The sequence below is a fragment of the Metopolophium dirhodum genome, chromosome 1 (genome assembly GCF_019925205.1).
Source record: "Metopolophium dirhodum isolate CAU chromosome 1, ASM1992520v1, whole genome shotgun sequence".
Taxonomy (NCBI): Eukaryota; Metazoa; Arthropoda; class Insecta; order Hemiptera; family Aphididae; genus Metopolophium; species Metopolophium dirhodum.
Window position 1 is genome coordinate 137740191 of NC_083560.1, and position 60948 is coordinate 137801138.

General features: G+C 35.5%; 6 protein-coding genes and 1 pseudogene across 6 annotated transcripts; 3 read left to right on the forward strand and 4 right to left on the reverse strand.

Annotated features, from left to right (window-relative positions):
• Positions 1-1869: 1869 nt before the first annotated feature.
• On the forward strand, positions 1870-2856 carry LOC132932650 (uncharacterized). Its single transcript, XM_060999025.1, has one exon. The coding sequence runs from the start codon at positions 1870-1872 to the stop codon at positions 2854-2856; it is 987 nt and encodes a 328-aa protein (XP_060855008.1).
• Positions 2857-10494: 7638 nt separating this feature from the next.
• On the forward strand, positions 10495-28318 carry LOC132932651 (uncharacterized). Its single transcript, XM_060999026.1, has 9 exons — positions 10495-10537; positions 26916-26996; positions 27085-27129; positions 27202-27282; positions 27371-27415; positions 27488-27595; positions 27697-27735; positions 28140-28178; positions 28251-28318. Exons 1-9 carry the CDS (start codon positions 10495-10497, stop codon positions 28316-28318), a joined length of 549 nt encoding a protein of 182 aa, XP_060855009.1.
• A 2100-nt stretch (positions 28319-30418) lies between these two features.
• LOC132932652 (ATP-dependent DNA helicase PIF1-like) lies at positions 30419-31428 on the reverse strand (annotated as a pseudogene).
• A 3153-nt stretch (positions 31429-34581) lies between these two features.
• On the reverse strand, positions 34582-34935 carry LOC132934630 (uncharacterized). Its single transcript, XM_061000958.1, has one exon. The coding sequence runs from the start codon at positions 34933-34935 to the stop codon at positions 34582-34584; it is 354 nt and encodes a 117-aa protein (XP_060856941.1).
• Positions 34936-35029: 94 nt separating this feature from the next.
• On the reverse strand, positions 35030-39515 carry LOC132932653 (uncharacterized). The gene is made up of 4 exons (XM_060999027.1): positions 39114-39515; positions 38438-39051; positions 37558-37811; positions 35030-35748 (listed from the first exon to the last, which is right to left on the reverse strand). The coding sequence occupies exons 1-4, from the start codon at positions 39513-39515 to the stop codon at positions 35030-35032; spliced, it is 1989 nt and encodes a 662-aa protein (XP_060855010.1).
• A 621-nt stretch (positions 39516-40136) lies between these two features.
• On the forward strand, positions 40137-51742 carry LOC132932654 (uncharacterized). The gene is made up of 6 exons (XM_060999028.1): positions 40137-40140; positions 43085-43252; positions 43322-43415; positions 43593-43866; positions 48707-48890; positions 50562-51742. Exons 1-6 carry the CDS (start codon positions 40137-40139, stop codon positions 51740-51742), a joined length of 1905 nt encoding a protein of 634 aa, XP_060855011.1.
• Positions 51743-58691: 6949 nt separating this feature from the next.
• LOC132932655 (uncharacterized) lies at positions 58692-60314 on the reverse strand. Its single transcript, XM_060999029.1, has 2 exons — positions 59990-60314; positions 58692-59872 (listed from the first exon to the last, which is right to left on the reverse strand). Exons 1-2 carry the CDS (start codon positions 60312-60314, stop codon positions 58692-58694), a joined length of 1506 nt encoding a protein of 501 aa, XP_060855012.1.
• Positions 60315-60948: the final 634 nt, after the last annotated feature.

Here is a 60948-nt window from a genome sequence, read left to right on the forward strand (position 1 = left end):
AGATATTCAAAAGCAAATAATAAATATATGGGAGATAAATTTAAAAAAAAAGAGGAATCAATATTTTTAGAATACTTGGATGCAAATAATCTTTACGGTTGGGCAATGAGTAAATATTTACCTACTGGAGATTTCAAATGGGTTGATAATCTAAATGATTTTGATGTAATGAATATTTCTGACAAATCATCTAAAGGTTATATTTTAGAAGTCGATTTAACTTATCCTGAAGAACTTCATGATCTACATTCAGATTTCCCTTTAGCACCGGAAAGACATTTTGATGACAAACAACTCCCAAAATTATTAACAACTTTGTATGATAAGAAAAAATATATAATACATTATGAAACACTAAAATTATATATTAAATTAGGTTTAAAAATAGAGAAAATTCACAGAGTTTTAGAATTTAGTCAATCTCCTTGGTTAAAAGTTTATATTGATTTTAATACTAATCTTAGATCAGAAGCTAAGAATGATTTTGAAAAAGAATTTTTCAAATTAATGAATAATAGTGTTTATGGACGTACTATGATGAATGTTCGAAATCATGTTGATATAAGATTATGTTCTAATGCAGTCCAACTAGAAAAATTAATTTCAAAACCAAATTTTGATCGAAGAACAATTTTTACTGAAAATTTAGCTGCAGTACATATGAAAAAATGTGAAATAACTTTCAATCAACCAATATATGTAGGAATGTGTATTTTAGATTTATCTAAAATGTTAATGTATGATTTTTATTATAATATAATTAAACAAAAATATGGAAATAGAGTTAGATTGTTATATACAGATACAGATTCACTTATATTAGAAATAAAAACTAATGATTTTTATCAAGATATGAAAATTATGTTAGATCATTTTGACACTTCAGATTATCCAAAAGATAATATTTATGGTTTACCTTTAGTTAACAAAAAAGTCTTAGGCAAGTTTAAAGATGAATTAAATGGAAAAATTATGACTGAATTTATAGGTTTAAGATCCAAATTATATTCACATCGAATCTTAGATTCTGAAAAAGAAATTAAAAAAGCTAAAGGTGTTAAAAAAAATGTTGTGGAAAATAAAATATGTTTTAATGATTTTGAAAATTGTTTACTAACAAAAAAATCAAAATATGTTAAACAAAATTTATTTAGAACTAAGAAACATGATATTTTTACTGTAGAACAAAACAAAAAAGCTTTAAGTGTTTATGATGATAAAAGATTTATTTTAGAAAATGGTATTGATACATTAGCTTGGGGACATTATAAAACAAAAATAGACAGAAATGATTTTGTAGACCATCTCAATACATTAATTAGAAATCAAAATCAAAAAGATTAGAAAAAATATTTTAATTATTATTGCAATTGGATTTTTAGAAAAATATTTTAATTATTATTGCATTTCGATTTTGAAAAAAATATTTTGGGGTGATTTTGCAAAAAATATTTTAATTATTATTGCATTTAGATTTTCTTAAAAATATTTTGGGGGGATCATGGCATTTCAATTTTTAATTATTAATAACATAAGTTTTGCGAAAAATATTTTAATTATTATTGCATTTCATAAGTTATGCGAAAAATATTTTAATTATTATTGCATTTAGATTTTCTGATCTTTTTACACATTGTTTTCTTTGTGATCTTTTATTGATATAATATGGACTGCGCCAGGAATGGTATATATATACTACTCATGTCTTTATCGAATAACGATGAAATTAGGATAAGTGTTTTAAATATGGATGCATACACTCTACCATGCGAAAGCTATATTTATATAGAGGGGAGAGTAAATAAACCGTCCGATGCAGTGGGAGATGTACGTTTTTCAAATAATGGATTGGCATTTTTATTCTCCGAAATGCGCTATGAAATAAACGGAATAGAAATTCAAAAATTAAAAACACCTGGAGTTGCATCTTGCTTGAAAGCATATTGTTCGTATACTCCAACCGATTTGAATACGTTGGAGAACGCTGCTTGGGACTCGGCGATGGATGGTGAAGATAATAAAAACTTTATGAGCAACAATGTATTTACCGGGTGTATCCCTCTAAAACATTTATTCGGATTTTGTGAAGACTATAAAAAAATATTACTTAATTGTAATCAACAGCTGATTTTAAATCGCGCATCTACCGACCTGGATGCGATACACGTTGTTGGCGAGGGCGCAACCGAAGCAGTCTCAAAAAATAGAAAAATTACAATTGAACTTACTAGGGTGGTGTGGAAAATGCCTATTATCAGAGTTAGTGATAAAGAAAAATTAAGGTTGATAAAAGTGGTAGATTCGTGTAAAACACTATCATGTGCGTTCAGAACCTGGGATCTCTGCGAATATCCTATTCTCCCTAGAAATACCTCACATTCGTGGACGGTAAAGTCCAGCAACTTGTTAGAAAAACCGAGGTTTGTGTTATTCGGATTACAAACAGATCGAAAAAAAAATATTGAAATAGACGCTGGACGCTTTGATCACTGTCAACTAAAAAATCTTAAGGTTCACTTAAATTCTGAAGTGTATCCATATGAAGACTTTCGTGCTGATTTTAAAAATAATACAACTAGTATACTGTATAAGGCCTATGCAGACTTTCAAAAATCATATTATGAGAAAGAGTATAGTAAACCTTTATTGTCAAAACATATTTTTCAAAACTATTCACCAATCATCGTTGTTGATTTATCGTGTCAAAACGACAATGTGAAGTCGTCAACCGTAGAACTACGTATTGAATTTGAAACTGATACCGTTATTCCGGAAAAAACTACAGCGTATTGCTTAATATTACATGACCAGATTATAAATTATAGCCCGTTTAGTGGCGAAGTTAGAAAATTGTAAAAATGTATATAATTTTTTTTTTTTCCTCTTATGTAAAATATTGTAACCTTATGCTAAATATATATATATATATTGTAACCTTATCATTATTAATAAATAAAAAAACTTGTTTTTAAATATCACGCTTGTTTTTATTTTACACAATAAGAAAAATAATAATACAGAAAAATTAATTATATTGTGGTCCAAATGGCCCATCGTTTTCCGAACGTCCTTCCTGAATGTTTTCGAGGTGGCTCTCTTGTGCTGGATTTCCCTGTAAGTTTTTTTTTAAATTAAAATATGTTATGTCGGATTTAAAAAATGATTATTACCTGCGGATATGAACTGAAGTACGATTGTGGAGAAAAAGCTATGGAACACTCGTCATTGTATCCCTGTAAATAAAAAATATTTTATTAACATAACATAATATAAGCTAAAAGGAAAATTGCTAGTACCTCATATTTGTTTACTTTCTCCATCCATTTTTGAACGATCGAATCAGTTGCATATAATTTTAGTTGATTTGTGAAAATGTAGTCGTTCTCACCAATAACATGTATTGAAAGATAATTATTATCGATGTTCCTCACATGAGTTCTCATATCGGTCTTAGAATTTTCTAACGCTACGTTTGATTTTAAGAATGAAGCGATTAGATCAATTTGGTGTATTACAATCGGTTTAATTATAATAGATTTTCTATAGATAATCTCAAAAATGGTGTATTCTAAATCTTGTAAGGTCAAAAGATCCGTGCGATTTAACAGAACACGACATCCGTCTTAAATTTTTGATTCTAAAACAAGTGTGTTCTCCGAGTGATATGTCATACTAGACATTGAAATTACGTCGTTATCCAAAAATAAATTTCGTTTGTATTTTTCTGGACGATCGAGTATAAATGATAGAATGTTCCCCATAAGTCTGAATATACTTTGTAGAAAATCGATAGGAATATTTACATACCGTGAAGATGTTATAATATGAATCACGGTTTTGAATTCATCGGTAGGATCTATCCCAATGTTTAAAAATTTACGAGCTGTGAAGTCGATGGTTAGATTACTGCAATCGATGAGGTTGGGTGGTGGTGACGGTGGAGTATATTTAAAAGTTTTCTTGTAAATATCAGCCATATTTTCGATTGGACCAGCCATTTTAATTTTAAACACTCAAAAATAATTATGATTTAAACGTTGAATACGAGACGAGCACACGGGCGGAGTAGACACTCGGAGCGATGTAGACACTTGGAATGATGAAGAGCGACTGATTTTATGAAGTGTAACTGTGTTCTTAGACGATTATATTAAATATTAATTGGTGGGGGGACATCGAATAGTCCCTACAGAGTTATCGTGGTAATGCATGCAGCTACAAGTCTGTTAACGCTGATGATGTTTACAAAGGAATGTGGGTTTATGTGTGTGCGTATTATATTTCTGTATGCTATGCAGGAAGCTACATGTTCGTTAAAGTTGTTTACGTTTACAAACGGAAAACATTTTTGTAATAATTCTCGAATGCCATGCGTGCGAAAACATTTAAAGATTATGCTAACGTCAATATGATAACTGATAACATAGATATGATAACGCGGTGGCGGGCTCGCGCGCGTTCGCGGCGGGCCTTTGTAAGGTGTAGCGTTGGTGGTGTTGGTGGTGGTGGTGGTGGTGGGGGGAAATTATAGAATGTTTATTGTTAGAAATATCAGTGGAATATTATATGTAGACTATATTATAATATATGTATGTATGTGTGTTTGTACGTAAGTGCGTATGTAGGTATTTATAGATGTGATAACTGATAACATAGATATGATAACGCGGTGGCGGGCTCGCGCGCGTTCGCGGCGGCCCTTTGTAAGGTATAGTGGTTGTGGTGGTGGTGGTGGGGGAAATTATACATCTCGTACGTATGTGAACGATTGTCGTAAACACCAGTTAAATGAGATAGAATATACATTGTAATCACAAGCGAGTAAGTTGCGCAGTGGTGTGGTTGTCGTATGGGAAGCGACCTGTTCGAGTTCGAATCCCGGTTCGGCAAAAAAATTTTTAAATTATTTTCCGCGGCTTATTGATAGGGAAGAGTGGCGGGGGGAATATAGTACAAGTGCGTGATTGATGGTGGGGGGTATACGAAGAGCGGGGTAGCGGGGGGAATCTCGTGTACGTATGTGATATGGGTTGTGCAGAGGTGTATAGATGTATATGGGTTGTGCAGAGGTGTATAGATGTATATGGGTTGTGCAACGGGCTTCACGGGTTGTGCCATCAGGTATAGGGTTGTGCCAGCAGGTTGAGGTTCCAGAACTCTCTTTTTTATCCTACTAATATTTACTAAACGTACCTATACATAAGCAATATCAAACAGTATAGGCATATCATTATACAATTTAACTACCAGATTTTACTGAAATATATGAAGATCTATTTGTTTATTAATATTGTATTATATGGTATCTGCAGCATTATAATTTTTAATTTCCTCAACCAATCAAGTCACCTAAAAATTGTAATGAATTAAGTGGGTACTATACAGTTATATTGTACTATTGTCTATTCAAGTAAAGAACCATATAATGCAGCCCTTGTTAAATAATATAGGCGGGTCGCTCAATAAATGTGTAGCTAATAAAATAGTATTAATTAAATATTAATTATTAAATAGTTTAATAGTACAGTCATATCATAATACAATTTAACTGCCAGAATTTAATTAAATACATAATAAGTTATATTTTGTCTATTAATATACATAATTTGACTCACCTAAAAACTGAAATATTTTATTATATATTTAATATTTAACCACATAATCGTTTGACATGGGCTCAAAACCTACCCATATAGTATAGTCATATCATAATACATTACCTCAACCAATTAACTCACTTGAACTGTAATATATTAAGCACAACATACTATACGTTAGTTATGTTACTATTGTCTATTCAAGTAATTAATTTATTATGTATTAAATAGTTTATTTCATATAATACTCATAATTAAACCTACCTATATAGTTTATAGTCATATAATCATACAATTTAATTTCCAGACCTTAATTAAATACATACATTTTTACTATGTTTATTTATATTGTATTATTTAAAATCTGTAGCATCGTTAGTATTTTACACCAAATTTGACTCACCTATAAACTGTAGTACCCACTACATAGTATATTATATTTTTAATATTTAATATTCGAGCCCATGTCAAACGATATGGGAGTGTTGCTTTATAAACTTAGATAATAAAAGCAATAGCTGTGTATATTTGTTTTTTATTAATTTGATTTTATGCTAATGATTGAACCTATCAAACGATGCTTAATAAATGTAGCTAACTATTTATCAAATAGTTTAATTGATCACTTAATACTCATAACTAAACCTACCTACATAAGTAATATCGAATAGTATAGCCATATCATTATACAATTTAACTGCCAGAATTGAATTAAATACATGTAGATCTATTAGTTTATAATAATTATTATTGTATTATATAGTATCTGAAGCAGCTTTGTATCATACATAAAATTTATAATTATCAAATCATATTACCTCAAAGAATCAACTGCCCTAAAAACTGTAATATATTTAGTACTACCTTCATAGTATACATGTAGGTTAATTATATTACTATTGTCTAATTCTACGGGGTCGACGAGAGTCCACCTTGTCGTGGTGACCCCGCCCGACCGGACGCATGTCCGGCGCTAAGCGACTCTCAAACTGTCCGGAGTAGGCCGACTCCGGACTTCTAACCCTTGGCATGGACAAATGCAACCGCCGAACTTGCCCGCCGGCGGCCAGAGGGTGTAGGGCTACCTGGGGCAGCCCCCCAACCTTAACAAAAATGAAAAACACGTAAATACAAAAATGATGGTACTGATACAGTGGCCTTGGAAACCACAGATCCGGCAGGTGTGGGTAAGCTCGCCACACCGGTCGTTATCACTAGCTTGGATTATGCGCAAACGAACTTGGAAATGGAAAACTTGGAGTACTATGATACGAATAACGGACACTGCTACTCAATCTCTCTTAGATTGAAGGGAGGGTGCGACAATGACTCAGAAATGTCACAAGTTGCTGGCACAAGTGGTGACATGGGCATTAGCGGCCAAAAGCGCGGCCCACCCTCACCGGGCTCGCCAAGCGGGCAGACCGCCAAACAGCTTAAAACGGCCAATAAGTCTTCGGGCGAGCTCGATGATCTGATCGGCTGGCTCGAGCAGACCGTGGTCCAAGAGAAGGAGAAAAAGAAGTTGGCCATGACGGTCGCTGAAAAGATGCTCAGCAAGCTAAGCCGACTTAGGACATTAACAAGGTCTATAACACACGAGAATAGCAGACTCGCTGGTGAGATAAAGGGACAGGAGGACGCCCAGTCAGCAAGCCTAGCGGTCTTCATGAACAAGCTAGACACGAAAAATGCAGAGATAAGCAGCCTTGCGGCCGAGCTTGCAGTACTGGAGAAAGGTAGCGGCAGCTGCACCAACACCGGCAGTGGTCACAGTGAAACCAGCTCCGAAAAGGTCTAAAAAGACAGCGGTAAAGGATCAGATGAACAAAAGTAGACAGATAAAAGCCACCTCCCGCTTCATGGTGGAATTCCCCAAAGAAATGACGGTGGAAAACGCGAAGGCCGGCGTGTGGAAAACCGTCAAAACAAAGATAAGCAATCCCAAGGCGAAGACGCTAGTAAGCGGGAATACTTTAATAATTATACCTGACGATACCAATACGTTGGAGGTGATGCGGGGAATCAAAGAGGCGATTGAAATAGGCCCAAGAAAGCCAAGGGTCATCGTCTATGACGTTGATAAGGGTATGCCAAAAGAGGAGCTCATTGAGTGTCTCCTCACACAGAATCAAGAGCTCGGACTCCTTGACACAGACCGGGATAAAATGTCCCCGCTGCATAAGCTGGGACCAAGGAACGGCGATACTGTCCACTGGGTGGTAGAGGTTACCCCATGTGTCCTCAGCAAAGTAGAGAACAAAGCGCTATATATCGGTATGATGCGCTGCAGGTGCAAGGCGCACAGCTCGCTGCCGCAGTGCTTCAACTGCCAGCAATATGGGCACACGGCAGCGAGGTGCGAGCGGGAGACGCCTTCGTGTAGGAACTGCGCGGGCGCACACGACTCCCGAACCTGCAAAGAGGAGGGGGTCAGGTGCGTGAACTGCAAGGGACCTCACAAGGCGTCGAGCGCGACCTGTAAGGCCCGAAGTCAGGCAACAAAGAACTTGCTGAGGCGCACGGATTTCGGCTCCAATGTCTGAGTCATTTAAAGTCATACAGCACAATGTCAATAGACAAAGAATAGCGAGCTTGCAGCTAAAGGACTTCTGCATTGAGAGCTCAGCAGACGTTGTGCTGATACAAGAGCCAGCCACCTGCGGTGATAACATATATGGCTTCGAGAGCTTTAGACAGATCACGGGCGGCAATGAAGCCGGTGCGGCCATTGTAATACTAAACAGCAACATTCAAGTACTTGCACTTACCAATATGTCTAGCCAACATATAACAGTCGTTAAACTCAGCCGAGGCAAGGACTCTAAAGCAGTAGTAATGGTGTCGGCGTATTTTAAATACAATATGCCGACTACCTACTTCATTGAAAAGCTACACGTGGTCCTCGAACAGGAACCCCGCACGATTATCGGAGCTGACGTTAACGGCCATTCCTGCCTATGGAACTGCCCAAGTGCTAACAACAGAGGTCTATTGGTAGAAGAGCTCATAGAGGACTTCGACATCACAGTGGTGAACAAGCCGGGCCACATCCCCACATACAATAGGGAAGGCATGGGCTCGTCGAACATCGACATTACGTTAGTCATGCCCCAAATACGGAACCTAGTCACAGATTGGACAGTTTCTGACGTCACTGATAGTGACCATAACGTGGTGCATTATAATCTCTGTCTCCACGACGAGGCCGCACGCGGTTCGGTCATCAACCGCTTTGACACAAGGAAAGCAGACTGGGATGCTTTTGCACGTAGTCTATGGGTACTTAAACCGACAATAGATGGCACAACGATCGATACCTATGCTCTCACGATCATAAAGGCGATTCAGGAAGCTGCAAAGAAAGCTATCCCGCAACTCAGACGCCCTGGTCCTCGTACTAGTAAGCAGCCCTGGTGGACAAATGAGTTGAATGCCCAACGGAAAGACCTCGCCAGGAAAAGGCGCGCGGGACTACACCGTACAAACAGGGAGGAATATAATACAATCCGAAACAATTACCTGCATATGATTAGGGCTGCGAAGGCCGCAGCTTGGCGCGATTTTGCTGGCCAAATAAACTGCAACCCCTGGGGTAAGGCATTCAACTGGGCAAAAAGAGGCTCTAAACCTAGATCGGTACCCTCGTCAATGGTCCGCCAAGACGGAACCCGCACGAGCACGATAGGCGAAACGGCTGAACTTCTTCTGAGCACCTTTTTCCCCAACGAAACGGAGCCGGGGGACCCCCGATACGAAGGCACGTTAGAAGGCAATCCATGCGGAGTAGACCTGCACAGAGTTAAGGCGGCCATCTGGCGAATGAGCCCGTCGAAAGCGCCAGGTGCGGATGGTATAAGCGCAGCCATCTTGAGGAAGGCTTGGCCTATAATAGGAGAGGACATAACCAGAATGTTTGATAGATGTATTTCCGAGGCTGTATTCCCCAGCGCTTGGCGTAATGCTAAACTGGTGGTGATACCGAAGCCCGGAAAAAAGGACTTGTCTGATCCAAAGACGTATCGACCCATTAGCCTACTGCCCACCTTAGGCAAGGCGTTAGAAACGCTCATAATCCAAGATCTGGAAAGATAGACCGGCTTGAATGACTTCGAAAACCAACATGGCTTCGTGCCCGGAAAGTCCACGATAACGGCCATCAAGAAAGTTTACAACTGGGTAAACACCACCAGCTGCAGGTTTGCTTTTGGGGTGTTCTTAGATATCACAGGAGCGTTCGATAATGTTAGATGGGCTCCAATACTTAGCCGATTAGAGGAGATGGGCGCCTCCAACAGAACGTTAAGGCTAATTCAAAGCTACCTAAACAATAGAAAGGTAAATTATGACTTTGAAGGATTCAGCTTTCAAAGAACGCTGGAGCGTGGATGCCCACAAGGTTCGCAGCTTGGCCCCACCTTGTGGAAGGTGGCCATGACTAGCATAGGCAGCATTAGAATGGACCAGACAGCAGCTATCGTCATGTACGCTGACGACATTGCATTGTTAGTTGGACCTGCAAGACCGCCAACTGCTTTCAGGAGAGCTGAGGTTTATTTAGAAGAACTCAAGGCATGGGCTGCCAAATATGGACTAAAGTTCTCTCCTAGTAAAAGCCAACTAATGACAATGAAGGGTGGACTGAAACCCCTATACTCGGTCAAATTCGGTACTAACGCGAATGACCAAATGATAAGAGCTAGCGAAAACGTATGGCAATCTACAAAGCGGTATTTTTACCGAGAATAACGTATGCAGCCGAAATATGGGGAGACGCATGCCACATGAAGAAGGCGATAAAGGGCGTCGCGCCCTCACACGACGGCCAGTCCCGACTTCGGACGTGGCGTGGTCGGCGGCGGTTTGGTTTCGGAGTGGCGGCTAGCAGGAGCTAACAATGTGGTTAAAAGACCAAGCTTGGTCTAGGGGAAAGCTGCCGAGTGAGTATTCTCCTTAGCGCCCACCTAGCCTACCGGTGGGGCTATATGCACCGGAGGTTGCCCGTGACCAAACACAGGAAGTGAGGAGGATAGCCTCGCGATCCCACCTGGATGGCGAAGGGCACGTCAACGCCCCAGCCAACAGCACGGGCGCTATCTCTCCCGACTTCGGCGGGAACGGGTGTGCGCCCGGTGCTCGTGGTGCATTGACGACGCGCGGCCGGTGTACTGCGTGGGAAAAACCACCTTACGCCGTCCGTGAACCTCCGCGGCTCTCGACTAGCGCACAGCGCTAATGTGAGGTCCGCGGTTGTAGCCGCAAGGCACCAAACCCGGGAGTCTTCTTGTCTAATTCAAGTATAAAAGAACCGTCCCATATATTCCATAAGTTCTATTTTGTTATTGTATTATTTAGAATCTGTTGCAGTATATTTTGTATGCTACACTAAATTTATTTACATATTTAATATTTCACCACATAATCGAGCCCAATAAATATTGCTCAATAAAATATGTAGTCAATAAAAGCAATAGCTGTGTATATCAATTTGTTTTTTACCTTTAAATTAACTGTTTATTAATTTGATTTTATGCTCTTTACGGGGTAAATAAACTCACTTGAACTGGAATATATTTAGCACAACATAGTATACATGTACATTAGTTATGTTACTATTGTCTATTCGAGTAATTAATTTATTATGTATTAAATAGTTGATCTCATAAAATACTCATAATTAAACCTACCTATATAAGTTGTTTCAAATAGTATATAGTCATATAATCATACAATTTAATTTCCAGACTTTAATTAAATACATACATATTTATTTTCTTTATTAATATTGTATTATTTAAAATCTGTAACATCGTTTGTATGCTACAACAAATTTGACTCACCTAAAATCTGTAATGAATGAAGTGGGTACTACACAGTTTACATTTAGTTTAGTTATTATAAGATAATAAAAGCATTAGCTGTGTATATTTGTTATATTTTATTAATTTGATTTTATGCTAATGATTGAACCTATCAAACGATGCTTAATAAATGTAGCTAATTATTTATCAAATAGTTTAATTGATCACTTAATACTCATAACTAAACCTACCTACATAAGTAATATCAAATAGTATAGCCATATCTTTATACAATTTAACTGCCAGAATTTAATTAAATACATTTAGATCTATTAGTTCATAATAATTATTGTATTATATAGTATCTGCAGCAGCTTTGTATCATACATATAATTGTAATAAAAACTGTAATATATTTAGTACTACCTACATAGTATACAATGTAGGTAAATTGTATTACTATTGTCTAATTCAAGTATAAAAGAACCGTCCCATATATTCCATAAGTTCTATTTTGTTATTATATTAATATTATTTAGAATCTGTTGCAGTATATTACCAAATCTGACTCACCTAAAAACTGTAATATATTATGTACCCACTACATAGTATAGGTATTTCATATTTAATATTTAACCACATAATCGAGCCCAATTAATATTACTCAATAAATGTAGACAATAAAAGCAATAGCTGTGTATATCAATTTGTTATTTACCTTTAAATTAACTGTTTATTAATTTGATTTTATGCTCTTTACTATGTAGTAGGTACATAATATATTGCAGTTTTTAAGTGAGTCAGAACTGCTAATTATTAATTTAAAGTTATAGTCATATCGACCAACCGATCAATAATAATATATGTATTGTAATACACTCTGCGTTGAAGTATTCGAACGTTTCCGTCACATCCATCGTCGACTCGAGCTAGGATATTATTATATAATTCAACTAACCCAACCACCGTATCGCCTCTTAACATTTAGGCGTTTATTTATTAAGTATACATGTACCTACAGTACCTTCTGTGGCTATATTATCGTGTATCAAATATATCACGGCGTCACCGAGACCGAGTAGGCAAAAGTGTGTAAAATATAAAATCGAACGCTTCGACGCATATATATATATATGCCTGTATATAATAATAACGACGCCGTCCGATCTCGCCGTTCGCGAAAAAAGTACAGCCGCAGGCGGTCAATACATTTAGCGGAGAACGCGATTAAGTCATCAAGGGGGAGGTCCGACGTCTTCGAAACGGGGTAAAACTCGAATTTTGAAAAAAAAGGTAAAATTTTCGTTCAATACGAATAATATGATAAGGCGAAAGTGATAGCGAAAGGAAAATGACAAAAAAAAAATGTGAAAAAAAAACACGGCCCCAGCAAATTAATTTCAATCCCGGCGGCCGACATCGAATCCACGACTCCCGGGTCATCCGCACCGACGCCTTACCTACTTACCTACCTACTGAGTTGGTAACTGGCGTCGAATCTATGAATCTTAAGCCGTTTCGACGTCCCGGCGAATTACGAACGCGGATTCGACGTCCGCAGAGGGCTTTTGAGCCGGCGATCCCACGGCTTCGGGAAGCGGACGACCGGCTCCGCCACCCTCGGACGTCGAAAACGCGATATTCGCGAAAAAAAATATAACCATCCGACGAACGTATTTATACCTGTATATAGTAATACCTACTCGACGGCGGCGATATCGGCACTCGACTCTCGGCGCCATCCCGCGGCCCCGGGAATCGTACCGGTGAAAGTACGGCCGCACGCGGCCTATAGATTTAGCGGGGAACGCGAATAAGGGGCGAACGGGGAGGTCCGACGTCTTCGAAAGGGGTAAACTCGAATTTTGAAAAAAAAGGTAAAATTTTCGTTTAATACGAATAATATGATAAGGCGAAAATGATAGCGAAAGGAAAATGACAAAAAAAAAAACGCGAAAAAAAAAATCCCGAATATTATCACGGCCGCCGCAAATTAACTCCGATCCCGGTGGCCGGCATCGAAACCATGACCCCCGAGTCATCCGCAACAACGCCTTGCCTACCTACCTACCTACTGAGATGATAATTGGAGTCGAATCTATGACTCTTAAGCCGTATCGCCGTCCCGGCGAATTACGAACGCGGTTTCGACGTCCTTCAAAGGACGCCGTAAAGGGGGACGCGATCGCGTCGGGAAGCGGACGACGTGCTCCGCCGTCTTCGGACGTCGAAACGGCGAGATTCGAGAAAAAAATCGAACCTTCCGACGCACGTATTTATTCCTGTATATAGTAATACCCACTCGACGGCGGCGCTCTCCGCACTCGGCTCTCGGCGTCGTCCCGCGGCCTCGGGACTCGTCACGGAGGAAGTACGGCCGCAGGCGGCCTATAAATTTAGCGGGGAACGGGAATAAGTCTCCGATGGGGAGGTCCGACGTCCTCAAGAGGGGTGAAACTCGAATTAAAAAAAAAAAAAGTAAAATTTTCGTCAAATCCGTATATCCCGATAAGGCGAAAGTGATGGCGAAAGGAAAATGACGAAAAAAAAAATCCCGAATATTATCACGGCCGCCGCAATTTAACGACATTCCCGGCGGCCGGCATCGAAACCACGACCCCCGGGTCATCCGCACCGACGCCTTACCTACCTACCTATCTACCGAGTTTAAAACTGGTGTCGTCCCGGCGAATCGCGAACGCGGTCCCGGCGTCCGCGGAGGGCTTTTGAGCCGGCGATCCCACCGCTTCGGGCGGCGGACGACCGGCTCCGCCACCCCCGGACGTCGAAAACGCTATATTCGCGAAAAAAAATCGAACCCTCCGACGCACGTATTAATGCCAGTATATAGTAATACCTACTCGACGGCGGCGATATCGGCACTCTGCTCTCGGCGTCGTCCCGCGGCCCCGGGACTCGTCCCGGACGAAGTCTGCCCGCCCGCGGCCTAGAAATTTAGCGGGGAACGCGAATATCGCGTCAGCGGGGAGGTGAGACTTTCGAGAGAGCGGTGAGACGCGACTTTAGTCGAAAAAGTCGGAAAACTCGGTAAGACGGCGACGACGCCACGCTTTTCGCTATCGTTCTCTACGCCGCGGCGCTCTAAAATATTCAAGTACGGCCGCGCGCGGCCTATAAATTTAGCGGGGAACGCGAATAAGGGTCGAACGGGGAGGGCGGACGCCTCGAAGAGGGCTAAAACTCGACTTTTCGAAAAAATTATCGAAAAACGCGGGCGACGGCGGCACTCCTATCGCAAGTCGTCTCGGCCGCGGCGGGACAGGACGGGACGAAGTACGGCCGCGCGCGCCCTCAAATTTTAACGGGGAACGCGAATAAGGTCCGAGTGGGGCCGCCCGGGGACCCCAGGGGGGGGGTAAAACTCGAAATGTGAAGAAATTTTGAAAATATCAAAAGAAATCGCGAAAAGTGATAAGAAGGAGTGATAACGCGGCGACGGCTCCGCCACCGCCGGGAGACCGCCCGTTAAATTTTTTCATTGGTAGTCTCTTACGCTGGTACGAAAAATCGACACAGGCTGCGCCCTCGGGTTTCTGTTTTATACTATACGAGCGTCGCTGGGGGAGACCCCCAGACCCCCCGTGGTTGGTGAGGAGTGTTGTCGATGTCGGATGCCGCAGTGGTCTTGTGGTCTGGTCGTCAACCGAAGCCGACGCGGTGTATGGGTGATACAGAGGTCTAGTGATAGGGATCTGTGAAAAAATTAAGTGATAAGGATTTTAAATTTGGAGAAGAAAAGTGGATTTATGATAAGGATGGTGGATTAGTGATAAGGATTTTGGATTTCTGATAAGAATAGTGGATTGTGAATGGTGGACAATGTGCGACAACTGGGTAACTTCGTCAGGTATGCAATCCGACTGCGTCGAATCGCGGACAGCGTTCATTACTGTCACCGAGAACGGAAAAATTAATTACTTGAAAAAAAATTCAAAACATTTCGGGCTTCTATGCAAATCATATAGCAATCGTCTTTTAAGGGTGTCTAGCAGGTCAGTCACCTCAGTGGTCCGAGTAGGCAATCCGACTTCGTCGGATAGCAGACAATATGCGTCGGCCAGTCGTCAGGTATGCAATCCGACTGCGTCGAATCGCGGACAGCGTTCATTACTGTCGCCGAAAACGCGAAATTAGGTAATAAGTTTCATGAAAAAAATTGTAAAACATTTCGGGCGTCCATGCAAGTCATATAGCCGTCGTATATCTTTGAGTGTCTAGGTGGTCAGTCACCTCAAATGACGTTCACCGTAATAATAAGGGTAGGGTGTCTAGCAGGTCAGTCACCTCAGGGGTCCGAGTAGGCAATCCGACTTCGTCGGATAGCAGACAATACTGCGTCGGATAGCGGACAATACTGCGTCGGATAGCGGACAGCGTTCTTTACTGTGAAAAAAATTTTTAAACATTTCGGGGGTCCATGAAAATCATATAGCCTCCGTCTTTTTATGGGTGTCTAGCAGGTCAAACCTCGAATGACATTCGCCGTAGTAATAAGGGTAGGCAATCCGACTTCGTCGGATAGCGGACAATGTGCGACGGCCGGGTCACGTCGTCAGGTATGCAATCCGACTGCGTCGAATCGCGGACAGCGTTCATTACTGTCGCCGAAAATGCAAAATTAAGTAATAAATTACGTAAAAAAAAATTCAAAACATTTCGGCTTCTATGCAAATCATATAGCCACCGTCTTTTTAGGGTGTCTAGCAGGTCAGTCACCTCAGTGGTGCGGGTAGGCAATCCGACTTCGTCGGATAGCGGACAATGTGTGACAGCTGGGTAACTTCGTCAGGTATGCAATCCGACTGCGTCGAATCGCGGACAACGTTCATTACTGTCACCGAAAACGGAAAAATTAATTACGTGAATAAAAATTCAAAACATTTCGGGCTTCTATGCAAATCATATACAATCGTCTTTTAAGGGTGTCTAGCAGGTCAGTCACCTCAGTGGTCCGGGTAGGCAATCCGACTTCGTCGGATAGCGGACAATGTGTGACGGCCGGGTAACTTCGTCAGGTATGCAATCCGACTGCGTCGAATCGCGGACAGCGTTCATTACTGTCGCCGAAAACACAAAATTAAGTAATAAATTCAAAACATTTCGGGCGCATATATTCAAGCCTGTATAAGATAGTAATAGCGACACGACGGCGGAGCTCTCCGCGATGTCAATCGGCCCCCGGGACTCGTCGCGAACGAAGCGCGGCCGCGAGCAGCATATACATCTAGGAGGGAACGCGAATAAGGTTTCAACGGAACTGTATGGAGTTCGAAAAGGATGTAAAACTCGAATTTCGAATAAAATATTGAAATTTTCGTTAATTACGAATAATATAGGCGGAAGTAATAGCAAAAATAAATAACGGAAAAAAAATTCGGATTATCGGGATTGTCGTTAATTTGCGGCGGCCGGCATCGAAACCACGACCCGCAAGTCATCCGCACATACGCCTAAACCTACTTACCTACCTATCGAGTTGAAAACTGATGTCAAATCTATGACTCTTAAACCATAATGCTCAAAAGAATCTAACCCTCCGACGCATATGTTCAAGCCTGTATATAGTAATTACGATTTGATGCCGCTAAATTAATTATTGTTGTTTATTTACTAAACGTACCTATACATAAGCTATATCAAACAGTATAGGCATATCATTATACCAGATTTTACTGAAATATATGAAGATCTATTTGTTTATTAATATTGTATTATATGATATCTGCAGCATTATGATTTTTAATTTCCTCAACCAATCAAGTCACCTAAAAACTGTAATGAATTAAGTGGGTACTATATAGTTATATTGTACTATTGTCTATTCAAGTAAATAACCATTTTACTACGGCCGGGTCACGTCGTCAGGTATGCAATCCGACTGCGTCGAATCGCGGACAGCGTCCATTACTGTCGCCGAAAACGCGAAATTAGGTAATAAGTTTCGTGAAAAAAATTCAAAACATTTCGGGCTTATATGCAAATCATATAGCAATCGTCTTTTAAGGGTGTCTAGCAGGTCAGTCACCTCAGTGGTGTGGGTAGGCAATCCGACTTCGTCAGATTGCAGACAATATGCGTCGGCCGGGTCACGTCATCAGGTATGCAATCCGCCTGCGTCGAATAGCGGACAGCGTTCATAACTGTCGCCAAAAATGCAAAATTAAGTAATAAATTACGTGAAAAAAAATTATGCAAAATTCAAAACATTTCGGGCTTCTATGCAAATCATATAGCAATCGTCTTTTAAGGGTGTCTAGCAGGTCAGTCACCTCAGTGGTCCGAGTAGGCAATCGTCGGATAGCGGACAATGTGCGACAGCTGGGTAACTTCGTCAGGTATGCAATCCGACTGCGTCGAATCGCGGACAACGTTCATTACTGTCACCGAAAACGGAAAAATTAATTACGTGAAAAAAAATTCAAAACATTTCGGGCTTCTATGGAAATCATATAGCAATCGTCTTTTAAGGGTGTCTAGCAGGTCAGTCACCTCGGTGGTCCGAGTAGGCAATCCGACTTCGTCGGATAGCGGACAATGTGCGACGGCTGGGTAACTTCGTCAGGTATGCAATCCGACTGCGTCGAATCGCGGACAACGTTCATAACTGTCACCGAAAACGGAAAAATTAATTACGTGAAAAAAAATTCAAAACATTTCGGGCTTCTATGGAAATCATATAGCAATCGTCTTTTAAGGGTGTCTAGCAGGTCAGTCACCTCGGTGGTCCGAGTAGGCAATCCGACTTCGTCGGATAGCGGACAATGTGCGACGGCTGGGTAACTTCGTCAGGTATGCAATCCGACTGCGTCGAATCGCGGACAACGTTCATAACTGTCACCGAAAACGGAAAAATTAATTACGTGAAAAAAAATTCAAAACATTTCGGGCTTCTATGGAAATCATATAGCAATCGTCTTTTAAGGGTGTCTAGCAGGTCAGTCACCTCGGTGGTCCGAGTAGGCAATCCGACTTCGTCGGATAGCGGACAATGTGTGACGGCTGGGTAACTTCGTCAGGTATGCAATCCGACTGCGTCGAATCGCGGACAACGTTCATAACTGTCACCGAAAACGGAAAAATTAATTACGTGAAAAAAATTCAAAACATTTCGGGCTTCTATGCAAATCATATAGCAATCGTCTTTTAAGGGTGTCTAGCAGGTCAGTCACCTCGGTGGTCCGAGTAGGCAATCCGACTTCGTCGGATAGCGGACAATGTGCGACGGCTGGGTAACTTCGTCAGGTATGCAATCCGACTGCGTCGAATCGCGGACAACGTTCATTACTGTCACCAAAAACGGAAAAATTAATTACGTGAAAAAAAATTCAAAACATTTCGGGCTTCTATGCAAATTATATAGCAATCGTCTTTTAAGGGTGTCTAGCAGGTCAGTCACCTCAGTGGTCCGAGTAGGCAATCCGACTTCGTCGGATAGCGGACAATGTGCGACGGCTGGGTAACTTCGTCAAGTATGCAATCCGACTGCGTCGAATCGCGGACAACGTTCATAACTGTTCATAACTCCCCGGGTCATCCGCACCGACGCCTTACCTACCTACCTACCTACAGAGTTGAAAACTGGCGTCGAATCTATGACTCTTAAGCCGTTTCGCCGTCCCGGCGAATCGCGAACGCGGTCCCGGCGTCCGCGGAGGGCTTTTGAGCCGGCGATCTCACCGCATCGGGCAGCGGACGACCGGCTGGTTTTTTTCGAAAACGCGAAAAAATCGGACCCTCCGACGCACGTATTTATGCCTGTATATAGTAATACCTACTCGACGGCGGCGATATCGGCACTCCACTCTCGGCGTCGTCCCGGACGAAGTCCGGCCGCCCGCGGCCTAGAAATTCAGCGGGGAACGCGAATATCACGTCGGCGGGGAGGTGAGACTTTCGAGAGAGCGGTGAGACGCGACTTTAGTCGAAAAACTCGGAAAACTCGGTAAGACGGCGACGACGCCGCGCTTTTCGCTATCGTTCTCTACGCCGCGGCGCTCTAAGATATTCAAGTACGGCCGCGCGCGGCCTATAAATGTAACGGGGAACGCGAATAAGTCGCGAACGGGAGGTGAGACGTTTCCAAAACAGTTAAAACTCGACTTTTCGAAAAAATTATCGAAAAACGCAGGCGACGGCGGCACTCCTATCGCACGTCGTCTCGGCCGCGGCGGGACGGGCCGAGACAAAGTACGGCCGCGCGCGGCCTCACAATTTAACGGGGAACGCGAATAAAGTCCGAACGGGGCCGTCCGAGGTGCGCGAAGGCGTTAAAACACTAATTTTGAAGAAATTTTGAAAAAATTCATCAAAAGTGATAAGGCGGAAGTGATAGCGAAAGGAAAATAACGAAAAAAAAAAACGTGAAAAAAAAATTCCGGATTAACACGGCCGCCGCAAATTATCTCCAATCCCGGCGGCCGGCATCGAAACCACGACCCCCGGATCATCCGCACATACGCCTAAACCTACCTACCTACCTACTGAGTTGAAAACTGGTGTCGAATCTATGACTCTTAAGCGGTTTCGCCGTCCCGGCGAATCGCGAACGCGGTCCCGGCGTCCGCGGAGGGCTTTTGAGCCGGCGATCCCACCGCATCGGGCAGCGGACGACCGGCTCCGCCACCCTCGGACGTCGAAAACGCGAAAAAATCGGACCCTCCGACGCACGTATTTATGCCTGTATATAGTAATACCTACTCGACGGCGGCGATATCGGCACTCCACTCTCGGCGTCGTCCCGCGGCCTAGAAATTCAGCGGGGAACGCGAATATCACGTCGGCGGGGAGGTGAGACTTTCGAGAGAGCGGTGAGACGCGACTTTAGTCGAAAAACTCGGAAAACTCGGTAAGACGGCGACGACGCCGCGCTTTTCGCTATCGTTCTCTACGCCGCGGCGCTCTAAGATATTCAAGTACGGCCGCGCGCGGCCTATAAATTTAACGGGGAACGCGAATAAGTCGCGAACGGGAGGTGAGACGTTTCCAAAACAGTTAAAACTCGACTTTTCGAAAAAATTATCGAAAAACGCAGGCGACGGCGGCACTCCTATCGCACGTCGTCTCGGCCGCGGCGGGACGGGCCGAGACAAAGTACGGCCGCGCGCGGCCTCACAATTTAACGGGGAACGCGAATAAAGTCCGAACGGGGCCGTCCGAGGTGCGCGAAGGCGTTAAAACACTAATTTTGAAGAAATTTTGAAAAAATTCATCAAAAGTGATAAGGCGGAAGTGATAGCGAAAGGAAAATAACGAAAAAAAAAAACGTGAAAAAAAAATTCCGGATTGACACGGCCGCCGCAAATTATCTCCAATCCCGGCGGCCGGCATCGAAACCACGACCCCCGGATCATCCGCACATACGCCTTACCTACCTACCTACCTACCGAGTTGAAAACTCGTGTCGAATCTATGACTCTTAAGCGGTTTCGCCGTCCCGGCGAATCGCGAACGCGGTCCCGGCGTCCGCGGAGGGCTTTTGAGCCGGCGATCCCACCGCTTCGGGCGGCGGACGACAGGCTCCGCCACCCCCGGACGTCGAAAACGCGATATTCGCGAAAAAAACTCGGACCCTCCGACGCACGTATTTACGCCTGTATATAGTAATACCTACTCGACGGCGGCGATATCGGCGCTCCGCTCTCGGCGTCGTCCCGCGGCCCCGGGACTCGTCTCGGACGAAGTACGGCCGCGCGCGGCCTATAAATTTAGCTGGGAACGCGAATATCGCGTCGACGGGGAGGTGAGACTTTCAAGAGAGCGGCGAGACGCGACTTTAGTCGAAAAAGTCGGAAAAATCGGTAAGACGGCGACGACGCCGCGCTTTCCGCTATCGTTTTCTGCGCCGCGGCGCTCTAAAATATTCGAGTACGGCCGCGCGCGACCTATAAACGTAACGGGGAACGCGAATAAGGGGCGAACGGGGAGGGCGGACGCCTCGAAGAGGGCTAAAACTCGAATTCTCGAAAAAAAAGGCAAAAAACGCGCGCGACGGCGGCGCTCGGTCTGCACGTGATCGCCACCGCGGTGGGCCCGCCGGGAAAAGAGTGCGGCCGCGCGCGGTACGTAAATTTAGCGGGGAACGCGAATAAGGTCCGAGCGGGGCCTCCCGGAGACCCCCGGGGGGGTAAAACTCGAAAACGTGAAGAAATTTTGAAAATCTGGAAAAAAATCGCGAAAAGTGATAAGGCGGAAGTGATAGCGTGGCGACGGATCCGCCGCCGCGTCCCGACCGTCCCATTGGCGGGTTCTCTGTTTTCCCTCCATTATCCTCTATGCTGGTACGGGGAAAACGCCATAGGGGGCGCCACACGGGTCTTCGTTTTATACTATAAGACTAGCTCTCCGAGCGTCGCTGGGGGAGACCCCCAGACCCCCCGTGGTTGGTGAGGAGTGTTGTCGATGTCGGATGCCGCAGTGGTCTTGTGGTCTGGTCGTCAACCGATGTCGGTTATGGGTGTTATGATAAGAACGGTGGATATTGATAAGAAAAGTGGATAAGTGATAAGGATTTTGGATTGCTGATAAGGATGTTGGATTAATGAAAAGAATGGTGGATTTGTGAGAAGGATAGTGGATTAGTTAACCGGAGAGCTGTAAGTTTTTTACTGCCTTCAAAAACGCCAAATCAAGTAATAGAATTCAAATATTTCGGATAATCATATAGCCACCTCGATTTATTTGGGGTCTAGCGGGTCAGTCACCTACCTCGACGTTGGACTTATATGTCTCGGCAACAGGTATGCAACGTTCAAAACGTGAAACGTGAAAAAAATTGTAAAACATTTCGGGGGTCCATGAAAATCATATAGCCACCGTCTTTTTATGGGTGTCTAGCAGGTCAGTCACCTCGAATGACGTTCGCCGTAGTAATAAGGGTAGGCAATCCGACTGCGTTGAATCGCGGACAACGTTCATAACTGTCACCGAAAACGGAAAATTAAGTAATAAAATTCAAAACATTTCGGGCTTCTATGCAAATCATATAGTAACCGTCTTTTTAGGGTGTCTAGCAAGTCAGTCACCTCAGTGGTGCGGGTAGGCAATCCGACTTCGTCGGATAGCGGACAATGTGCGACGGCCGGTTCACGTCGTCAGGTATGCAATCCGACTGCGTCGAATCGTGGACAACGTTCATTACTGTCACCGAAAACGGAAAATTAAGTAATAAAATTCAAAACATTTCGGGCTTCTATGCAAATCATATAGCCACCGTCTTTTTAGCGTGTCTAGCGACCTGCTGAGTCAACTCGGTGGTCCGAGTAGGCAATCCGACTTCGTCGGATAGCAGATAATATGCGACGGTCGGGTCACGTCGTCAGGTATGCAATCCGACTGCGTCGAATCGTGGACAACGTTCATTACTGTCACCGAAAACGGAAAATTAAGTAATAAAATTCAAAACATTTCGGGCTTCTATGCAAATCATATAGCCACCGTCTTTTTAGCGTGTCTAGCGACCTGCTGAGTCAACTCGGTGGTCCGAGTAGGCAATCCGACTTCGTCGGATAGCAGATAATATGCGACGGTCGGGTCACGTCGTCAGGTATGCAATCCGACTGCGTCGGATAGCGGACGGCGTTCTTTAATGTGAAAAAAATTTTAAAACATTTCGGGGGTCCATGAAAATCATATAGTCTCCGTCTTTTTATGGGTGTCTAGCAGGTCAGTCACCTCGAATGACGTTCACTGTAGTAATAAGGGTAGGCATCCGACAATGTGCGACGGCTGGGTTACGTCGTCAGGTATGCAATCCGACTGCGTCGAATCGCGGACAACGTTCATTACTGCCACCGAAAACAGGAAAAAAAATTCAAAACATTTCGGGCCTCTATGCAAATCATATAGCCAACATCATTTTTTGAGTGTCTAGGTGGTCAGTCACCTCGAATGACGTTCACCGTAATAATAAGGGTAGGGTGTCTAGCAGGTCAGTCACCTCAGGGGTCCGAGTAGGCAATCCGACTTCGTCGGATAGCAGACAATATGCGACGGCCAGGTCTCCTTAACTGTCTCCGTAACTGTCTCCGAAAACAGAAAATTAAGTAATAATGTACGTGAAAAAAAATTCAAAACATTTCGGGCTTCCATGCAAATCTTATAGTAACCGTCTTTTTAGGGTGTCTAGCAGGTCAGTCACCTCAGTGGTCCGGATAATTATATATATGCAGTATAATGTTATACTATGTATATATGTAAATAAACTTTAGGTATATAATAAGCAAACCCATATAATGTTACAAATTACAATAACCAATACGATCTACAAAAACATTAAACATTTCCATGCGTAATATATATTGGAAATATTATGTGAATTTCCAGCGGCTACGTTAATAATTTCTGTCGTCATAAGCTTAGTAGTAGAGTAGAGCAATATAGAAGCGAAACTCGATCAGCGGATCGGGGTTCTGTTTCCCATACGAACCTCCGAAAAACACGGAAACGTTTCCGCGCACCAACATGATGTTTGACCCAAGGTCTCTCGTATCGTGTAATCGGGAGATACGTAACGCGGGGTCGGCTTGTTAAAAGTCGCGCCTACAACTTACTGTAAACGGTCGGTGATAAGGCCTACCACTTTGGCGGTATTCTGTCAAAGGCGGGAATGTTTGAAAACCATGTTTGCGTGTGTATTAATGAATTTGAGTGATGATCCTGTGGCATTATTATGACTATATGAAAATTTTTTGCAAAAATAAAAAAAAGAATGATGGTCAAAAGTGTAAGGTGTAATGCTGTGTTCGAATGAATAATAAAAATATAAAATATCGATATAATATGTCAATTCAATAAATCAGCCGTGCGATATCGTCACCCGCATGGGTTACCTGCCTTGACTCTTGTTATTGTCGCCGCTCTAAGACTGCGCCGACGACCCAACGTCCGACTATAACCGTTATTAAACATCCGACAGCCGTGAATAACAGAAAACACGTGAGTATACAATTTAGTATTAATTTAATTTGTTGCTTTTTAAAACGTTGACCGCAGATCGTAGGTATTAATCAATCAATGTAATGTAACACATGCTTTCCGTTCAACGAATTTAATATTTTATCGTACCATCGACTTAATAATACCGACAGATCACTTATTGTTTGTTTTACTATACACTTTCTTTATTGCTTTTTATTTGTCAACTTCAGAATGAGTAACAAAGTCTAAAACATTAACGGCAATTGCCAAGCGTACATCAGGGCCTTGTTTTTTTAACACGTTCAACGCGGATCGTATATAATAATTTATTAATTTAAATAATAAAATAATAATATAAATTTGCGAAGAAAATCGAGCCTTAGTTTTGTCTGCAACACATGCTTTCTGTGAAACTAAATATTTTTTCTATTTTAGATTCTGAGTGAAACGATGAATGTATTGATTTTACAATGATGTGTGTTTTTTTTTTTATTTTTTTTTTTATTTTTTTTTTTATTTTTTTTTATTTTTTTATTTTTGTGTCTGTGTACACGATAAGTAGTCGAAATAATGCTTCGATTTTCGACTTCAGTATCTTGTTCGATGGGAAAGTGAATATCGTTGGTGCATTGGGGAGGTCAAAATTTTAATTTCCCAGTAGTTTTCAAAAGCGATGTGAAAAACAAAAGAAAAATTAAGGAAAAACGGGAATTTTTACGCAAAATCGATTTTTAACAAAATCGATTTTGGTTATTGGTGTAACTCTAAAACAAATGACCGTAGATGCATGAAATTTTCACTGGTTGTTTATATTTGCATTTTCTATACACAATACAATTTTGAAAATAATTTGACTTTTTTTGAACTGTTTACGGACATTGTCAGTTTTCAGTTTTTTTAAATTTTTTTTCTATAAATATCAATAAAATTTTATTTGTTGGGTAAAAAAGCTTGAAAATTTAATAGAAGGCTCCTAGGTTATTGTTTCAAAGGCAGATGAAAAAAATTAAAAATCCTTAGTCACAGTTTTTTTTTATACACGTTTAAAGTTCAAATCTTGAAAAAATACGGAAAAATCACGAAAATTTGCAAATTATTTTGAGTTAGAAATTCATAAAAAATTTTCTTTTTAAATCTAAGATTTTAAAATCTAATACAAGATTCCTCATAAGTTTATCTAACTTTATCAAAAAAAAAATTTCTACAAGAAAGTCAAATTAAATTTTTATGAGCGTTTTAAATTCATATTTTTACAACATTAGATATTCACTCGATTTCTCATGTACCGATTTCCTTATTTTCTTGTAATTCAAAAACGAATAACTGTAGATACATGAAAATTTCACTGAATGTTTATATTAGCATTTCCTATACACCATACAATTTTGAAAATATTTTGACACTTTTTGAGCTGTTTACGGGCATTTTCAGTTTTCAATTTTTTTAGTTTTTTTTTCTATAAATATCAATAAAGTTTTATCTGTTGGGCCAAAAAGTGTAAAAATTTAATACAAGACTCCTGATATATTTTTACAATAGCAGTTGAAAAATATTGAAAATACATAGGCACAGTTTTTTTTTATAAGCATTTAAAGATCAAATTTGGACAGAATTTATCAAAATCTCGAAAATTATCAACCATTGTAATTAATAAATTATAAAATGTTCAGTTTTTATAGCTAAGGATTGAAAATTTAAAACAAGATTCCATGTAAATAGATAATTCGGTTACCAAAAAATCTAAAAAATACACAAGCACAGTTTATTTGTATAGTCATTTTAAGTTCAAATTAGGACGAAATTACATAAAAACCTAGAATAACTATTTTAGTTATTTTGTTGTGATTGTATAATATTATTCGTGGGCACTTGAAACTTCTAATTTGTAATATTTTCATCGATATATTATGATGATAGTATCACGGTTTGTTGTTGATGTATAACGCGTTATATGTACCTAATGGATATTGTGATATGATTAATTTGGAATTTATTATAGGTCAATTTTTTTTTTAATACCATAGATAAGTGTATAATATGTCTTATACCTAGACTGACATATCGTCTCCACTCAGAATCGTTTTTCTTATACAATGATATATCATTGAATTCAAATTTAATACCATCCATTATACAGTGACCCACTTGTAACCTACAGTACAGCAGAGCGACATCCACTTGCCCACCTTTTTTGTTTTTGTTTTTAACACGGTCACCGCCGATCGTATTTATCAATTAATGTATAATGTATATTGTTATACCATATAAATTTTCAAACGCTGGCTTAGTTTTAGTGTGCACCATATGCATTTCGTTAGACGAATTGAATATTTTATAATGCCACAAACATAATAATGCAGACCAATCAATTGTTCTTTTCAACTGTCTTATTAAATTTAGAATGAGCGTCTTCAACATAAGTCGGAGCTGCACAGTGTATGTTAACCACGGGCAAGACCGCGCTCAACGTAAGTATACATTTGTATAAGATCATTGGTTAATATATTATATATTATCTACCCGTTTCAGAATGTTATAACTGTTATGTATATTATGTATATAATTGTAATTTATATTGTAGCCAAGCCCAGAGGTGGCCCGTCGAAAGGGGGCGGTGGTGGTGGCGATGGCGATGGCGGTGGCGGTGGAGGTCGCGACCGAAGTAAGCATACATTTGTATAAGACTATTGGTTAATATATATATATTGTATACAATTAGAAACGATTAAAATGATATCTACCCGTTTCAGAATGCTATAACTGTGGTAAACAGGGACATTTGTCCCGGGATTGCGGTGAGTGTTTACTTTACATATTCCTTAATAACAGTCTTAATATTATGTATATAATTGTAATTTATATTGTAGCCAAGTCCAGAGGTGGCCCGTCGAAAGGAGGCGGTGGTGGTGGCGACGGCGATGGCGGTGGCGGTGGAGGTCGCGACCGAAGTAAGCATACATTTGTATAAGACTATTGGTTAATATATATATATTGTATACAATTAGAAACGATTAAAATGATATCTACCCGTTTCAGAATGCTATAACTGTGGTAAACAGGGACATTTGTCCCGGGATTGCGGTGAGTGTTTACTTTACATATTCCTTAATAACAGTCTTAATATTATGTATATAATTGTAATTTATATTGTAGCCAAGTCCAGAGGTGGCCCGTCCAAAAGGGGCGGTGGCGGTGGCGGTGGCGGTAGCGGTGGCGGTGTCAGGGGTCGTGATAGTGGTAGGCGGAGGGGTGGTGATGGTGGTAGGCGGCGGCCGTCGTCAAGCGTAAGGATATATTAGTATATTTAAAAAGACATTCAAGTTTTCGAAATCAAAAAATCTAATTAAACAAATTATTTTCAGGACGGTCTACTGAAAACGGCCTCGCCGCGGCCGAAGAAGGTAAGGATATATATTTAGTATAATTAAAAAAAGCGTTCAAGTTTTCGAAATTGATAAATCAAATTAAACAAATTTTTCAGGACCGTAGGCAGACGGAAAGTCGGAGGCCGCCGAACGTAATGATATATTAGTATATTTAAAATAATTATCAAGTTTTTGAAATTTATAAATCTAATTAAACAAATTATTTTCAGGAGGCCAGCAGTAGTCGACCAGCAGACGTAAGGATATATTAGTATATTAAAAAAAAGCTATTGAGTTTTTGAAATTTATAAATCTAATTAAACAAATTATTTTCAGGAGGCCAGCAGTAGTCGACCAGCAGACGTAAGGATATATTAGTATATTAAAAAAAAGCTATTGAGTTTTTGAAATTTATAAATCTAATTAAACAAATTTTTCAGGACCTCAATCAGACCGCCGAAACTGCGCAACCGCCAAACGTAAGGATATATTAGTATATAATATATTTAAGAAAACTTCAAGTTTTGTCTAATCAAACACATTATTTTCAGGAGCTCTACGTCACAGCAAGGGAGACGCCACCGAGCCCACCGCCAAACGTCGTAAGGATATAATATAAATACTTTAGTTTTTGAAATTAATAATTCTAATCAAACATATCATTTTCAGGTACCGATAGCAGACACCCAATAAGTGAGTTTTTAACAGGAACATTTTTTCTCAACAAAAATTTTTCTATGTTTATTTGTTATGTTTTTTTCAGATGATCAATAAAATAATGACATTTATGACAAAAACATGACTATATCATTTAAAATTATATTTTATTTTCCTTTTCCTCTCCTACTGGATATTTTTAAATTACTATGTGTGTACTTTGGGTACAGTATGAAGGATTTTTTTTAAATTTCTATTAGTTACCAAAAACATAATATAGTTCATACTATTACAACACAATAAATTATATGTGTGGTGTGTGGATCAAATAAGAGTTATAAATAGTTATAATGGTTGTCAGGATGTCAGTGAAGTTAATGACATTAGGTAGGTATTGCATGGGATGTCTAAAGATTTGCATGTAACAAAATTAAAGATTTTAGAATCAATATACTACAATGAGTAAAACAAATACAACCTAAATTGTATAAATATTTCCATTGTTAAAGTAATTTAATTTCATGTGTAATATAATAATATAAAACTAATTACACAACTATTGAATATTTGTACAATTACATTACTCCAATAAAATAAATAAATTAGCAGTGTACCAAGTCACTATATGTACAACTATTGATTGAATGGTACTTAAAAAAGTAAATAATATAATATGTGTTTCCGTCTCATCCGAGAGTTACTTTTCATAGCAATTGATCCAGTGGCAAAATAAATTATATCAATTCACGGTGACCTAGTATGTAGTAGCACACTACATAATATTAAAGTTTTTAGTGAATAAAATAGTATCATCAATGGTGTTTTATTATGTAAAACAAATTATGTAAAAAATAATTAACAGCAATTTGCAGTGTTGTAGCGTGTACAAAATGTTGCATTACACATTATCTTATATAATAAATTATAAATTAAATATTGTTATTAAGATATCCAATTGTGTGTATAGTATCAATGGTTTTTTAAATTGTTATTTTAGTTATATTAGTTAGGTTAGGTTCTACTCATGTACCAAATAGGACAAAACTGTTGTGCTTATTAATTTACTGTATTTTAAAAAAATTGTTATTGAACAAATGGTGTTTAACACAAAACAAATACTCTTTTACTGAGCAAAACAATTAATACAAAGTCAATTATATAAATATTGAAATAATTACATTTATATATAGTAAGTAAATAGTAATAAAATCTAATTATATAGAATCTAATAGTAATGAAATCTCAATCATGAGTAAAACAATTAATAAAAAAATGTCAATACGTTAATACAATTAAGTAATGTCTCAACCATTAATACAATATAAATCAATCAAGTAGTTCAGCGAAATACAGTGTACAAAATATTAAAAATATTGTGAGTACAGTGAAATTGACTGATTAATGTCAATAGCATAATATATATGATTACATAAAAACAAAGGAGAACCATTAATACAATATAAATTAATACTACTTAAGAAAGAAATACAACAATAAAATGGTGTAATAAATATTGGGAACATAGTGAAATTAACTTATTAATGTTATTTATACATCATATAATATAGGTACATTAAAATCTTAATGTGTGAAATAAAATACAACATTTAAATTGAATTGTCTGTACTATCTGTACTATATCATACTATTCAATAGGATGTGGTACAATACAAATAACACAGACATTACATACATTGTTTGACATTAGTTACGAATTCACATTATAGTGAATTCGCATCCAGAGAGAACCACGAGGAGGTTGTCAAACTTTCTCTCCGTTTAGCCCGAAGGCAAGGTCCACGAAGTACCTCCACACAGACCACGTAGAACAGCGGTGTAACGTATTATGTTTGAAAAATATGTCACACGTGTTAGGTTTAAAGTCACCTAGACGATCATCATCATCTTTGACCATCGGGCGCATGTAGAACACATACCACGTAGAACAGCGGTGTAACGTATTATGTTTGAAAAATATGTTACACGTGTTAGGTTTAAAGTCTAGACTATCAGCAGGCGTCACCTAATTATAATATACTTACCATTGTCACCACTCGTTGCATTACAGAACTTCCCTGTACACTATGTTCTTGGTGACAAATCGGCCGCTGTCATCGGCGTACATGCCGACTCTCACGGACTGTGCGTTTCTCACCCTCGAAAACACAGGCGACGTCAGTAACAAACCTACACGGTGGAACGTCTGACCCTGCGACTTGTTGATGGTCATGGCGAACGACAATCTCACCGGGAATTGAAGGCGCCGCAGTAAGATGGGCAGGTCGTCCTCACCGCTGGACGTGAGCGGTATCTTGGGCACGCCGATGTCGTCGTCCTGTGCTTCACCGCCCAAAATCCTAGCCTTGAAATAGTGACGCCGCAGTTCGGTGACCACCAACCTCGTACCGTTGCACAGTCGTCTCCTCGGATCGAGATTTCTGAGCAACATCACGATGCACCCCACCTTCAACGTCAGCCGGTACGGCGGCAGGCCGTCCGGTTCCAAGCTGTTGAGGAACTCCGTGGGAAAATTGGCCACTTCGTCGGGATCGTCCGCCATCATGGTGTCGACGGCGGTGTAGCTCATCTGAGCACCGTCGACGCGCTCCAGCACGTCCCTGTTGACACCTCTACAGTCTTCGTTGGTGGGACACACAACGATTCTCCGAGCGAATTCGTCGACGTTGGCCAACGACATTTGCTGCGGGTACACGAAATCGATCAAATCATCAACGTCGCATACCATTTGCCGCGGGATTTGCACGGTGTTCGGAACGCCGTCGACCGCGGGCAGTTGGCCGTTGCCGAGCTCAAGCAACCAAGTCGCAAAGTCCGCGTCGTGGTCCGCGCGCATGTTCTGGACCAGATTGAAGCGCTCCATATGACGCGCCAAAGACCGTTTTCCTTGATCGACGACATGACGATCTCGGCTCTCGTCCCTCTCCGGACCACGGGCAATATCTGCCTGAAGTCGCCGGCGAACAGCATGGTTTTACCGCCGAACGGTAATTCCGATGCCATGACGTCCCTGAGCAGGCGGTCCACCACCGTCAGTTGCAGTCCCGGCGACATTGGGGCTTCGTCCCAGACGATGAGCGCCGCGTTGCGTATCTTTTGCGCTCGCTCGGACTGCATGGTGACGCTGGACGTCGAGTCTTCGGTCAGCGTGCCGAAAGGCAGTCCGAACGTCGAGTGTACGGTCATGCCGCCGTCCATGAGCGACGCGGCGATACCGGTGAACGCCACGCACAACACCTCCCGCTGCGGAGGTCGGTGCCGAAGCGCCCATATCAGGCATCCGTACAGCGTCGTTTTTCCGGTACCCCCGGGTCCGTCGACGAAGAAAGTTTTCGCCACCTCGCGTTGGTCGTCGACGGCCGCCATCACGCGGTCGTACACCGTTCGCTGTTCGGCGTTCAAGGCGACTACTTGTGGGGCCCACCGTGCCGCCGCGTCTATTGCCCGGAACAGCGCGTCGTCCTGCAGCGGTTCCAGTAGACGGGGGTCGGCGAGGGGCAGACCGTAGTCGCCCGGCGATTTCCTGTGTACACGAAGTAGATCCTCGATGGCCGCCAGACACGCGGCCCTCGCGCGGTCGACGTCTTGGAGACGGCGGTTGAAGTCCTCCATCATGTTTGCTTCGTTCGCCTCGTACAACGCCAGCGGGTTTGAGGGCTCGCAGAACACCAGTATAGTGACGAACAGATACCGCAGCTGCCGCGGTGTGTCCAACGTCGCCGATTCCGTCAAGCAATCCCGCCACGCTCGGTCGTCTTCCAATAATCCGAGTGCAACGGCAGCCGCCGTGAATGTTTCGTGAACGACCCCGTCCACCGTCCTTATGTCTTGAAAGGACTTCGGGCCTCTTCGGTTCAGAAGTAGCAATCTCAGGTGGAAACGGTCCCGGTCCAGTGGGTTTACTATGTACATCCGAGCCAACGTAACGTTTGCCATCCGAATCCGCCGCGGCAACCATTGGGTGACATTTCTTACGAGTACGTTTTCTTGATTACGTGGCATCTGCCAGGTGTAATGCGTCGGTATTTCGTGGTACAAGTATTGTCGAGCATTCACGTCTGTTGTGTTGAGCGCGAAGAACTGCGTGAGTTTCGTACTACGCACAGCTTGGTTCTGTAGCCGTTCTTCTGCTTGGCCCGGCGCAAAGTACACGTTCTGACGACCCTCCAGGTGGACAGGAAGTCTGACGACCGTGTGACTTTTGCCGTGCAATTTGTACGAAAACAACCGCCAGCTGCCTTCTGGTGGGCTGACATATCTTGAGTTTACGTAACTGAAAATTAATATTGAAAAGATAACTAACAATGGCTCTATAGATGATACCGTCTGGTGTTGTGATTGGTATTATTATTATTATATAATTCAAGTAAATGTAATTTATTTTTTGTTCTGTAGACACATAGCATTGCATTACAATGTGCATATGACGAAGAATCCCTACAACCGTTGAACGGTGTTTAAACGTTTGCCATACAATAAATGTGACTGATATATTATGATGTTTTGATAAATAAATGTCGTGAAATGTCAACTCGAGTAGCTAAATATAATCATAGTGGACGTCTAGTCTAGTGACATAAAAGTTATAGTTATATAAGTATACAATTTAATCTATAATGTACAGAGTTGGTATTAGTATATTAGTAGTATATTAGGTGATCAAGGTGATAACAGTGTACACATAAAATATTCAAAATTTAAATTATTATTATTATTATTATTAAATTATATTATATTTTAAAATTTGTATCAGGTGGAATACATTATAACTGTATAATATTATTTAAGAATGGCAAAGCTGTAGGAATGTTAATTTATGCCAACGAAAATAACAATCCATAAAAGCGTGTTTCACATTGCCGAGGTGTTGAAGTTTACAATTTGAGACAGTATATTATGTGATCACGGTTAAACTTAGATCAGGTTATAAACCAAAATTTATATCTATTAGGTATGTTAGTTAATTGGTGTACTTAATGTCATTGATGTTCAGTTCTGTATGCAATGTAATGTGTATAAACAACTTGAATGAAAAAGCATAAAATAACAAATTTAATGTAATAATAATAATACCTAAAGAACACACATTAAATGTTAAGTATATAATATAGCTAGTATACAATAGTAAAAAAACTAAAAGTTATCGGTAAACGATTACAACTACCCTAAAAACCTAAAAAATAGTGAGTAAAATAATTCATACACACTGGACACACTGCTAAAAATGACACATGCATAAAATATTGTTATATGCTAATAATGATGGAATGGTAATAATTTTCAATGTAATACCTATAATAAAAATCTATCAATAATAATGTAGACCACCTATAGAACTCTCTGTAGAAGTATATAATATAAGGTACAACCTACATATTAATTAATATATAATATTATAAAAATCTTAAGACACTATTAAATCATTTATTAATTAACTATTTATTTAATTTATGTTTAATACTGTATGCAATAGAATGTTTATTATACACAGCTTGAATGAAGATACATGAAAAAAAGGATTAAATGTAATATAAAATTATAAAATTAATATATAATATTATAAAAATCTTAAGACACTATTAAATCATTTATTAATTAACTATTTATTTAATTTATGTTTAATACTGTATGCAATAGAATGTTTATTATACACAGCTTGAATGAAGACACATGACAAAAAGGATTAAATGTAATATAAAATTATAAAAATCTTAGACACTATTGATGGGAATTATTAAAAATTAATAAATGATTTATTAGTTAACTATTTATTCAATTGATGTTTATTACTGTATAATAATAATAGTTAATAAATGTAGAAGTTCCTAAAGTTTTGCTCAACTGAATATTCTTATTAAAATTTAGAAATGTTTTCATAAAAAAGTAAAGTTCTTTAATCATTAAAATTTTAGTTTTTAGCCAATGTCAAACCAAAGTAATTTTATTATTTCAAACTAAAACGTGAACATATTTAAAATTAAAAACAAAACAAGAGTAATACAATGGAATAAAAACAAATGTAATTAAGTAACAGAATTTTTAAATTTAAGATTTTTATGTGAATTTTAAAAATTGTCCAATTTAATATTTAAAATTCCTGAACATAAAAAGTAGTAAACACACTAAATAAACATATACAATATACTATTATAATCATTATACCTAAATTTATTTAGAAATATGTAAATTATAAAATTAAGTTAAGACTCACTTGGCAATCTCATCCTGGTCCTGAACTTCCAACGTCACACGGTCGTGTCCCTTGTATATATACTTGTAGATATACATGACACTCTTTATGGACGTGCATATCTCGACGTTGATGTGCGCATCATACTTGGCCAGAAGGTAAGGGTTGTACGGCACTACACACTCGTTACCAACCTCACGACCTCTCACAAGTACCACCCGGCCGTCATCCGGTCGGCGGTACTTTGGATATCCGCCGTCCGCAACGTACACAGTCTCCTCTGCGTACGCTTTCGGGAAATCTTTGGAGCATTTGTTGTCCACCATGCACGGACACTGTGGATTGACTGTTCCACACGGCCCGTGGATCATGTGAGACTTGACGCAGTCGTGTAAGCGCCTGTCGATTGCGGGGTCCGGCAAGAAGGCGCAAACCACGTCGTCCACGTCCTCGGCCGTGCGGAACTTAGTCCTCCGCCAGGATTATCAGTATATGCGCATGGGGCAGACCACGTTTCTGAAACTCGATAGTGTACACGTAAGCGCTGACATTACCAAACACACGATGTACAGTTATGTCACCTATTAGCTCCTGTAGCTTACTGTTGAACACTCTGGCCATCAGGTCCGGCCTGTCGCTTGCCGTGCTGTGGGCAGCCAGGTTTTCAGTGATCTCTGGCCACCTGGGATTGCACGTAAACGTTATGAACAGGTCGGGTTTCCCTTTGGTACGCACTATGGTGATGGCGTCTTGATAATTCATCTTGTTGAATCGGTCGCTACCCGTGAACGTCGACGGCAATATGACCCTACGCCCGACCGCCATGGGATCGACGTGGAGCTGTTGGTTCACATGGTCCATGAGCCCTTGATACGCTTCGGCGAGGAGATCCCTCTGGTGCAAACGTATGTAGTTCAGATTGTTCGACTCCATTCGAACATACTGGTCGCACACATACATCTGCAACAAGAACCGACCTTGATGTAATAAACTAAACAGTTCATGCCTTTGGTCGTTATTTCCCTGATATCTAACAGCCAAACGGTAGCACGCAAACTCTCTGATACTGTTGCGATTGCGGACATTGTTTCGTCGGTTGCCCGCTTGCAACATCCCGTTATGCCAACCGGCCTCGCCGTACGGGAAAAACAGCGGATACAACATCGGATCCGAGTGACACGACCCTTGTGAAATGTAACGAATGGTATATATTATTTAAAGTGAATTGCTAAATCAACGATTTGTAGTAGCTGGGGGTTAGAGGATGGAGTATAGCAAGTACATAACCGCAAAAGAAAGGTCATTAAAATATTAACTCTGATCTCTTTGTATTCCAAGGATTTATAGTGTATATTTGTAAGTGATGTCTGTTATGAAGTCCAAACAAATCATGAAATTAAGCACCGAATTAATGTGACTATATTATGTTTGATTATTGATAAATTATATAGTACACTACATACAAATCATAACACGACTTATTGTCATACTATCACTACAAGATGAATATAATTTATAATGAATATGGTTTGAATTTAATATTGTTAATTTAACTTTATCTAATATTTTATGTATACATAGGTCCCCTAGCTCGAATAGCAATACCTGATCTATTATGATTAAATTATGTCCTGAATAGAATTCCTGGCCTGTCTATTTAACATTCTAATCACTGATAAATCTTTGAACGACACTTATTATCGGAGATGCGAACAATAATATAATTATCCTTCAGTCTTTCAAAAAAAAAATAGGAGAACGCTGCAGGATTTGTCAAAATATAAATAAAGCTTATTAAAATAATTTAAAAAGTAATATAATTTAATAGATTCATTCAGAACTTTAATTTAAAAAAGTAAAAACTAAGTAAAATGTACTATTAATTCTGAAAAAAACTGTTTTTGTTGCGTTTTCTATTTATAATTGTACTCAGTTTTTTAAGCACAAACTAATTATATAAAATGATAGTCATAAAACTGACAGTGCATATTATTTTAAAGTTAAAAGATAAAAGTCAGATAATTAGGTTTAATATTAAGACTGCAATTTGAGATGGAACATATTAATATGCGCTTACAAACTATTATTACTTGACACTATATCAATCTATTTTACAATATGGGATAACTATATGGGGTGGTACCTCTGAAAACACACTAAAACCACCAATATAATTTGATATACATAAATAAACGTGAATCTATAAGATACAACCTAAATATCAATTATTCAAAAAACAGTATTGGTCAGATATTTCTAGACTATTTAGGACCAACTTATTTCAATAATCTAGAAATTAATTTTAAGAGGTATCTAAGGTAACTAATTTGTTATCTCAATTACATAGTTTATAAGTTTCTCATTTTTGTTATAATTGTATCGAGTCTTTTTATAATTATATTAATAATTATCACATGCGAATTATTTATCAATATCAAAAACCTTATTTATGTTAATTACTGTTATTATTAATCTTAATTAATTATTCGCTATTTTTATATATTTAATATAATCTGTGCACTTTTCTGTCCATTTGTTAAAAATTGTTATAATGTTTGATTTAAAACTGTTTGAATAAATAAATAAATAGTAAATTGTATATGCTGTGTAATCTCTCTAGCTAAATAGCTTGTTCAGTATCCTTATATTATTTTATTGATGATACACATGATAAGTACTATATGTTGATCCCCGCTGTATTTAATGTATAATGATGTAATTTAGTAAAGTATTACTGCACAAGTGAACGGGTTAAGGTCGGTTTTGACCTAACGAATTAGTTATTAAGTAATTATATTTCAAAATAATGTCCAAAATGTAGTGTATACTTAATGTAAATTTAAAATCGCTGTGTCAGCTTTACTGTACAACAAAAACTATGATTCTATTTGATGGTGTTGATATTAATGTGCAATAAATATAGTGAATATAAGTGAACAATTTGAGACAGCTGTGTAAAAAATTGTGTTTTTAGTAAATAATTATTAACTAACCCGCTGGTATGGTTTGCATCCTGTGTTGCGGGTTGATTGGATTCGTATCGTAGATGACCAGATTAATGTCTCTTGGCGGACGACCCCCTTCACCTACGAACACGGCCGCAACTTCGTTTGCGGTAGGCAGGTTGTTTCGCCCGTCGTCCCGGGCCGCATCTCGGACAAAATGCATCGTCACTGGCCTAGGTCGCACACCTGCGGGATCGGCGTCGGCTAGGTCTCTTTCTGCCAGCCACACCTCACGCATGTTCCTGGAACAAATATAGACATGTATATTTTTATACTTAGACAGACTCCATTTAACTGCATTTAACTCTATAATTGTATAATTAACATAATACATAATAATAAATATATATATTATAAATGTGTGTGAAGTGTAGTAAGCTTAGGAGACCACATAGGTTGGGTAATAACAATAAAACCTATACTTCATATAAATCCAAGCATTAAATTAGTAATATATTTTGGTATAATTATGATATAATAATAAAAACGTCCCAGCCCTAAGTTATATTTAATGTTACCTATATCATTCATAAGTACATATAACTCTGTTGGTAGCAGAGTAAAATTATAATAAACACATAAAATACATATAATATTTAATATAATTTAAGTAATAAAGTAAAATTTTTTGCTTTGTATACTATTTTGAATCAACATTAAGTAATAACTGCAGTATATTGGTAGCTGTGAGTGTCTAATATCAACGTAATATCTAGTTCAACAGTTAACATAGTTAGTTTATTGGTTACAGTGTGTAATTTTTTTTGTTTTTTCTGTCTACTTTGAGAAAGGTATCTGTAAAAGAAATTTACTCTAAGGGGCAATTCATATTCCTATTGTTAATAAATACAATAAATTTATATCTTACTTAAAAGCCATTGCGTACGGATTTACGTCTCGCAGAAAACCGTCCAATAGTCCCATCACAACTACGGACAGTTCACGATGATTTCTCTGCAGAGCCATCCCAACGCGGCGGGCGTTGGCCTCTGCTGACTCGAGGAAATACAACTGACAGTAGTTGGCATCTACTCGGTCAACGGCCACGTCATTATTTATCCTCTGATAAGTTTGGCCTTGGATACACATCGTTCGCGGTCCACGCCCTCGCAATCGCCTGTCGTCTGTGCCACAGCTAAACGCAGCGAATGCCAGGGCGTTGTTGTACCGGCGAATGTCGTCTCGGAATCTACGACCATCCTGTGAATCTCCAATCAACAAACTCATTAGTACAAAAGGGGCGGGCAACAACGCGTGTTGTCCTGCAGCGGTCACTTGACCGTTGTTACAGCAAGTGGAGAAGTGCATATTGGCACCCTGGCCCACAACCTCGCCTTCGAAGTGGCGGGCGTTACACTGTGTGCAGATTCTGTTTAACGCGCCCGCGTTGTGCTGCTCTGGAAGCGGGTGTGTCACGCCTGCCGGCCTGTCAATTATTGGCGCACGCCCTCGGGGTTGTTCACCCACGGCAAGTGGTCGGAACTGCAATTTAAATGATAAGTTTTATCTATGGTTTTTTTTATAAGTAAGACATATTTACTGACCTCTTCGTCGACGTCTGGCTGCAACTCGTCGAGCATGTCCACAAACTCCAGTTCCGCTTGCACTTCGTCCATCTGCACTTCTACCACTTCCACGTCCTCCCCTCCGTCCATCTGGACTTCTACCACTTCCACGTCATCCCCTCCGTCCATCTGAACCTCAACAAATTCCACGTCCTCCACCACTTCCATCTGGACCACCTCGTCCTCCACCACTTCCATCTGGACTACCTCGTCCTCCACTTCCTCCACACCTTCCATCAGGACCTCGACAAATTCCATGTCCTCCACCACCTCCACTCCTTCCACATCATCCCCTACATCCACTGGGACACCAACGACTTCCACGTACTCCACACCCTCCACTGGGACGCCGACGATCTCCACGTCCTCTCTCTCTTCCATCTCGACGTCCCCAAGCACCTAAAAGTTAGGTTGAGTTTAGAGTAGGTACAATTGTATTGATAATTCTATATAATTATAATAATAACAACAATAATTGACAGTAAGCGTAGGTACCTATAATATGCAATAAGTGAATTTATATGAAATAAGGTTTATGTCACACAAATAAAAACATACATGTTATGGTTCAAATTTTTTTTTAAATAGTTACAAAATAATGTTTAGCTGAATGTGATCAAGTCACACCTATATACAAGCCCTGCCTAACCTAACCTTAATACAATCTTTTATGATAACATTGCAGTAGGTATACTGAATTTTGTTACAGTGAAATAAATAAATTTAAACTTTAAATTAAAACTTTGGTTGAATGAAGTTTAAAAAGTGAGCTGTATATTGAACGCCATAACTATATCAAATATTGGCAATAAGGTTTATAGAATGTTTTTGCTGTTGTCATTTCGTACTGGTAGTACAGTGTACCTACACACTTTATTTGAAATAAAATTAGTTATAAAATCATGTGATAATTATAAACCATCAGCACAGCAAGTAGGCTATTGGATTTGGTTTGCAGTCTAGTGAAGTATCAAACTGTAGCCACTGTGAAATACCGCCCACATGGGTAAATTGAAATAATAAACACATTTTAATGCACAAAAGTTGATGTAGTAGGTAACATTTAAAATAAAGTGAGATAATTGTAACTCAAACTACAGGAGATTAAACCTAGGTCAGTAATAAGTAGTGAGTAGTAGTAGTAATAATATTAAGAACAGTGTGAGGAAACGTTTAAGTATTTTGTTTATTGGTTGTAAACACCCATAATAAAAGTGAAAATACAGTGAGTTAACTGGAAATTACACTACCCATTGCGTATGAGTAGATAATATACAGTTTAACATGACATTTTGAAATGAAAAAAGTCCAACTGAACAACATTATATAGGTAACCTAACCTAACCTAAACAATAAGATTGACCCAGTGTTTAATATGCAATGAAACAGCAATGTTGTTCGTAATTGTTTAAAGAATAAAAGCAATAACAAAAAAAGATTATAATTTTATACAGAATGCAAGTAGGCTATTGGATTTGGTTTGCAGTCTAGTAAAGTATCAAACTGTAGCCACTGTGAAATACCTACCACATGGGTGTATATAAATAATAAACACATGATAATGCACACCGTAGTAAAAGTTGATGTATTAGGTAATATTTAAAACTAAGTGAGATAATTGTAACTCACACTACCTACAATTGTGTATGAGTGGACAATGACTTACATTTTAAAAATGTATTGTACTCTTTAACAGTAAGTGTCATATGCAATAAGTGCATTTATATTAACTCACATGATAAGTTGAATATAAGGTTTATGTTACACTAATAGAAGCATACATGATATGATTCAAATTATTTTTTAAAGAGTCTTCAATGTGATAAAATTAAGTACACCTATCAAATAATACACAGGGTGCACAGTGTACATATTTTATTTTAAACAAAGTTAGTCATACAAATAAAGTCAAGAAAGTATTGAAATAATCTTACTGTATAACAGTAAGTGTTAAAGTGAAATTGCATGATAATTTAAGGTTTATGATACACCCATTGTAAACACCCATAATAAAAGTGAAAATACAGTGAGTTAACTGGAAATTACACTACCCATTGCGTATGAGTAGATAATATACAGTTTAACATGACATTTTGAAGTGAAAAAAGTCCAACTGAACAACATTAACAAAATAATTATTTGTTTTAGTTAATGAATCACAATAAGCTTGACCCAGTGTTTAATATGCAATGAAACAGCAATGTTGTTTAAAGAATAAAAGCAATAACAAAATAAGAGTATAATTTAACACAGAATGTTAACCAACAACAATAACTTAATGCAAGTACCTATTGTAAATGGTTTGCAGTCTGGTAAAGCATTAAACAGTACCTAGCCGCTATGAAATACCTGGCACATGGGTTTATTGAAATAATAAACACATGTGATATTTTAATAACGTTTGAAACAAAGTGAGATAATTGTAACTCACACTACCTACAATCGTGTATGAGTGGACAGATGGCAGTTTTACATGACCTTTTACCACACATTAGTAGTAATATTACACTGTAGTGTATAGGGTAAACAGTGTACATATTTTATTTTAATCAAAGTTATTAGTTGTATAAATAAAGTGAAGAAAGTATTGAAATAATCTTAACATTGCTAACATATGTGACAAATGTTGTTAAATGATAAAATACTTATCCAGTAAAGAGTCTATTTTGTGTAGTAGTAATATTAAGAAAATGTAAATTCATGTAAGAAAACGTCAAATGTTTTGTATGTGTTATGGTGAAATTACATGATAATTTAAGGTTTATAAAAGTATACATGTTGTAGTTAGAGTAAGTCTAAGTCTAAGAGTATCACATGTGAAATGATAAAATACCTATCTAGTACCCAACTTACAAATGAGGGTAAACCTAGGTCAGTAGTAAATAGTGAATAGTAGTAGTAGTAGTGGTGGGGGTAATATTAAGAAGTGTGTGAGAAAAGTATTTTGTTTATTGGTAGTAGAATGTATATTATTACTTTCACTCAACTGTATAAACACAATATTAAGTATACAATATCAGATATGTAAACATGTATTGCATGGTTACTGTAATCATTGTTATGAATGTATACAATACAATATATAGTTTGTGGATAATGTAGCAAAGTAAATAAGCACACACGTATGTTAATATAAATGTTTTTTTTTTTTAGCTGTGTAAGAAAACATTCCAAATGCCTATAATAGGGTTGCCAACCGGCCGGTATTTTCCCGGCCCGGCCGGTATTTCACATATTTAGACTTAAAAAGCCGGTTGCCGGTATTGACCTATAAAAAGCCGGTATTTTCAAAGTAATAATATTGTAAAATTATAAAAACCCAGTAATTCCACCTGATCGAGAGTTTTGATATTATATATTAATATTTTATCATTTTTATGAAATTGATTATCACATGTTACTGTCAATAAATCGTATACCTATCTTAATGACTTCAGATATCTATCGTCCTTTTTGACATTTTTATGAGTACTATGATTAGTATGTACCTTGTTAGTTGTTCCTATTATGCCGTTCTCGTTGGTGAATATGTGATAGACGATTCATAATAGAGTTTAGTTTCGTTATTCTGTTCGGACTGTTCGGTAGTACCTATTAATTTTACATTGTATATACTTGATTGAAAAATTATACGCATTTTTAAAATGAACGAAAATGAAACGAAAAAAAGAATTCGTAATTGTGTTTTTAACGATGAATGGTTAAAAGATCAAATATTTTCTGATTGGATCGCTAAACACAATAACCAAACGAATCTTCACAGTCAATTTTTGACACGATTACTTCTGCAATTGAATCTCTTGGCTTAGATATAAAAAATATAACAGCTTTTGGTGCCGATAATGCCTCTGTTAATTATGGAAAACATTGTTCGGTCTTCGAAAAATTAAAAAATAAAAAATCCAATATAATTAAAGCTAATTGTAACTGTCATGTGATTCATAACGCAGCAAAGCATTCCATGAAAGTTATAAAATACGATGTAGAAACGTTGGTATTAAAAGTTTTTAATGAATTTTCTATGAGCTCCAAAAGAGTAGATGAACTTAAAGAATGTTTCGAATTTGTACAACAGGACTATCATAATGTATTGCGACATATTCCGGTGAGATGGCTGAGTTTGTTTAATGCCGTGGACCGATTAATTTTAAATTGGAATGCAATTAAAACTTATTTTATAAAAAAAGGAAAAAATGAATGTGATAAAATCATATGGACATTTATTGAAGATCAGAAAAATGAACTTTCTGAACAGTTAACTTTAAGAGAATGTTACATTTGGTTTGTTCATCATGTGTTGTCCATTTTTCAAAAACATATTTTAATATTAGAAAAAAATAATTTAAACGCTCCAGAAGTCTATGATGTAATGTTAAGTTTAAGATCTCAAATTTTAAATCGTAAAAATGATAATTTCTTTGGAATTGCAGTAACTACACGATTACCTAATCTTACTAGCAAAGAAAACGATGCATTTAAATCTGATGCTCTACATACTTACAAACGTGCATTAGAATACCTCGAAAAATGGTTTGATTATGAAAACTCTCCATTCAAAATGTTTTCGTGTTTGAAATTAAGTGAATTACCTAAATTAACAGATTTACTCGATCTGGCCAAATTAATTAAGGTTCATGTCAATGGAGATGAACTGTATGAAGAGCTTAATTTGATAAAGTTATTACCAAATGATATCCTAAATAACACAGAATTCACTAGTTCGGAAAAATGGGTAAAATTTTTCCAATCATCTACTGCACAATTAAAAAATATTAAACAAATTGTACAGTATGTATTCTCGGTGCCGTGTAGCAATGCATTTGTTGAACGCGTTTTTAGCCACATGAATAGTTTGTGGACAGATGAGCGCAATCGATTAGGAATTGATACAGTTAAAGCCGAACTAGTCATAAGAAATAACATAACATACAATTGTTCAGAGTTTTTTGATCAAATACAAAATGAAAAACATTTATTAAACGCCGTGAAAAATGCCGCTAAATATAAATTTAAAAGTTTACAATAGTTTATTTATAATAGTTATTATAATAATTTATAAGTTTATAATATTAAAGTTTAACATAATGTAATACTAATATTATTAATTTTTTTATTTTAACGTATGTAATTAATTATATTATTCGTCATTTTATTATATTAATATTAAAAAATGATGACCTTTTTTTTTTTTTTTTTGTACACTTGGGCCGGTATTTTTTAATTCCAAAGTTGGCAACCCTAGCCTATAATAATATAATAACTAACTGTAACCGTAGAACATGTATAATACTACTAAATGCCATTGAAGGTGTGTGAGCACTGAAAAAAATCTACCTAAATAACATCAGTACAATGCTATTGGTTAAGATAAATGTTGTATTAAAAATTAACAAGTACCAATCATAGAACAAAGAAATCCACAGAAGAATGTTTAAGTGGTTTCATACATATTAATAACTTTGAAGCATTGTAAAACTGTATTGCACTGTATAACAGTAAGTGTTATAGTAAAATCATATGATAATAATTTAAGATTTATGATATACCAACAATAAAAGTATACATGTTATAGTTAATTTTTCAGAGCTGTACAAAATAAGTAAGTAAGTAAGCTCTATCTAACAATCTATTGTTTGTATTAAGTATTGAAATAGTATAAACATTTCTAAGAGTACCACATGTGAAATGATAAAATACTTATCTAGTACACAACTTACAAATAAAGAAGAGTAGACCTAGGTCTGTAGTAAGTAGTAGTTGTAGTAGTAGTACCTAATATTAAGAACTGTAAGAAAACGTTTGAGTATTTTGTTTAATGGTTGTAAATACCCATAATAAATGTCACAATAAGCTATAAAAGCAATAAAAAAGAGTATAATTTAATACAGAATGTTAACCAACAACAATAACTTAATGCAAGTACCTATAGAATAGTATCAAAATGGGTATATTGAAATAATAAACCCATATGTGATATTTTAATGCACACTGTATTAGTGAGTATAGTAATGTAATGATCAAGCGAGTGAATCTTATACGGTACGTGCAGCCCGACACTATTTGTTTAATACAGTGATCAAAGGTTGTATGTTGGTTGTCACTCACTACTGACGGCACTGCTCCAACAGTTAGTCGACGGCGATGTACGGCTCCTCCGTAGTAATCACGACCGGCAACAAAATGCCTTGAACAGAGCTTGGAGTGAGCCAATATCTGTCGAGCATTGACACCATTGTCCTCGGCGAACATCACCCATTGACGCTTCCGATCGACATTTGCTGGAAAACTAATACAATCATCGTATCATGAATAGTTGTGTTATAATATGTCAAAAGTAATCGTAATAAGTACGTATACATTATATAAATACCCATGCACTGAAACGCCATCCACGCCTTCGACGTTGCCACAAATCATACAATGTTTGACCATTGTTATATTTGTCTGAAAAGATATATAATAACATTTTTAAAAGGTAATGGCCAAACATTTAGTATATTTATTATTATTATTATTATTATTATTATATTATATATTATATTTTAATAATAATGTAATATAAGCAAAACTCCGTGTTCGTATAATGGAATTATCTTATCAGTACCTATGTTATCAGTTAATAATCCGGTGTTGTGTGTTTATTTTTAGAAATGCAGTAAATATTATTTGTTCACGGTAGGTATAAAATATTATTACGTGTACATAGAGTATTGAGTATGAACTAAAAAAAGTGACATACTATTGTAGGGTGACGTCCGCACACACAATATGGTCTTGGAAATCGTAACTGCAAAAAGCGTCGTTTAAAGATTTTTGTGCACGTAGGCGTTTAAGTCTATGTCCGGATATGAACACGGAAGTACAAATGTCGTATTAACATTGAATACGAAACGCGAAAAGGTGGAAATAGCGTGTATATAGTAATACACAATATCGTGAATACGGAAACGCATCGTACACGAATGAAAGAAGATGAATCCACCTCGCGTACGTACAATGTCATGAATAAACCAGTAGGTACGCGGGCTGTACAAACGTTCTACTATTAATTATTATTATTATTATGTATTTCAAAATTGTACTCACCGGTTTTGAAAAGCGCCCAACGCAGAACACAATACGCTAATGAAAGCTAAGAAAGCTAAAAGCCTAATAATATTAAATTATAAAAATATGTTTTTCTGTGCGATTGGGTTGTGTGTTGCATGGGCGTTCGTCACAAGATGACGTTAGATAACACGGGCGCGTTGCGCGTCGCTAAAGTTGTCCCCCGCACGCCACCACTCCACCGACAAACCCGTATCAATTAATAATGGCCATACTGTAGCATTGCGTGTAACGTTTATTATATTTTATTTATTATTATTATTAACCGTCCGACACGCATTCGATACGTCGTCCCTAGTGTTATTTGTCCAAAGCCCTAACCTACCTACCTACGAATTGAATTGTAAATGTTGTTCAAATGTATAACACTTAAACTTTATCTACACTGCGACGAAATATCGTACGAATCGTGTGTAATAAAAACTCAAATCGCATATTCTCACGTATCCGGTGTGTAGGTATATACCGTGTCTCCCGTCAATAATTATATATATATATATATATATGAATACTACTGTGGTGATCTGAGCATTAATATTGAATATTATATAATTTATATAAAGTGTATCACAGACATGCCAATATCATACTAAATAACAACACATTGGAATTTGTATATAGGTGCATATGTTGTATGCATATGCATATGTTAATATGTATAATAGCTTCTTAATAAATATTAGATAATAAAATCCAGTATTAAACATTATGCGTTTAGTATCATCGCAACAACAAAATTAGTTGTGTACATATATTATCAATTAATCTTTGTTATTTATCATTTATCTATTAATTTTATTGAATAAATAATTAAATTATACAAAAAATGTATCTATATTTTGAGTAATATCAAATTATGTCATATCATTATACAACTTAACTGCCAGAATTTAAATACATAAAGTTATATTTTGTTTATTAATATTGTATTATTATTTATAATCTGTAGCAGTGTTTTAAACTGTAATATATCAAGTACCTACTACATAGTATATTAGATATTTAACCACATAATCGAGCCCATGTCAAACGATTTAGGTGTGTTGCTTAATAAATGTAGATAAAAGCAATAGCATCGAAGTAGTATGTCCAATCGATCAATATACACTCTTCGTTGGTTTCAACAAGGCCGAACGGAGTCCGTTAGGGCGGTAAAACTCGAATTTTGAGAAAATCATAACATTGTCCTTATAAATATGATAAAGCGGAAGTAATAGCGAAAGGTAAATAACGAATAAAAATTTCAGAAATTACACGGCCGCCGCAAATGAACTTCAATCCCGGCTGCCGGCATCGAAACCACTACCCCGGGTCATCCGCACCAACGCCTTACCTACCTACCTACCTACTGAGTTGAAAACTGATGTCAAATCTATGACTCTTAAGCCGATTTAGACGTCAGTAGTAAGAGGGGCACTCTGGTACACCTCATATTTTATCAATAAAAGATCACAAAATAATTTTAAACATAAAAAGATCAGTAAAATAATTTTAAACATAAAAAGATCAGTAAAATAATTGTAAACATAAAAAGATCACAAAATGATATTAAACATAAAAAGATCAGTAAAATAATTTTATCAATAAAAGATCACAAAATGTCATTAATCAATAAAAGATCACAAAATGATATTAAACATAAAAAGATCAGTAAAATAATTTTAAACATAAAAAGATCAGTAAAATAATTTTATCAATAAAAGATCACAAAATGTCATTAAACATAAAAAGATCAGTAAAATAATTTTAAACAAAAAAAAGATCACAAATCATATTAATCATAAAAAGATCAGTAAATTGAAATGCAATAATAATTAAAAAATGTATCAAAAATCTGAAATGTAATAATAATTAAAATATTTTTCACAAAACTTATGATATTAATAATTAAAATATTTTTGACAAAACTTATGATATTAATAATTAAAAATCGAAATGCAATAAAGTGTATTAAAAAATATTTTTCGCTCAACTTATGAAATGCAATAATAATTAAAATATTTTTCACAAAACGTATGTTGTTAATAATTAAAAATTGAAATGCAAAATGTATTGAAAAGAAATTGAGAAAGAAAAAAATAAAATAAAAATTATAATAAACTATGGAACAAATAAATTCTATAAGCACATTAGAAAATATGAAAGTCTCTGAGCTAAAGTCAATAGCAAAAGAGGCTAAACTTAAGGGATATTATACCCTTAAAAAAATTGATCTTATATCAAGAATTAGGAATGGTCGTACAATTTGTGATTTAAACATTTCTGAGCTTAAGTCAATAGCAAAAGAGGCTAAACTTAAGGGATATTATACCCTTAAAAAAATTGATCTTGTATCAAGAATTAGGAATATTCGTGATTTAAATATTTCTGATATAATAAATAATAGAAATCAAGTATCTTTTCATAATTTTCATGGAGAAATCTTCAGGACTGATAACACTTCATTAAACAACAATCCGTTTCAGAAGTTAGAAAAATCATTTTTCACTGGAGAAAATTATTTTAATAGTTCATTAGAAAAAACACCAGAGGTTTATGAGTTGATAGATGTAATTCAATTGAATAAAAAAGTTCAAAAGAAATTTAAGATACATGAAGCTGATTATAAAATTCGTTTTAAAGAAGCATTAATAAAAGATCTAAAACTAAGTAATACTAAATACAAAATTGATTATACTCACAAAGCTCTAGATTCTATGTTAAAACTTGTTAAAAAAAATTCAAATTACGAAAAAGGTGATCTAATAAATATTATAGTGATGAATCCAAATTTAAAAAATACTATATCTACTGGAATGAAATCTGACAATTTTTTAAACAACTTAAAATCAATAATTAGTAACATATTAACTTCAGATGAAACAATTGATATTACAGAAACTACTTTCCAAGTTCAATTGGTAAAAATACCAAGAGGTTCAAATCGAACTAAAATAATAAATTTATCAGAAAATATAAAAACAAAAAATAGTATTATTCAGATTAATAACGATGATAATTTATGTTGCCCGAGAGCTATTGTTGTTGCATTATCTACTCAAACAAATAACATTTTAGGACATGAATTAGATTCCAATAAAATTAAACAATTGAAGATAGGTAGAAAAATTCAAAAAGATTTAGCTTTAGAATTATGTAATATGTTAACGGAATATAACGAAGAAGGTTTTACATTGAATGACATTAAGAATGTGGAACTTGCACTAGATATACAAATAAATGTTATTTGTGCTGAAAATTTAAATACTTTAATTTATAAGGGCGATGATAAAGAAACTAAAATTTATTTGTATAAAAATGGTAATCATTTTGATGTTATTAAATCGGCTAAAGGCTTCTATGGATCATCTTATTATTGTGAAAAATGTGATAAACCATATCAAAATAAAAATAAACATAAATGTTTAAAAAAAAATAAAAATAAAGATAAAAATGTATGTAAATTGTGTACAGATTTTGGTACGAGATTTGAGCATTTAAGTAGTACAAAAAATCGAATATACTGTGAAAAATGTAATAGATATTGTTTTAATCAAGAATGTTTAGATAATCATAATTATATATGTAATTATGTATACAAATGTATTGATTGTAATAGAATAGTGTTAAGAGATACGGATCATAAATATTGTGGTTATAGTAAATGTAGAAATTGTAAAGAATACGTGAAAATAAATGAACATCAATGTTATATGCAATCTAGAATAACAAAGGGAGGTAAATGTTTGGTAGGATGTACAAAATGTGGAGGTACAAATAAACCATATCAATGTACTTTTACAGAAAAATATTTGTTTTTTGATTATGAAGCTCAACAAGAAACAGGAATCCATATCGCAAATAAAATAATTGCTCATGATTTTTTTGGAAATAAAATTATGTTTGATACAAATGAAGAATTTTGTAAACATGTAATATCCGAGGAATATAAGGGTTATACATTTATAGCACATTACGCAAAAGGATACGATTCACAATTTATATTAAAATACTTGGTTGATAACACTCTAAAACCTTTCACGATTTATAATGGTACAAAATTAATGTTATTAGAAATTAAATATTTAAGTATAAGAATAATAGATAGTTCTAATTTTATTCAAGGTCCGCTCAGTAGTTTTCCAAAAACATTTGGTCTCAACGAACTGAAAAAAGGTTACTTTCCGCATTTCTTTAATACAGTAGAAAATCAAAATTATATTGGTATATTACCCGATAAAAAATATTATGGATTCGAAACAATGAAAACAGAGAATAAAATAGAATTTGAAAAATGGTATGATGAAAAAATAAATGAAAATTATATATTTAATTTTAAAGAGGAACTAGAGGCTTACTGTGATTCAGATGTAGATATTTTACGAAGAGGATGTTTAGAATTAAGAAATCAATTTTTGGATATAGCTAACATCGATCCTTTTTGCTATACAACTATAGCAGGTGTTTGTATGGCTATCTATAAGTCAAAATATTTAATATCTGATACTATAGCTGTTTTAGATAAAGAAAAAAATGAAAATTATTCAAAACAATCGATAACGTGGTTACAACATTTTAATAATAAAAATATTTCACATGCATTAAATGGAGGTGAAAAAATAATAGCAGGAGCTAAAGTAGATGGATTTGATAATAAATCAAAAACAGTTTATCAATATAACGGTTGTTTTTGGCATGGTTGTACTAAATGTTATAAAGATAGAGAAACTATAAATAATATAAATCATGAAACAATGGAGGATTTGTATCAAAAAACAATTGACAGAAGTACAACAATAAAAAATGCAGGTTATAATCTTGTTGAGCAATGGGAATGTGATTGGATAAATAGTACTACATACAAAAAAATGAAAAAAGCTGATATAGCTGACCCTATTAATCCGAGAGATGCTTTCTTTGGAGGTAGAACAAACGCAACAAAATTAAGAGTAAAAAATACAAAAATGCGTTATATTGACGTATGTAGTTTATATCCAACTGTAAATTATTATGATCATTATCCTGTTGGACATCCAGAAAAAATATTTAAACCAAAAGTATATGATAAAAAATGGTTTGGACTAATTAAATGTAAAATTTTACCTCCAAGAAATCTTTATCACCCTGTACTTCCAGTTAAAATTAAAATGGAAAAAAGTGAAAAGTTATTATTTCCTTTGTGTTATAAATGTGCTGTAGATCAAAAACCAAGTTGTAATCATTCTAAAAACGAAAGACAATTTACAGGAACATGGACAACAGATGAAGTTAATAAAGCTTTGGAAAAAGGTTATATTATAACAAAAATTTATGAGGTGTGGCATTTTAAGGAGAAATCAACAGATTTATTTAAAGATTATGTTGATAATTTTATGAAAATAAAATTAGAAAGTTCAAAACATAATTACAGTTCTGATGAAGAGTATATAAAACCAATTTTCGATAAAATGGGTATTTTATTAGATAAATATAAAATACGTGATAATCCAGGTAGACGAGCTGTAGCAAAACTGTTTAAATAGTTTATGGGGAAAATTTGGACAACGACAAAAAATGAAAAAAACTGAGTTTGTTACAGACCCACAACAATTCTATAAAATATTATTAGATGATAGATTAGAAAATATAAATATAAAATTATTAAACGATAATATGATACAAATGTGTTATAATTATAAAGATTACTATGTTGAGAATTTTCATAATACAAATATATTAATAGCTTTATTTACAACATCTAGTGCAAGATTAAGATTATACGAAATGTTAGATAAATTAGGTAGAGCTGTAGCTTATTTTGATACCGATTCTATTTTCTATATAGATAACGGTGTTAATAAAATTAAAACAGGAACAATGTTGGGAGAATGGACTGATGAATTAGGTGAAAATGTACATATAACAGATTGGGCATCTACAGGTCCTAAAAGTTATTATTATAAAACAAACGATAATAAATATAAAACGGTTATAAAAGGATTTACTTTGAATTATCAAAATTTGTTAAAACTTAACGGTGAATCAATGATAAAATTAATTGAACAAAAAAATAAAGATAATATAGAACTAGAATATAATCAAATAACACGTGATACACTTACTAAAAATATAGTTAATAAAAAAGTTACAAAAAAATTCTCGTTTGGTTATGATAAAAGAATAATATTACCAGATTATGATACAATACCATACGGTTACAATTAAACGAAATTGTTTAAGGATCAGAAAAATCTAAATGCAATAATAATTAAAATATTTTTCTCAAAACTTATTTTATTAATAATTAAAAATCTAAATGCAATATTTCCCCAAAAATATTTTTTCTCAAAACTTATGATATTAATAATTAAAATCTAAATGTAATAATAATTAAAAATATTTTTTCTCAAAACTGCCGGATTCTGCTTAAGTTTGGAATAGCTGAAAAATAAACTTAATATACAATTAGTAAAGTGTGTGTATTATAATATATTCTATTGTATACGAAAAGAAAGTCCATGTGTCGCTCAATACTATTATATATTCTCAATTAATTTATATATTAATTAATAATATTCTCAAAAAGACACTTAATTAAAAAAATTGTAAAATTTAGGGAATCGGAAACCATTCTTAGATACCACATAATATATTCTTTTGAAATTATTAAAATTTCTTTTAACTTGTTGTTTTAGATAATGAATTTAAACTAGTTCTACCCGATAGACTTTCTAAATTAACAAAAAAAGATGTTCAAGATCTTAATTTGGATAACAATTACTTTTTTATTTATAACGGGATGGAAATATTGACGAATGGTCATAAAAAACATTTGATTACATTTGAAAAATTATTGTAATTTAATTTAATAATGTTAACTTAATTTTAACGATCATAAAATTATTTTTAGAACAATCCTATAATTTCTTTTTTTCTTTTTTCTTCTAAGTGTTATTATCTGCAATATTAATTTCAAGATATGTTTTTCTTGAAAATATAATTATATAATTAATATATTCAATACATAATATTTTCGAATATCCACATTCCGTATGTATAATAATCATAACAACGTTTACTCCTTAACATATACAGATACTCGTTTATAGAGTAGATATATTGAGTAACACTCCAGCACGCCTTTATCTTTTCCGTTTTATAGGAAAGTGGCAATAATTCGAAATCGTTATTAGTTATATTATATACCAGCACGTCTTATATTTTCGTTTATAGAATAAAGACAATAATTCAGGTTAATTACACTAACAAAATGTAGACATTCGAAAATTGAGTTTGTATTTAAAAAATTTGATAATAGGTACATAGATTATCATCCATGGGATCGTATTTTAGAATACGATTGCTCAAAAAATTATTTTATATTATTTTCAAGACCCAATATACCAATACAAATATATATGTTTTTAACAAATATATTTATATATTTTTGCGTAGATTATATGTTATATTACGAATATATACATTATAGTAATAATATTTAAAATAAATGTATGTAGAAATAATATGTAGGTCAACAAATATTTTATTATAATTATCTATGTGGTATTTTTACTTATATGAGGAAAACCGTAGATAACGTATGACGTCTATCGAATATTCTAGAACAATTTTATTAGTTATTAAATACGATCGACGAGCATAATTAATTCACACTCGCCGGCTGAACTGAAAAGTTGTTGGTCGCATCGCTGGCACTCTCCCTGAAATTTGTCATGCAATAGCGAATTGACGCTAAATCATGACAGACGTAGGGGGGAAGGAGTGTTACATCAAACGACCAACGGACTTGCTGTAACCACGGATGGAAATCCATCGCAGGATTATAGTAAGTATGTAAATATATTTTTATCGAAATATTTTAATAACCAAAATAATTATAATTTTATTAAAACAACTTTGTCGAAAACAGTTTGTAATCCTTGGATTACAAAAGGAATTATTGCTTCTATAAAAATACGTAATAAATTAATTAGAAAAAAACAATCTCTAGGATTGTTTTACAAATCAAAAATTAGGCATTATATCAAAATTTTACGTGAAAATCACTTTATAAAACAAATTAATATTATTCACAAAAAAAATCCTAAAATACAATGGGAATTACTCTGCAATTATTTAAAAATTAATAAGAAGAAAACTGTTATCGACATTGATTGTAATAAATTAAATAATCATTATGTAAATATAGGTCCTAAACTTGCTTCTAAAATACCTTCTGTGGAAGCCAAATTAAAAACTAAATGCAATTATTCTTTAAATTCTATTTTTTTCGAGCCAATTAGTCCAGATGAAATAATATCAAACATTTTTTCTCTTAAAAATAATATAGCTCCAGGTGCCGATAAAATTAGTGTAGAATTATTAAAATCCAAACATTCTATAATCTCTAAACCTTTATCGTGTATGTTTAATTCATTTGTAGAAAAAAATTATTTTCCGAGTGAATTTAAACACGCTGATATTGTTTCTATATATAAAAATATTGGATGCAAATTAGATCCCAATAATTATCGACCAATCTCTTTAATATCTAATATTGCAAAAATTTTTGAAAAATGCATCTATACTAGAATAACTAATTTCTTAAATAAAAATAATTTACTGTCTAGTTCACAATTTGGCTTTCGGGAAAGAAGAAGCACTGAAGACGCAATAACTATATTAATTTCACATATAAAAACAGATAAAAAATATAAGCTTGTTGTTTTCTTAGATCTAAAAAAAGCTTTTGATACTGTTGATCATAACTTATTGTTATTAAAATTGGAAAATATAGGCATAAGGGGAGTTGCATACAAATTACTTAAGTCTTATTTGGAAAATCGAACATGTTGCACAAAATTAGGTAAAAAAAAATCTGTTAAAAAATTAATTACTTGTGGAGTTCCTCAAGGAACTTGTCTTGGACCTTTATTATTTATTATTTATATTAACAGTTTAACAAATATTAAATTAAACGGAAACTTAGTGCTTTTCGCGGACGATACTGCCTTAGTGGTAGATGCAGATAACCCGAAAGATCTATATCGAAAAACAAATAACGATCTTCTAAAAATTAAAAACTGGTTAATGGAAAATAAATTATCTCTAAATATCTCTAAAACGCAATTTATAGATTTTTCGGAAAAAATAGACAAAAACAACAATTTAACAATTCATAATTACCATTGTAAAAATACTTTTAATATTCCAAATATTTGTAATTGTCAGAATCTCGAAATTGTTGAGGAATATAAATATTTAGGTGTTATAATTGATCGTGAACTTACTTGGAAATTTCAATTAGAAAAAATAATTTCCAAAATTAATAAATCATTACCAGTTTTTAATGTTGCAATAGAATCAAGTTTTAAAAAATCTGTATACTCTGCCTTAGTCCAATCTCATTTACAATATGCGATAACTATTTGGGGGGATTCCTATAACTTAAACCAACTTCAAAATTTACAAAATTATATAACTAACAAAATTAATTTAAAAAATGTTGCGTCCATGCAAGAGCTTTTAGATCACAGATTGAAAAAAGAATTTTACGATTTGGATTATTTAATATTACAATATTTTGAAGTATTTACATGTTACTAGAATATTTGTTCACGTGTCGCTCAATATATTATTGTACTATGAGTATTACGAACATTTATTGACCTACTTTAATTTTAATTTTAAATTTTATCAATATTTTTTTACAATTATATTATTTGTACATCACGGTCACACACACTCTTTAAATATCTAACGTTATCGTTCCGGAAATATCTCCAACAATATTCTTGTGGCTAACGGTGTCGATTCAGAATAATATTATAGCAAAAACATTATCGCGTTATTCGCTTCCGTTAATGTAATGTCATTATATGTATCATCGTATATTGTTAAATTAATATAATAATAATAATAATAATAATACTAAATTTAACACTGAACGTTAACGTTAACGAGTCGTTTTTACGTTTTTACGTTTTTATGTTTTTTTACGTTTTTACGTTTTTACGTTTTTATGTTTTTACGTTTTTACGTTTTTACGTTTTTATGTTTTTATGTTTTTACGTTTTTACGTTTACGTTGACGTTACGTTGACGTTACGTTTCATGTTTACGTTGTTACTTTTGCGTTGACGTTACGTTTTTTGTTAAATTTTGGGATTGGAAATTATACTTAAGCATTTTTTTCGTTCGGAACTTATTACAACAAAATAATCAAATTAGTCCGTTGGTCGTTTGATGTAACACTCCTTCCCCCCTACGTCTGTCATGATTTAGCGTCAATTCGCTATTGCATGACAAATTTCAGGGAGAGTGCCAGCGATGCGACCAACAACTTTTCAGTTCAGCCGGCGAGTGTGAATTAATTATGCTCGTCGATCGTATTTAATAACTAATAAAATTGTTCTAGAATATTCGATAGACGTCATACGTTATCTACGGTTTTCCTCATATAAGTAAAAATACCACATAGATAATTATAATAAAATATTTGTTGACCTACATATTATTTCTACATACATTTATTTTAAATATTATTACTATAATGTATATATTCGTAATATAACATATAATCTACGCAAAAATATATAAATATATTTGTTAAAAACATATATATTTGTATTGGTATATTGGGTCTTGAAAATAATATAAAATAATTTTTTGAGCAATCGTATTCTAAAATACGATCCCATGGATGATAATCTATGTACCTATTATCAAATTTTTTAAATACAAACTCAATTTTCGAATGTCTACATTTTGTTAGTGTAATTAACCTGAATTATTGTCTTTATTCTATAAACGAAAATATAAGACGTGCTGGTATATAATATAACTAATAACGATTTCGAATTATTGCCACTTTCCTATAAAACGGAAAAGATAAAGGCGTGCTGGAGTGTTACTCAATATATCTACTCTATAAACGAGTATCTGTATATGTTAAGGAGTAAACGTTGTTATGATTATTATACATACGGAATGTGGATATTCGAAAATATTATGTATTGAATATATTAATTATATAATTATATTTTCAAGAAAAACATATCTTGAAATTAATATTGCAGATAATAACACTTAGAAGAAAAAAGAAAAAAAGAAATTATAGGATTGTTCTAAAAATAATTTTATGATCGTTAAAATTAAGTTAACATTATTAAATTAAATTACAATAATTTTTCAAATGTAATCAAATGTTTTTTATGACCATTCGTCAATATTTCCATCCCGTTATAAATAAAAAAGTAATTGTTATCCAAATTAAGATCTTGAACATCTTTTTTTGTTAATTTAGAAAGTCTATCGGGTAGAACTAGTTTAAATTCATTATCTAAAACAACAAGTTAAAAGAAATTTTAATAATTTCAAAAGAATATATTATGTGGTATCTAAGAATGGTTTCCGATTCCCTAAATTTTACAATTTTTTTAATTAAGTGTCTTTTTGAGAATATTATTAATTAATATATAAATTAATTGAGAATATATAATAGTATTGAGCGACACATGGACTTTCTTTTCGTATACAATAGAATATATTATAATACACACACTTTACTAATTGTATATTAAGTTTATTTTTCAGCTATTCCAAACTTAAGCAGAATCCGGCAGTTTTGAGAAAAAATATTTTTAATTATTATTACATTTAGATTTTAATTATTAATATCATAAGTTTTGAGAAAAAATATTTTTGGGGAAATATTGCATTTAGATTTTTAATTATTAATAAAATAAGTTTTGAGAAAAATATTTTAATTATTATTGCATTTAGATTTTTCTGATCCTTAAACAATTTCGTTTAATTGTAACCGTATGGTATTGTATCATAATCTGGTAATATTATTCTTTTATCATAACCAAACGAGAATTTTTTTGTAACTTTTTTATTAACTATATTTTTAGTAAGTGTATCACGTGTTATTTGATTATATTCTAGTTCTATATTATCTTTATTTTTTTGTTCAATTAATTTTATCATTGATTCACCGTTAAGTTTTAACAAATTTTGATAATTCAAAGTAAATCCTTTTATAACCGTTTTATATTTATTATCGTTTGTTTTATAATAATAACTTTTAGGACCTGTAGATGCCCAATCTGTTATATGTACATTTTCACCTAATTCATCAGTCCATTCTCCCAACATTGTTCCTGTTTTAATTTTATTAACACCGTTATCTATATAGAAAATAGAATCGGTATCAAAATAAGCTACAGCTCTACCTAATTTATCTAACATTTCGTATAATCTTAATCTTGCACTAGATGTTGTAAATAAAGCTATTAATATATTTGTATTATGAAAATTCTCAACATAGTAATCTTTATAATTATAACACATTTGTATCATATTATCGTTTAATAATTTTATATTTATATTTTCTAATCTATCATCTAATAATATTTTATAGAATTGTTGTGGGTCTGTAACAAACTCAGTTTTTTTCATTTTTTGTCGTTGTCCAAATTTTCCCCATAAACTATTTAAACAGTTTTGCTACAGCTCGTCTACCTGGATTATCACGTATTTTATATTTATCTAATAAAATACCCATTTTATCGAAAATTGGTTTTATATACTCTTCATCAGAACTGTAATTATGTTTTGAACTTTCTAATTTTATTTTCATAAAATTATCAACATAATCTTTAAATAAATCTGTTGATTTCTCCTTAAAATGCCACACCTCATAAATTTTTGTTATAATATAACCTTTTTCCAAAGCTTTATTAACTTCATCTGTTGTCCATGTTCCTGTAAATTGTCTTTCGTTTTTAGAATGATTACAACTTGGTTTTTGATCTACAGCACATTTATAACACAAAGGAAATAATAACTTTTCACTTTTTTCCATTTTAATTTTAACTGGAAGTACAGGGTGATAAAGATTTCTTGGAGGTAAAATTTTACATTTAATTAGTCCAAACCATTTTTTATCATATACTTTTGGTTTAAATATTTTTTCTGGATGTCCAACAGGATAATGATCATAATAATTTACAGTTGGATATAAACTACATACGTCAATATAACGCATTTTTGTATTTTTTACTCTTAATTTTGTTGCGTTTGTTCTACCTCCAAAGAAAGCATCTCTCGGATTAATAGGGTCAGCTATATCAGCTTTTTTCATTTTTTTGTATGTAGTACTATTTATCCAATCACATTCCCATTGCTCAACAAGATTATAACCTGCATTTTTTATTGTTGTACTTCTGTCAATTGTTTTTTGATACAAATCCTCCATTGTTTCATGATTTATATTATTTATAGTTTCTCTATCTTTATAACATTTAGTACAACCATGCCAAAAACAACCGTTATATTGATAAACTGTTTTTGATTTATTATCAAATCCATCTACTTTAGCTCCTGCTATTATTTTTTCACCTCCATTTAATGCATGTGAAATATTTTTATTATTAAAATGTTGTAACCACGTTATCGATTGTTTTGAATAATTTTCATTTTTTTCTTTATCTAAAACAGCTATAGTATCAGATATTAAATATTTTGACTTATAGATAGCCATACAAACACCTGCTATAGTTGTATAGCAAAAAGGATCGATGTTAGCTATATCCAAAAATTGATTTCTTAATTCTAAACATCCTCTTCGTAAAATATCTACATCTGAATCACAGTAAGCCTCTAGTTCCTCTTTAAAATTAAATATATAATTTTCATTTATTTTTTCATCATACCATTTTTCAAATTCTATTTTATTCTCTGTTTTCATTGTTTCGAATCCATAATATTTTTTATCGGGTAATATACCAATATAATTTTGATTTTCTACTGTATTAAAGAAATGCGGAAAGTAACCTTTTTTCAGTTCGTTGAGACCAAATGTTTTTGGAAAACTACTGAGCGGACCTTGAATAAAATTAGAACTATCTATTATTCTTATACTTAAATATTTAATTTCTAATAACATTAATTTTGTACCATTATAAATCGTGAAAGGTTTTAGAGTGTTATCAACCAAGTATTTTAATATAAATTGTGAATCGTATCCTTTTGCGTAATGTGCTATAAATGTATAACCCTTATATTCCTCGGATATTACATGTTTACAAAATTCTTCATTTGTATCAAACATAATTTTATTATGTTATTAATTTTATTATATTAATATTAAAAAATGATGACCTTTTTTTTTTTTTTTTTGTACACTTGGGCCGGTATTTTTTAATTCCAAAGTTGGCAACCCTACTAACAGGTCAGTCACCTCAGGGGTCCGAGTAGGCAATCCGAATTCGTCGGAAAGCAGACAATATGCGACGGCCGGGTCACGTCGTCAGGTATGCAATCCGACTGCGTCCAATTGCGGACAGCGTTCATTACTGTCGCTGAAAACGTGAAATTAGGTAATAAGTTTCGTGAAAAAAATTCAAAACATTTCGGGCTCCTATGCAAATCATATAGCAATCGTCTTTTAAGGGTGTCTAGCAGGTCAGTCACCTCAGTGGTGTGGGTAGGCAATCCGACTTCGTCAGATAGCAGACAATATGCGTCAGCCGGGTCACGTCATCAGGTATGCAATCCGACTGCGTCGAATAGCGGACAGCGTTCATAACTGTCGCCAAAAATGCAAAATTAAGTAATAAATTACGTGAAAAAAAATTATGCAAAATTCAAAACATTTCGGGCTTCTATGCAAATCATATAGTAACTGTCTTTTTAGGGTGTCTAGCAGGTCAGTCACCTCGGTGGTCCGAGTAGGCAATCCGACT

Excerpts from the sequence above, each read along its gene's own strand:
- LOC132934630 (XM_061000958.1), bottom strand. The coding sequence starts at position 34,935 with ATGATCCACGGGCCGTGTGGAACAGTCAATCCACAGTGTCCGTGCATG.
- LOC132932655 (XM_060999029.1), bottom strand. The coding sequence starts at position 60,314 with ATGTTTGATACAAATGAAGAATTTTGTAAACATGTAATATCCGAGGAA. Across the intron at positions 59,873-59,989 it reads AGAAAATCAAAATTATATTG|AGGAACTAGAGGCTTACTGT; the intron begins GTATATTACCCG and ends TTAATTTTAAAG.
- LOC132932650 (XM_060999025.1), top strand. The coding sequence starts at position 1,870 with ATGCGCTATGAAATAAACGGAATAGAAATTCAAAAATTAAAAACACCT.
- LOC132932653 (XM_060999027.1), bottom strand. The coding sequence starts at position 39,515 with ATGGAAGAGAGAGAGGACGTGGAGATCGTCGGCGTCCCAGTGGAGGGT. Across the intron at positions 37,812-38,437 it reads CCGTACGCAATGGCTTTTAA|GAACATGCGTGAGGTGTGGC; the intron begins GTAAGATATAAA and ends TATTTGTTCCAG. Across the intron at positions 35,749-37,557 it reads GATGCAAACCATACCAGCGG|GGTCGTGTCACTCGGATCCG; the intron begins GTTAGTTAATAA and ends ACATTTCACAAG.
- LOC132932654 (XM_060999028.1), top strand. Across the intron at positions 43,253-43,321 it reads TATTCCGGTGAGATGGCTGA|GAAAAAATGAATGTGATAAA; the intron begins GTTTGTTTAATG and ends TTATAAAAAAAG. Across the intron at positions 43,416-43,592 it reads TTAAGAGAATGTTACATTTG|CAAAGAAAACGATGCATTTA; the intron begins GTTTGTTCATCA and ends TAATCTTACTAG.
- LOC132932651 (XM_060999026.1), top strand. The coding sequence starts at position 10,495 with ATGTGGTTAAAAGACCAAGCTTGGTCTAGGGGAAAGCTGCCGA. Across the intron at positions 27,416-27,487 it reads ACATTTGTCCCGGGATTGCG|CCAAGTCCAGAGGTGGCCCG; the intron begins GTGAGTGTTTAC and ends TTTATATTGTAG. Across the intron at positions 27,736-28,139 it reads CCTCGCCGCGGCCGAAGAAG|GACCTCAATCAGACCGCCGA; the intron begins GTAAGGATATAT and ends CAAATTTTTCAG.